Here is a 72,089-nt window from a genome sequence, read left to right as displayed (position 1 = left end):
TCTAAGTCCTCATTTCACTCCTATCTTTATCGCTCGCATTTCCGTTTAAGGAAACTCCTTGTAACATTTCTCCATGGATAGAGAAACTCCTCATATTACATTAGTGTTCGCCACGAGGGTGAATAGTCCTAACGAACATTTTTTTTTTCTTTTCGAACCCTAACTGACTTGTTCAAACATATCTTAAGAGATTCTATTCCAACACGGTGTATCCTTGTCAATTATCCCGTATCGAAATACTCGTTTCACTTCTAGTTTTACAAGAAGCCTTGGAGACCCGCTTAGACATGAGTACCGCATACCACCCACAAACCGACGAACCGAGCAAACGAACGATTTACGTCTTGGAAAGACATGTCACAAACTCGTATTGTCACCTTTAGTAGATCACTCTTACAACAGTAGTTACCACTCGTGTGTTCACACGCGCTTTCCGAAACCCTATATGACCGCTAATGTCATACCCCTGTTCATTTAACCAAAGCATCAACCACCGAAATCTGAACTCCATCAAAAAACAACAATTGAGATCGTTCAAGTTCGAGAAGGGCTCGAGACAACCCATTGTCGCCAGAAGAGTTATACCAAACTTAGATGAAAACCTCACCAAACCCAGTGTGTAACCGCGTAGTATTGAGAAACCGCACCTTGGAAGGGTGTGATCCATTTTGGGAAATCGAGAAAGGCTATATCCGCATTATTGAACCTTTTGAAACCTTGGGGCGTATTAGAACCGCTTCCTACCGTTTAGAACTTCCGACTCAATTAAGTTTCCGTTTACCCTACATTTCGTGTAACAAACTTAGAAACGTGTCCTGCGGAACAGGAACGTGCAATCCTGCTAGGTACATCAACTATCGATGACAAACTACTCTTCATAGGAAAACCAGTTGAAACCGGGGATCGTAAAAACCAAACCTTAATACAACGTAAAATCCCGACTATCCGAAATCGTGAAAATGTCCAAGGACGTATCCTCACTTACTTATAGCATTGACAACGAAAGGTCTCGAGCAAGAGACATCGACTATTACTTCCAACTAAATTTCGGGACGAAATTTCTTTTGAGGTGTGGATAATGTAACATCCCGCGTTTTTCCGTTAAATTTATTTTTAACACCGTTTTTTTTTTATATAATAATATCTTTCGTATTTAAATTCGTCGACTCCGTTCACGAACGTTCATAATATTCTCGTTATTTAATTATAACATCACTCGTTTACTCTAACGTTTTAAAATATTTCGTTTGGTTAATTCCCGCACCCGACAACAAACTTGAGGGACTAGTTTCGCCAAGGTGCCAAACATTTGACTAGGTCAAATGGTCAACACCTCCTCTTATCCACTCATTTCACCTCCCACTTTCTTCTTTCTTTTCTCTCCACCATTTTTGAACTCAAAACACCCATTCACTAAATTCATCATCTATTTCCATTCAAGCAATCAAACATCAAAACAAATTATATATTCGTGATCCTCTCTTCATCCTCTTCGATTTGGTACCAATTTCATCACATTTGGGTAACATTTCTAAATCACTGGATTTCTTTAAATTCATGTTCTTGACTTAAAAGTGTGTTAATTAGTGTCTATGGCTCATTGTGATGTCGTGTGTGTAATTTATATGCTCGATCTCGTTGTTTTAGTGTAACTAGCATGAACTTGACTTTTGGTGTGTTGTTCTTGAATTTTGGATGATCATATGTTGTTTAATTGTTAAAGTTCATGTATTAAATGTGTTACTAGCATCATTAGCTTCAATTTGATGTGTAGGTTGATTAAGAAAACTTCAAAAACACGATTATTGATGTTGAGATGTTTGACTAGGGTTTGATAGTTCTTGACATGAATTTTTGGATGCTTGAATGTCATGGAATATTAATTGTTAGTGTTTAGTAGTAATGTGTGCTTCATTACCTTCAAAACGGCATATCATATGTGTGAATTGGTTTCCCGAAACTCAAAATGCAATTGATGAACTTGAAACTTTGAAAATGGACTTTTATTGCTCACTTGATGAGATTTCGGCTATTGTAAATGATGTTATTGATTGACCATAAGTGCTTAGTTGTATTCCTCGTCAAAATACCTTTCCAACGATATATGATAGGCATTATAAGTGTTTGCGGGTCAATTGTTGTGTTAGAATTGATTTTGGCTCGTGCATACTTGTGGAAAAACAGAAACAGACCTGCACAGATGGTGGCGCGGCGCGCCCCATCCCCGCGCGGCTCGCAGATGTACCTGGTCAGATTCTGACCTCCTCGTCCCATTTCACGTGAAATGTTTGATGACCTACGGACCTCCGATTCACATGAAACTTGTTTTAATACACTTGTATATGAATAATTAGCATAGAAAAATAGTCCGGGACCCGACCCGAACATGTTGACTTTTTCGTTGACTTTGACCCGATCAAGTTTGACTTTTTGTCAAACTTAACCAATTAATTATGCAATCTTTCTAACATGATTCTATACTTGTATCTTGCATGAAACTTGACAATTTGCCTCACATGCTACATAATCGAGTCGTGTCGAGCCATAGGACTAATTGAACAACTTTGACCCTTCGTGACTATCATTATTGATACAACCTATTTGTTTAGGTCGAGATTAGCTTTGTCTTTGCACGCGTTTACTCGTTGAAGTACTTTATTAACTCTTGCGCTCAAGGTGAGATCATAGTCCCACTTTTACTCTTTTTGAACTTATATTTGGGATGAGAAAACATAAACGATTCTTTTGAATTAAGTGAACACAAGAACGGGAAAACAAACATTCTACATACGAGTTTAGAACAAAAATCCTCAATTCGATTATCATTAGTTACACTTGACGGGTGTAAGCGAGAACTTATGTTATATGGCCATATGGGTTGACAACCCTCATCTTTGACGGTTCGCTACCGTCTACGGATGAAATATATTTTCGAGAATCAGTGTTTGTTCTAGCACTATGGATGGGGTATACAATGGATGGAATGTTAAGCTTTGATAATTGGGTGCTCGTGAATATTAACTTTTAGAATGTATTACTATTATTTCAACTTTGCAAACCTTGTGGTTCGACTTACTTACTTTTACTCACTTACTTACTTAAACCTATGATTTCACCAACGTTTTCGTTGACAGATTTCTATGTTTTTCTCAGGTCTTGCACGATATGTGATACATGCTTCCGCTCATTATTTGATACTTGCATTGGATGTCGAGTATACATGCATTTCATGGAGCGTCTTATGACTTTACTTTAAACCGTGTCGCCTAGATTTCATTTGTACTTATAACCTTGTAACTTAACTTTTGGTTGAACAATTCTTTTAAACTTTGGAAACAATCTTTATGTTGAAATGAAGGCGACATATTTTGGTCAAACGTTGTCATAAAGACTTATGACCAGGTAATGGGACCCATGTAGACGACGCCGTCACTTGACGATTTGTCGGGGTCGCTACAAGTGGTATCAGAGCCAAAGGTTGTAGGGATTTAGAGTTCATTTGTGTCCACCCCGAGTCATAGGGTACATAGGTGAATCTAGACTACAACCGGCATATAGACTGAAGTAGGAATTACTTGACTATCTGTGCATTTATACTCGAACTCTTCTATCATATCTAACTCGTATTCGATCTTGATCCTACGTTGATAAATTTTGTTGACGCGCCACCTTGACTTTATGAAGTAATGTTAAATGCACATGAGAATCAGGGTAATATAATTTCCGGGATTATATTACGGTGATTCACATGGACGTTCCGACATTATGACATAAAGAATTTAAGGCGAGTCAAGGAAAAATTTTCTCTCTATCCTTATTCCATATCACGGTTAGTATTGTTAAGAATACTAATCAACGATATTCTTGTGTCATGAAGGAACAATGGCTCACCAAGGTCAACACAATACCCCTCTCGAAACTCTAGAACAAGCTCTTCAACGAATGATAACCACCGCCGTGGGTACGGCCGTGGCCGATCACTTTTCCAACAACACCAATCGTGGAGCCGGTAATTCAAGCGAAGGTTGCTCCTACAAGAACTTCATGAAGTACAACCCTCCCACTTTCGATGAAACCGGAGGACCGGTTGTTCTCACCCGATGGTTTGAACAAATAGAGGCCGTTTTTAACACAAGCGGTTGTCGAGACCAAGATAAGGTCAAGTTTTCCACCCTCACTTTCACCGGCATTGCTCTCTCGTGGTGGAACAAGTACGTACAATCGGTGGGTATCGATGAGGCCAACACACTCTTATGGACCGAATTAAGAGAAAGAATGATCACCGAATACTTCCCGCGCGATGAGACTCGAAGGCTCGAACAGGGACTAAGGAACTTAAAAACGGTCGGGAATGACCTCGAAGCTTATAATCAACGGTTTACCGAACTAGTCTCAATGTTTCCAAATCTCATGACTCCCGAATCCCTAAGAGTCGAACTTTACATGGATGGCCTCCCTAAGAGCATTCAACATGGGGTAATGACATCTCAACCCACTAACCTACAAGAGGCTTTAACAATGGCCCGCCAAACTTTAGAAACGGAGAATGAAATAGAAGCGCCGACACCAATGATCGAGAACCAATCGAGCGGCAATAAAAGAACATGGAAAGCCTCTCAATCAAGCAACCACAACCACAACAACCTCTCCAAGAAGCCCTTCACCCCCGGTGGCAAGAAGGGGTATGCCGAAAACCTACCCTATTGTAACAAGTGTCGCAAACATCATTTGGGTGAATGTGGTAAGCCATTTTGCTTCAGATGTCAAAGAAGTGGCCATGTGGCCCATATTTGTAAAAGTGCCGCCCCCGTCGCTACAAAGGGGCCCAAAGTACCAAAAGCGGTTGTTTGTTTCGAATGTGGCCAACCGGGTCATTATAGGAATGCATGCCCAAAGGAGAAATCAACCCCAACGCACGCCATTGAACTTTCAACCTCGACACCTAGGATGCCCGAGACGACGATGGACTAGTCACGGGTACGTTTCTTCACAACAAACCGTATATTTCATACTTATTCGATTCAGTTACCGCTAGACGTTCTACAACCGAGGCTTTGACTTGTACTCTTTACATTCCACCTTTTTCCCCTAGATACTACTTAGGCAATTTAAGTGACCAACGAAAAAATATTGTGTGCCTATAAATTTTATTGGGGGATATACGTTAAGAATTTTGACTTAACACCTATAGAACTAGGGAGCTCGGAACCTATTCGTTAAGGAGAAATTATTCCCCTATAGTTATGTATAGAATATTGTGAACTAAGTAATTTTCAGTTGGAAACCGATACCCTCTTCCTCGTATCCATTACCTCCTGATTATTTGCGTGGATCCCTTGTATTCCAAATCGACTTCCGTTCCGGTTATCATCAATTGGGGGTTAAGGGAGACGATGTCTCCTAAGCCATTTTCTGAACTCGCAACGTTAGTTGTAAATCTCTCTTAGTACCGTTTGATTTATTTAGGACTCCGTCCGTATTCATGAACCTCCTAAACCACGTATGCAACTTATCTAGACGAATCTGTTATCGTATTTATATATGACATCTTAACTTATTTAAGTAAAGAAGGAAAACGAACAACATCACCATCTTACGCTCGAACTTTTGAGAAAAGAGCAACTCTATACCAAATTCTCCGAGTGAGAATTTCTGTTGAACGAAGTCCAATTTTCTAGACCATGATGTTAATGGTCAAGGCATTACAATCAATCTCGAAATCAAGCCACATGTAATCAGGAAACTCTCCCAACTCAGACTTGCATTCGTAAAATCTTAGATCTCGTCTGTTTTCACCGAAGATTCATTTCTGACTTTTCTCGTGTTACACGACTTTTAAACTCGTTAACTCACTAAGGAAAACTTTAAACCTCTCCGTGTTCGAACCTTGAGCGTGATTCTTCACACCAACATTTCTAGTTAAAATCGTATAGCAACAGATGGAACTCGAACATGGAAATATTTCTACTTGAACGCCGAAAGGAATACTCTCTCGACTCAAAAATCAACATAACTAAAATTCGTTATTTTACACGAAGAATTCGAATACTAAATTGTGGATCCGATCAATTTTCTCGTCATCACGTACCACACTACATACCTCTGTTATTTCACCGTCACCGTCTGATATTACTGGAATTTAAGATAGCACACAATCCAACGATACTTCACTCTTCTTTGACTTAACGCCCTTGTGTTTCTGATAATCGGTCAACTATTATTCAACCCCGAGCTATACAACTACGTGTACTGCCTCGTTTCACTTTCAGACTTCAACTTTTGACAACTAGAGGCACGTTATAGCAACCTCGAGATGTAAGCTCATCCTATTCTAAGTCCTCATTTCACTCCTATCTTTATCGCTCGCATTGCCGTTTAAGGAAACTCCTTGTAACATTTCTCCATGGATAGAGAAACTCCTCATATTACATTAGTGTTCGCCACGAGGGTGAATAGTCCTAACGAACATTTTTTTTTCTTTTCGAACCCTAACTGACTTGTTCAAACATATCTTAAGAGATTCTATTCCAACACGTTGTATCCTTGTCAATTATCCCGTATCGAAATACTCGTTTCACTTCTAGTTTTACAAGAAGCCTTGGAGACCCGCTTAGACATGAGTACCGCATACCACCCACAAACCGACGAACCGAGCAAACGAACGATTTACGTCTTGGAAAGACATGTCACAAACTCGTATTGTCACTTTTAGTAGATCACTCTTACAACAGTAGTTACCACTCGTGTGTTCACACGCGCTTTCCGAAACCCTATATGACCGCTAATGTCATACCCCTGTTCATTTAACCAAAGCATCAACCACCGAAATCTGAACTCCATCAAAAAACAACAATTGAGATCGTTCAAGTCCGAGAAGGGCTCGAGACAACCCATTGTCGCCAGAAGAGTTATACCAAACTTAGATGAAAACCTCACCAAACCCAGTGTGAAACCGCGTAGTATTGAGAAACCGCACCTTGGAAGGGTGTGATCCATTTTGGGAAATCGAGAAAGGCTATATCTGCATTATTGAACCTTTTGAAACCTTGGGGCGTATTAGAACCGCTTCCTACCGTTTAGAACTTCCGACTCAATTAAGTTTCCGTTTACCCTACATTTCGTGTAACAAACTTAGAAACGTGTCCTGCGGAACAGGAACGTGCAATCCTGCTAGGTACATCAACTATCGATGACAAACTACTCTTCATAGGAAAACCAGTTGAAACCGGGGATCGTAAAAACCAAACCTTAATACAACGTAAAATCCCGACTATCCGAAATCGTGAAAATGTCCAAGGACGTATCCTCACTTACTTATAGCATTGACAACGAAAGGTCTCGAGCAAGAGACATCGACTATTACTTCCAACTAAATTTCGGGACGAAATTTCTTTTGAGGTGTGGATAATGTAACATCCCGCGTTTTTCCGTTAAATTTATTTTTAACACCGTTTTTTTTTATATAATAATATCTTTCGTATTTAAATTCGTCGACTCCGTTGACGAACGTTCATAATATTCTCGTTATTTAATTATAACATCACTCGTTTACTCTAACGTTTTAAAATATTTCGTTTGGTTAATTCCCGCACCCGACAACAAACTTAAGGGACTAGTTTCGCCAAGGTGCCAAACATTTGACTAGGTCAAATGGTCAACACCTCCTCTTATCCACTCATTTCACCTCCCACTTTCTTCTTTCTTTTCTCTCCACCATTTTTGAACTCAAAACACCCATTCACTAAATTCATCATCTATTTCCATTCAAGCAATCAAACATCAAAACAAATTATATATTCGTGATCCTCTCTTCATCCTCTTCGATTTGGTACCAATTTCATCACATTTGGGTAACATTTCTAAATCACTGGATTTCTTTAAATTCATGTTCTTGACTTAAAAGTGTGTTAATTAGTGTCTATGGCTCATTGTGATGTCGTGTGTATAATTTATATGCTCGATCTCGTTGTTTTAGTGTAACTAGCATGAACTTGACTTTTGGTGTGTTGTTCTTGAATTTTGGATGATCATATGTTGTTTAATTGTTAAAGTTCATGTATTAAATGTGTTACTAGCATCATTAGCTTCAATTTGATGTGTAGGTTGATTAAGAAAACTTCAAAAACACGATTATTGATGTTGAGATGTTTGACTAGGGTTTGATAGTTCTTGACATGAATTTTTGGATGCTTGAATGTCATGGAATATTAATTGTTAGTGTTTAGTAGTAATGTGTGCTTCATTACCTTCAAAACGGCATATCATATGTGTGAATTGGTTTCCCGAAACTCAAAATGCAATTGATGAACTTGAAACTTTGAAAATGGACTTTTATTGCTCACTTGATGAGATTTCGGCTATTGTAAATGATGTTATTGATTGACCATAAGTGCTTAGTTGTATTCCTCGTCAAAATACCTTTCCAACGATATATGATGGGCATTATAAGTGTTTGCGGGTCAATTGTTGTGTTAGAATTGATTTTGGCTCGTGCATACTTGTGGAAAAACAGAAACAGACCTGCACAGATGGTGGCGCGGCGCGCCCCATCCCTGCGCGGCGCGCAGATGTACCTGGTCAGATTCTGACCTCCTCGTCCCATTTCACGTGAAATGTTTGATGACCTACGGACCTCCGATTCACATGAAACTTGTTTTAATACACTTGTATATGAATAATTAGCATAGAAAAATAGTCCGGGACCCGACCCGAACATGTTGACTTTTTCGTTGACTTTGACCCGACCAAGTTTGACTTTTTGTCAAACTTAACCAATTAATTATGCAATCTTTCTAACATGATTCTATACTTGTATCTTGCATGAAACTTGACAATTTGCCTCACATGCTACATAATCGAGTCGTGTCGAGCCATAGGACTAATTGAACAACTTTGACCCTTCGTGACTATCGTTATTGATACAACCTATTTGTTTAGGTCGAGATTAGCTTTTTCTTTGCACGCGTTTACTCGTTGAAGTACTTTATTAACTCTTGCGCTCAAGGTGAGATCATAGTCCCACTTTTACTCTTTTTGAACTTATATTTGGGATGAGAAAACATAAACGATTCTTTTGAATTAAGTGAACACAAGAACGGGAAAACAAACATTCTACATACGAGTTTAGAACAAAAATCCTCAATTCGATTATCATTAGTTACACTTGACGGGTGTAAGAGAGAACTTATGTTATATGGCCATATGGGTTGACAACCCTCATCTTTGACGGTTCGCTACCGTCTACGGATGAAATATATTTTCGAGAATCAGTGTTTGTTCTAGCACTATGGATGGGGTATACAATGGATGGAATGTTAAGCTTTGATAATTGGGTGCTCGTGAATATTAACTTTTAGAATGTATTACTATTATTTCAACTTTGCAAACCTTGTGGTTCGACTTACTTACTTTTACTCACTTACTTACTTAAACCTATGATTTCACCAACGTTTTCGTTGACAGATTTCTATGTTTTTCTCAGGTCTTGCACGATATGTGATACATGCTTCCGCTCATTATTTGATACTTGCATTGGATGTCGAGTATACATGCATTTCATGGAGCGTCTTATGACTTTACTTTAAACCGTGTCGCCTAGATTTCATTTGTACTTATAACCTTGTAACTTAACTTTTGGTTGAACAATTCTTTTAAACTTTGGAAACAATCTTTATGTTGAAATGAAGGCGACATATTTTGGTCAAACGTTGTCATAAAGACTTATGACCAGGTAATGGGACCCATGTAGACGACGCCGTCACTTGACGATTTGTCGGGGTCGCTACAACTCTTCTACGGCCTTGTCCATTCGTGTTCTCCTGGTTCGGGCAATTTCTAATAATATGGCCCAGTTTTCCACATTTATAACAAACTACATTGGCATAACTTGCTCTGACACTACTTGCTCTGCCATTACTCGTTCCGACACCATTTGTTCCTTTCGTTCTGTTAACCCCTGGTCCGTAGACCTCACACTTCACCGCGCTATGACCATTTCTTTTACAATTGTTGTAAAATTTGGTGCAGAACCCCGAGTGATACTTTTCACACCTTTGGTATAGCTGCTTCTGATTGTTGTTATTGTTGCGGTTGTTATTGTTGTTGGGATGATTGTTGTAGTTGCTGTTGTTGTTGTTGTTGTTGGGTCGTTTGTTGTAGTTGCGATTGTTGGGATAGTTGTTGCGATTATTGTTGTAATTGCTGTTGTTGTTGTATTGGTGATTCTTATCACCGTTTTCCTCCCACTTTCTTTTGACTTGCTTCACATTGGCCTCTTCAGCCGCATGTTCTTTAATTCTTTTCTCAATCTGGTTCACTAGTTTGTGAGCCATTCTACATGCCTGTTGTATGGAGGCAGGCTCGTGTGAACTTATATCTTCTTGGATTCTTTCCGGTAATCCTTTCACAAACGCGTCGATCTTCTCTTCCTCATCTTCGAACGCTCTCGGACACAATAGGCACAATTTTGTGAATCGTCTTTCGTACGTGGTAATATCAAATCCTTGGGTTCGTAACCCTCTAAGTTCTGTCTTGAGCTTATTGACCTCAGTTCTGGAACGGTACTTCTCGTTCATCAAGTACTTGAATGCTGACCACGGTAGTGTGTAAGCATCATCTTGTCCCACTTGCTCTAGATAGGTATTCCACCATGTTAACGCAGTACCTGTGAAGGTATGCGTAGCGTACTTCACTTTGTCCTCTTCAGTACACTTACTTATGGCAAACACCGATTCGACCTTCTCGGTCCACCGTTTCAATCCGATCGGTCCTTCGGTTCCATCAAATTCCAAAGGTTTGTAGGCAGTGAATTCTTTGTAGGTGCATCCTACACGATTTCTTGCGCCGTTAGCTGCATTGCTAGATTCGGAGTTATTGTTGGTATGTAGCGCAGCCTGTACTGCGGCTATGTTTGAAGCAAGAAAGGCACGAAATTCCTCTTCGCTCATATTCAAGGTGTGTCGAGTAGTCGGTGTCATTTCCTTCAAAATAGTCAAATGAAACGAGTTAATCATACAGAATATCAAGAGTGGTCAATAGTATTTCGTAGCGTAATATGAACTTATTTATAAAAGCTCTTTCTTCATATTAGCGTTTTATACTCTTTAATTCGGGTAGTACCTATCCGTTAAGTTCATACTTAGTAACTAAAATACCATTTCAACTACTACAATTCTATATGAAAAACTAATCACACAAAAAAAAATAATATTCAAACCTTTATACAATAATTTGCAAACTTACAATACCGCTTTTTTTTACATATAGCATGAAATATAGCACATAAAACTTTGATACAAAGTAGTTGCGAAGATAATTCTAGTTAACAAATAAGGTGTTCAGCAAAGGCAATAAAGACACGTAATTCATACGTCCAGAAACAAGTCATGCATTCTGGTTTTACTAATACCACTTCTCATCCTTGGTTTTGTGGAACATAACCGTTGTGATCGATAGTAAGACAATGTGTTGTAACGTCGTCAAAAGGATGAAGGTTACGTAATGACCAACAGTCTCGTAATAACCTAAAAACCTCATTTCTTACCCCAATTACCGACTCCGTCACTTGTGGGAACGTTTTGTTTAATAGTTGTAGCCCGATGTTCTTGTTCTCACTTTGGTGAGAAGCGAACATTACTAACCCGTAAGCATAACATGCTTCTTTATGTTGCATGTTAGCCGCTTTTTCTAAATCACGAAGTCCTATATTCGGATATATTGAGTCAAAATAATTTCTTAACCCGTTGCGTAAAATAGCATTTGGGTTCCCCGCAATATATGCGTCAAAGTAAACACATCGTAACTTATGGATTTCCCAATGTGATATCCCCCATCTTTCGAACAAAAGCCTTTTATAAATCAAGGCATTCTTGGAACGTTCTTCGAATGTCTTACAAACTGATCTCGCCTTAAATAGTTGTGCCGAGGAATTCTGACCGACTCTAGACAAGATTTCATCAATCATGTCTCCGGGTATGTCTCTTAAAATATTGGGTTGTCTATCCATTTTGTGTTTTTATACTGTAAAATAGACAAGAGTTAGATTCATAAAAAAATACTTATTAATACAAGCAATTTTTACATATATCATAAAGCATAAGCACACTATATTACATATATTACACCACACGAATACAACTATCTTATTCCAACTCGCTCGTTTCTTCTTCTTCGGTTTTGGTTCGTTTTGCCAAGTTTCTAGGGATATATGATGTTCCCCTAATACGAGCCGTCGTTTTCCACATTGGTTTAGAAAAACCTGGTGGTTTAGAGGTTCCCGGGTTATTGTCACAACTTAAGAAATACGGGTGTTGACGATACATATAAAGTTCATCGTGTTTGGAATCAAATTTCTCTATTTTTATGCCCTTTCCCTTATTGCTCTCTTTTGCCTTATTAAATTGTGTTGGGGTAATTTCTGTAACATCATCGGAATCCTTATCGGGATCCAATTCATCGGAGAATTGGTAATCCTCCTAATACTTTGTTTCCTTGGCGGAAACACCATTGACCATAATTAACTTTGGTCGGTTGGTTGAGGATTTTCTTCTACTTAACCGTTTTATTATTTCCCCCACTGGTTCTATTTCTTCTTCCGGTTCCGATTCTTCTTCCGGTTCCGACTCTTCTTCCGGTTCCGACTCTTCTTCTGGTTCCTCTTATGGAACTTGTGAATCAGTCCACGAATCATTCCAATTTACATTTGACTCTTCATTATTATTAGGTGAGTCAATGGGACTTGTTCTAGAGGTAGACATCTATCACATAATATCAAACACGTTAAGAGATTAATATATCACATAATATTCACATGTTAAAAATATATAGTTTCCAACAAAAATGTTAAGCAATCATTTTTAAAGAAAACACGGTCGAAGTCCAGACTCACTAATGCATCCTAACAAACTCGATAAGACACACTAATGCAAATTTTCTGGTTCTCTAAGACCAATGTTCTGGTACCAACTGAAATGTCCCGTTCATATTGATTATAAACGTTCCATATTAATTGATTTCGTTGCGAGGTTTTGACCTCTATATGAGACGCTTTTCAAAGATGCATTCATTTTTAAAACAACCATAACCTTTATTTTATCAATAAAGGTTTCAAAAGCATTACGTAGATTTTTGATAATCTAAAATATACTGTTTACACACGACCATTACATAATGGTTTACAATAGAAATATATTACATCGACATATGTTTCTTGAATGCAGTTTTTACATAATATCATACAAACATGGACTCCAAATCTTGTACTTATTTTAGTATGCAACAGCGGAAGCTCTTAATATTCACCTGAGAATAAACATGCTTTAAACGTCAACAAAAATGTTAGTGAGTTATAGGTTTAACCTATATATATCAAATCGTAACAATAGACCACAAGATTTCATATTTCAATATACATCCCATACATAGAGATAAAAATCATTCATATGGTGAACATCTGGTAACCGACATTAACAAGATGCATATATAAGAATATCCCCATCATTCCGGGACACCATTCGGATATGATATAAATTTTGAAGTACTAAAGCATCCGGTACTTTGGATGGGGTTTGTTAGGCTCAATAGATCTATCTTTAGGATTCGCGTCAATTAGGGTGTCTGTTCCCTAATTCTTAGATTACCAGACTTAATAAAAACGGGCATATTCGATTTCGATAATTCAACCATAGAATGTAGTTTCATGTACTTGTGTCTATTTTGTAAATCATTTATAAAACCTGCATGTATCCTCATCCCAAAAATATTAGATTTTAAAAGTGGGACTATAACTTACTTTCACAGATTTTTACTTCGTCGGGAAGTAAGACTTGGCCACTGGTCGATTCACGAACCTATAACAAATATGTACATATATATCAAAGTATATTCAAAATATATTTACAACACTTTTAATACATTTTGATGTTTTAAGTTTATTAAGTCAGCTGTCCTCGTTAGTAACCTACAACTAGTTGTCCAACGTTAGATGTACAGAAAAAAATTGATATATATTATCTTGAATCAATCCACGACCCAGTGTATACACGTCTCAGGCTAGATCACAACTCAAAGTATATATATTTTTGGAATCAACCTCAACCCTGTATAGCTAACTCCCACATTACTGCATATAGAGTGTCTATGGTTGTTCCAAATAATATATACACATGGGTCGATATGATATGTCAAAACATTTGCATACGTGTATATGGTATCCCAAGATTACATAATATATTAGAATACATGTATAATACAATATAAGTTAGCTAGGATATGATTAATATATATTTGTTACCAATTTTCACGTTGCTACAACAAGAAAAATTATCCAATCTTGTTTTACCCATAACTTCTTCATTTTAAATCCGTTTTGAGTGAATCAAATTGCTATGGTTTCATATTGAACTCTATTTTATGAATTTAAATAGAAAAAGTATAGGTTTATAGTCAGAAATATAAGTTACAAGTCGTTTTTGTAAAGGTAGTCATTTCAGTCGAAAGAACGACGTCTAGATGACCATTTTAGAAAACATACTTCCACTTTGAGTTTAACCAAGATTTTTGGATATAGTTTCATGTTCATAAGAAAAATAAATTTCCCAGAAGAACAACTTTTATATCAAAGTTTATCATAATTTTTAATTAACTAACCCAAAACAGCCCGCGGTGTTACTACGACGGCGTATGTCCGGTTTTACAGTGTTCTTCGTGTTTCCAGGTTTTAAATCATTAAGTTAGCATATCATATAGATATAGAACATGTGTTTAGTTGATTTTAAAAGTCAAGTTAGAAGGATTAACTTTTGTTTGCGAACAAGTTTAGAATTAACTAATCTATGTTCTAGTGATTACAAGTTTAAACCTTCGAATAAGATAGCTTTATATGTATGAATCGAATGATGTTATGAACATCATTACTACCTCAAGTTTTCTGGATAAAGCTACTGGAAATGATAAAAATGGATCTAGCTTCAAAGGATCCTTGGATGGCTTGAAAGTTCTTGAAGCAGAATCATGACACGAAAACAAGTTCAAGTAAGATTTCCACTCGAAATAAGATTGTTATAGTTATAGAAATTGAATCAAAGTTTGAATATGAGTATTACCTTGTATTAGAAAGATATCTTACTGTAAATAATAAAGATTTCTTGAGGTTGAATGATCACTCTACAATATTGGAAGTAAGCTAGCAAACTTGGAAGTATTCTTGATTTTATGAAACTAGAACTTGTAGAATTTATGAAGAACACTTAGAACTTGAAGATAGAACTTGAGAGAGATTAATTAGATGAAGAAAATTGAAGAATGAAAGTGTTTGTAGGTGTTTTTGGTCGTTGGTATATGGATTAGATATAAAGGATGTGTAATTTTGTTTACATGTAAATAAGTCATGAATGATTACTCATATTTTTGTAATTTTATGAGATATTTCATGCTAGTTGCCAAATGATGATTCCCACATGTGTTAGGTGACTCACATGGGCTGCTAAGAGATGATCATTGGAGTGTATATACTAATAGTACATACATCTAAAAGCTGTGTGTTGTACGAATACGGGTGCATACGAGTAGAATTGTTGATGAAACTGAACGAGGATGTAATTGTAAGCATTTTTGTTAAGTAGAAGTATTTTGATAAGTGTCTTGAAGTCTTTCAAAATTGTATGAATACATATTAAAACACTACATGTATATACATTTTAACTGAGTCGTTAAGTCATCGTTAGTCGTTACATGTAAGTGTTGTTTTGAAACCTTTAGGTTAACGATCTTGTTAAATGTTGTTAACCCATTGTTTATTAAATCAAATGAAATGTTAAATTATTACATTATCATGATATTATGATGTATCTTAATATGATATATATACATTAAATGTCGTTACAACGATAATCGTTACATATATGTCTCGTTTCAAAATCATTAAGTTAGTACTCTTGTTTTTACATATGTAGTTCATTGTTAATATACTTAATGATATGTTTACTTATCATAATATCATGTTAACTATATATATATATATATATATATATATATATATATATATATATATATATATATATATATATATATATATATATATATATATATATATATATATATATATATATATATATATATATATATATATATCCATATATATGTCATCATATAGTTTTTACAAGTTTTAACGTTCGTGAATCGCCGGTCAACTTGGGTGGTCAATTGTCTATATGAAACCTATTTCAATTAATCAAGTCTTAACAAGTTTGATTGCTTAACATGTTGGAAACATTTAATCATGTAAATATCAATTTCATTTAATATATAAAAACATGGAAAAGTTCGGGTCACTACAATTTAGTCCATGTAAATTGAAAACCAGAACTGCAGATATCTTCCACTTCAATTTGATTTATGCACTCTTGAAACTCAATCATATCTTCACTCATACAAGAACCACCAGCACTATGCTCATCTACCTTCAATATGACATTAAAGTCACCCATTATGACCCAAGGCAAATTAGCAGTAAATGCACTATGACCCTTAAGATCCTTCCATAATTTTCTTCTTTCAGCACCACTATTGCTAGCATTAACAAAACTGCAAAAGAATTTAGTTTTTTCCACAATAGTTTCAACCAGGCACAAGGTAACTTGTTTATCCATATGGACAACCATAACCTTGACCTTATTTTTGTCCCAACCAATCACCATCCTACAACTAGTAGGACTATACTGCACATTAGAAGTCCACTCCCAATGTTTAAACATATAATTACTCACCTCATTCACAGTTTTAGTCTTCAAGTGGGTTTCTAAAACTGCACAAATACAAAGGTGTTCATCCTTTATAATATTCCTTACTTCATCCTGCTTATCAATACTATTGATACCTCTAATATTCCAAGCTGCTATTTTTAACTCCATCATAGCAACTAATAAAAGGAAAACAGAGCTTATATCAGTAAGGAAGGGTCATCACCCTTCAATTCATTGTCAAGGATCCCTTGACATTCAACACCATCCTCACTCACATCATCATCCATATCATTCTTATTCTTTCTCCTGATCATATCTTCCCATTGCAACTTGAAATAATGGATCATATCATATGTCCATTTTTTAGTCTCTTCACTTGATGGTTGTTTTCTTTGTTGGATGAATTTATCCACAACCATCCTTTTATCAGACAATATATCTTCCAACTCTTCATTCTCATTGTCTACAAGAACTGAAAATTTATTACTAGTACTACTCTTAACTACAGTAGTCTGCACTTTCTTAGGCCTGTATTCCATATTCTCTTTGATTGGTCCTTTATCTTTAGTCACCACATTCTTCTTAGCTTCAAACTTCTTCTCATTTTTCTTTTTGCTTTTGACCATCTCAAAATCATCAACAGCCTTACTCTCCTCAATAGCTTTTAATTCCTCTGCAGTTCTAGGTCTTATTTTACACTCCTTATGCCCATGACCAAATATAGCACAATGTGAGCATACATTAGGTTTCCATGTATACTCTACTTGTACTTTTTTAACAACCTTAGTCTTTTGCTCAGAATCATGGTAGTGTATGTCCACCTCATCAACATAACCTTTTTTAGCATCTAACTCAAGCATAACCCTAGCATAGCCTGCTCTACCATTCCCTTTTTGACACATGTTTGCAGTTACAGTGTCCATAAGCATAGGCTTACCTATCCTGCTTGCAATTGTGCTTATGCCCTTAGCACTCCAGGCCTCCAGTGGTACATTAACAAGTTTAACCCAAACAGGCACCTTACTAGGGTTAACTTTCTCTACACAAACATCAGGGCTCCATTTACACACCATCAGAGGTTTACCATTGACCATCCACGGGCTATTTTCAACTACTTTATTCATACCTTCCTCACTATTGAACTTAAAGTAACAGATCTGTTTTTCATCCATTATAATATCCTTCAACCCAAATTTACCCCACATCCTTCTCAAATTGTATTGCATAGCATTATAGGACATAGAACACCCTAGCATATAACCACATGCAGTAGTATTCCATTTCCTACACCCCTCATTAACTAATTCTTCATCAAAAATAACAAATTCATTACCATCTTTGTCTACAGAGGGAGGAATATAGCTCAGCAATTTCTCACCATTCATTTCATTCTTATTGACAATGTTAGCATAAGTAATTTTAACATCAGAACTAACATTCTTAACAGGACTATTAGCAATATCATCAGTCAAATTAGGGCTACTTACAGACTCCTTAGGACCAGCTTGATTATCAACAGCCTTATCTGACCTTCCACCATCACTAATTGCCTCTGTATTGAGTGCAGCAACCTTCGGAACCCTAATCTCTCCCATCATCTTAGTTTTTCCTTCCGAATCACTTTCAGTCAAAACCTTCTCTGAATTACTCAAATCAGACTCAGATTCACCATTCTTATTCTCCGAACAAGCTTGATTCTTATTCCTATTAGCAATCATCACAACAGAATCATCAAATTTACTTGGCACTTTAACCTTTCTCTTTGATGTTCGTTTATTTGGGGACATGGCTAAATCACCGATCAAACTCAAATAGAACAGCGAAATAGTAATCAGAGAAGCTTTAAAATGCTAAACTACAGATTGATTATTGAAAAAACGAAGAAAAAATGGATCGATTTGAAGAAATTAGGGCAAAATCAGCGTAACCGCTTTTCCCGCCATAATCGCCTTCATGAGAGAGAATGTGCAAAATTTTTCCACTTCAAATTTGAGATTTGAATTATGTGATATTTATTGTTGTCCTTAAATTTGATATGCACTTCACCAGTACTTTTGCAAGGTATGCTAATCAGTTAAAAGTCAGCTACTTTCAATAAGAAATCTTAAAAATAGAACTGTGTTATGAATTTAATCACGCATAATGACTTCGATTTGGTTAATCAAATCTACGTTTTCATGATCCGCACATTTAATCAGTTATTTACACTTCAACTTGCTGTTGTTTGTTCATAATATATGAGATTAAAAATTTACATTATAGTAATTTGTGTATTTATACGAATAATGGACATACCACTGGGCTATCTTGTGATCGTTCTAATTAAGATAAAGTTATTGAATAATAAAGCTGAAATAATACTACTGATGCAGAAGTGAATATGAAAGTTGTTCGATAACATAGATTGAGTGAGATGGAGAAAAAACTTGGTTATGGAACATGAAGTCTTTCTCAATGTCATTGTTTAACGTCGTATAAAAAAGGTTCAACCTTCCCCCTTGTGATCTTCATTAATATTTACTTATATTTGTTTTTTGATCTTTCGATGCTATTAATTTTCTTGTATTTGATCCTTTGATGTTATAGAAAAACGGATCTAACACCAAACTTCACCAGTACACTCTTTTTTTTTTTTTACAATGTTAGCGTTAGTGATTTAATCATTGCACGAATTTCACAATCACATCATTCTTTCTTGCCTTTATAACAGGAACCACATAGAGCACCACGATTGCAGGTGGAAGTTCGAAAATGGATATAAGAACAACTTGAGGTATGATTCTTAATCATTTTTATAAATTTCGTCAAATACTTATGTAGTATTAGAAGCTTTTGCAGGTACACATAAAAAAAAAAGTTACCCATTTTGACACATAACCAAACATTTCAGTCTTGCCCATTTTGCCACTTTAATAAAATAAATTGCATGCAAAAAGAAATAAAGATATATGTACTGTTTTTGCATAACAAAATAAAAGGAGCTACAATTGACTTTGCACATAACATGTAAATACCTCTTGATGTCTTTTCTAAAAAAAAATAAAAATTTAGATGGTCACCGAAAATTCTTAAGTTATATAGTTTGCAAAAAAAAAAAAAAAAAAAAAAAAAAAAAAAAAAAAAAAAAAAGTAAATAAATAAACGAATGGATCATTTAGATTAAAAGTGAGATTTAGTTTTGACGAACTAAACATATAAAGCTAAATCAACGGAAAGGTCTCACCTTTTAACGCGAGTAGTATAAGTTCACATAGTCATTGCATTCCTGAGGGTCATAAGTATTGATACTGCCATCATCAGAACCATAATCATAATAATAATCATCATACTCAGAATCATCAAAAGATATCCCAGATTCACAAGAAACATCACTACTTGGCTCCATCAGCTTATCATAATGATAATCACCAACATAAAAGATGCATATACCCCCTTCTTCCAGTGAATCATTAGGAAGTTTTACATGTTTAATCCTTTCTAAACATCTTTTTCCAATTTCATCTTTTTTTAGATCGAGGTAGAAACAATGGCGAATGTCAAGGGATTCAAGATGAGTACAACCATCCAAAATCGCCTGCAACCCATTATTGGTCATGGTGTTTCCGATGAGTTCGAGGTGGCTTAAATTAGGTAAATTTTTAGCAATAATTATGGCAAGTTCGTTCGCATCATCATCATCTTCTTTATCGGCAAGTATAGGGAATACTGCATTCAGTTTGAATGTTTTTAGCAAGGGACAATAACGTCCAACATCTTCAAAATCTTTATCACAAAGACATGTATACTCGGTACTGATTTCCTCCAATAATGGAAATTTTCTAAGAAAAACACCCCAGTGTGTGTACATTCCACCTCGGCAACGTATGAGTTGTAGACGTTTAAGCTGGCTTGATCTGTTAAAAACAAATAATTGTTATATTATTATGATTATTATTATTATTATTATTATTATTATTATTATTATTATTATTATTATTATTATTATTATATATTATTATTTATATTATTTTTACAGTTTTAGTATTATCGTCATCGTCATCGTCTATATGACGATGACGATGACGATGACGATGACGATAACAAACAATGACAATGACAATGACAATGACAATAACAATAACAAACACAATAACAAACATCGTCATCCTTATCGTATATATTTTTAAGGAGTTGTCTAATGTTAGTCCTCTTTAAGAAAAAAATATATGCATAAAAATTGATACATTTAAGTTAGTGGGGTGGTTAAGAGGATGTATTGTCAAAGTATAAGTACCGAAAGCATGTCCTAATATCTTAAAATAGCCCTTAGGGCTATCTTTAGAAAATTTCATATTTTTATTGCACATGTCTACTTTCAAAAAGCTTCCCATTTGATAATAGTATTAATTAAGTTATAAATCAAACATAAAAATACTTTTGAAAATCGTGTTAAGGTGTGTGAGTTTGTCTTTTCTAAAAAAACAGATTTAGATAGTCACCGAAGATTCTTAAGTTATATAGTTTGCAAAAAAAAAAAAAAAAAAAAAAAAAAAGCAAATAAATAAACAAATCGACTTAGCATCATGAGATTAATTAAGAAGATTAAAAAGCATCATATGCCGTGAAATTTTTACGCACAAAATGCACAACAGTGAGATTATAATAAGCCTTGCATGCATACCTGTCCGAAATATCTCGAAGAAGCTCGTATCTACCAAAATCATGGATAGAGAGATCAACCAATTGGCCTTGGCTTCTATCAGCAACAAGTTTACATATCTTTATACATAATGGCCTACGTAATGCCCGATCCCTCAATTCACCTTGGTTGTCCATAGATATAACCCTCCACATACAAGGGTCCTTGCAAATTTTTCGCCAAGTTGTGCAAACTTTCTCAGCATTTTGAAGTATATCAAACACACCAATTCTTTGTAGTATATTGGCTGTTAAATCTTCTGGGAGCTCTAACCAATTTACAGTTGGATTCTTCACCTGCCAAATCCGTTTGGGTTTTGAAACAAACTTGGATTTCTTTCCTTTTCGACGATTCGATTTTAATGTTGATGCATTTGTCACTTTATTAGCTGGCGTTAGAAAAAAAAAAAAAAAAAAAAAAAAACTGTTACATTCATTCGAATAATAAAGAAGATACTGAGTGAGAATGTACTAAACGTATACCACCAACTCTATTATGTGTATCAAACTTCATTTGGATCTATCGCGTATATCCAACTTTTGAATAATAATGCTATTGTGTGTGTATATAATGGTAATTTTACTTATTTGTCTTAAAGTGTAAGGAATACATACAAGTTGCCACATCAATGAAAGTACTATCTAATCTAAAATCTAATACTCCATACATAAAATAGTGAATATTGTAGATTAGCTATACAAAATAAACCAAAATGAAGTTAACTACACACAATATTATAAACTGCTCAAACAAGCTAACCGATATATGTTTAAAACTATTTATTAAATATAAAAATAAATAAATAAAAATAAAAATTCATGTGTCAACCACATATCACTCTTCTTATTCCTTAATGTAAGTTACACATTTTGCAAAGCCTGTAAAACAAGTGTAAACTCAAAGATATGGGTGTGTTGGTGTTGGCTTATGCACTAGAACTATAAGATAAATTTGTCAATTAAACTCAAAGACTCTAAGCTACATTCATTATATAAATATTCCTAGTTATCAGAATATATCAAAATCCCACACAAAATATAGATGAAAAACAAACCCTAAACAAAACTACTAAAGAACTTCAAAATTTTCAATAATCATCACTAGTAGAAGTAAAATTCTGTAAATAAATGAATAGACCGGAATGAAATGAACCATTTGTTGGAGTATGGAGACATTTAAACAAAGTTGGAAATGTCGCCACAAAAGATGAGTTAAAGTGTTGCACGGATTTTGCAGATTTCGGGAAGCGTGAAACAGAGCAATGCGGCGCATCACTCTAAGGATGCGGCGCATCCATGCAGCAAAATAGTCCGAAGGTTTTGGATGCGGGGCTTTTAACTGATATGGCGCATCAAACACTAGTGATGCGGCGCATCACCATCTCGATGCGGCGCATCGAGGCCTGGGCATTGAATCTGCAGTCGAGGATTTGAACTGCAAACATGGAAAGGTATAGTGATGCGGCGCATCACTTCCAGATGCGGCGCATCACCCTTCTGGCAGCAATTTGACAACTTGCACACTTTACATCTGAGCATGCTTTGGCCTCCTTTCACTTTAGGTGCAAAGTTGATCACTTTACACCTAAAATTTGGGCTGTGATCATGCCAATACAAGGTGGAAAGCATGACTAGTTGATAAACAAGATGATTACTCAACATGATGAAGGTTCCTAGCTAGTTATCATGGTGTTCTTGTTTTCTCCTATATATAGAGCTCATTGTATGCAATTGTAACATACCACTCTCAAATATTCAGCAAATAAACGATCTCTAGTTGGTCCGTGGACTAAAGCAATCACAACGATTGCATATAACCACGTTATATCTTGTGTCGTTCTTACATTTCTTGCATTTTAATCTTTTGTTCATTAAGTGGGTTAAGTGATCTTGATAGTATCACTACTCGGCTAGCAGTCTTGTAGAATTACTAGCGTTGTTTGGGTCCTAATATCCTAACACCATTATATGACTTAATAATAGTAATAGTAATAGTTACCTTGGTCAGCTTTCATCGTTTCTCTGGGATTATGTTCGGGAGCTGGCTCCAATTGGAAGTCAGTAAGTTTTCGTTTACGTCTATTTGATTTTGACGTTGATGCCTTTGTCAGTTTAGCTGCATAAAAAGAACACAAAATAAAAACAAATTGTTATATTCATTCATATAATAAAGGAAATATTGGATAAGAAGGTACTATAACACAAACTCTATTACGTGTATGAAACATGATTTTGATCTATCGTGTATATCCAACTTTTGAACAATGTTGTTGTATGTATTTAATAAAAGTCTTACTTTTATGTCTTAAAAAGTGTAAGGTATCGGTACAAGTTGTCACATCATTGAAAGTAATACTCGTATTACGTAATACATACAATAGCGAATATATAGTAGGTTGGCTGCACGTAATAAACCGTAATGAAGGTGAGTACACACAATAGACTATAATTTAGAACATTCATACCACTATCACTATCACCTCTAAATTAATCAACAAAAAAGAACCTCTTAACTAATAAACTGCTCAAACAAACTAACCAAGATATGTTTAAACTATTTATTAAATTAAATAATCATATTTAAACTACAGATCATTCTCCTTAATCCTTATTGTAAATTAAAAGTTTTGCAAAGTATATAAAACAAGTGTAATCTTAAAGACCTACTGTATTCATTTATTTGGGTTAGCTTATGTAGACAATTTAAATTATGACATAAATTTTTCAATAAAACTCAAAGAGTATTAGAATGTAATAAAAAGAGTTACAATTGATATATACTCTACATAAGATAAGATTTCTAATTATCAGAACAAATCAAAATTACACTAAAAAAAAAGATGAAATAAAAAATTAAAACCCTAACACAACTAATGAACTTCGAAAGCGTCTACTATTACAACTATTTCAATTTCAATTATCATCATAAGTAGTAGTAAAATTCGGTAAATAAATGAATAGACCTGAATGAAAAATAAAAATCAAAATACGACTTTAATACAGCTTCTATTACCTTTGTCGGCTTTTCATCGTTTCTCTTAGAAGATTTTCGTGAAACCTAAATTTGAAATTATACTTTATACTAATTATGGACAACCGCCACCAATTATATCACGCCACATCATCCACACTGCTACGGTAGTCGATTATTTTATTCGAAAAGAGTATTTTAGTCTTTTTACCCTTTGATATTTCACACACTTTCTGGTTCCAGACTCTTCCTTCACTCTTTCCTCTTTCCTCTTATTTACCATCCAGACCTTTCTTCCTCCATCAATCGTCAACACCCTCCGTCATCATCATCGTCATCATCATCCGCGATCATCATCGGCTCAGTCATCATCATCATCACCACCACCAACCGGTTCCACGGCTCAGTAATCATTCCAGTACGTTCTACAGAGGATAAGAAATGGCGACATAGGGAGAGAAGGAAGGATTTCATCTTCAACTCATCACCTTCATACCAACTCCTTGAAATAATTCACCCTAAACTTAAGGTATTATCTCCTTCTGTCTTTAATTTGATGTTTAAGTTCACCCTAAACCTTAGGTATAATCTCCTTCTTTCTTTAATTTGATGTTTAGCAAACCTGTGTTCAACCGAGTTCTAAACCCACAAATGGGTTACTGTACAATTTGGAAAAGATAGACATCAAACAAATAATATGAGAACCATCAAATACCCCAGCTTTTGAACCACTTTTAAAACTCTAAAATCTCTAATTTTACTGTGATTGATATGTATTGTTAATTGAGGTAGGTATACGCAATAAAAAGGAGGCATATGAGTTTAGTGTTAGGCATGAAGTGCTTTCAAAGTGTCCTAATTTTTATGGATTCAACTAGCTAACACCCTTTATTGCAATTTTTATGTGGCAAAATATTGCATTTACATTTTAAATTAGCAGCTTTTATCTTCAACCCATGTAGTTGATATTGAATTTAGTTTAGAAAGAACTTATTTTGAGTATTTAATAGATGAAGTTTTTGTTACAAAGCATTTGTTAGGTGTTGATGACATAAATATATGGTTGAACATTCAACTCCTTTTTTGATGGTATGTCTACAGGTTGGGCATAAATTTGCAACTTTCTCATTCTGTCCTACTTTGATCTATGCTTGCTGTTTTTAGGTTCCTGTGCTTATTAGACCAAAATAGGTGTTTAGATATGTGTTTTGCAAGTTTATGTTTTTCTATCCTTTTATTACTTAAGTGATAACAGATTGACTACCATTATGCAAATTGATTGTTTGTGGTTCCATATATGTATATGCTTTTGTTTCTCACAGTTGCTTTATATGAATAAGAGAATGGTCTAAAGTGAATTGTTTTTTGTTTATTGTGCAGTTGATTAAATACATGAGTCATTATAGTCTTTGCTTCAGTTTAATATTATAAATATAAATATTATAAATGAATGTGCTTATGATTTTGTAGTTATATATTAATATAAACTAAAGAGTTTTTTTTTTTCCTTCAACTTTTGCTAAAGTTGTGGCTCATTCCTCAAGTATCATTCAAACTACGCTATTTTGATAGTTGGTTACTTCCTTTTGTTTTGTTAGTTTTTTTTTTTTACTTCGTTGTTCCAACTTCATCTATTGATATAATGAAAGTATAACCATAGACTTGCTAAACGTGCCATGTTCGCCCAGCAAAATACATCTCTCATACAATGAATATGAAAACTATATCACCATTTATCTCACATTATCCATATTCTCCCACAGGCGACATAGCTTCAGAAGCATCCAAAAAGAGTAGCAACTGTTAGTGCCAAAACCAACAACAACCTTTTGTGTAACGAATAAAATGATAATCATTTGTAACTGTAGAAAAATTATAAATTCCTTCGTAGTATGCATTTTAAATTCACTACGGACTGTTGCTTTATCTATGTAGTGTAATCCATTTTAAACTATGATTTATGCTTTGTATAGTTGACATAATCTGTTTGATATTTTTTAGATAGCTAACTATTTGTTTTCTCGGTTTTCTGTCTTTTCAGAATTCCAAAAGGAATTGACTCCGTACGTGATATAGTGATTGCTAAGAGTCTAGCAATGAGACTTTCTGAAAAGATATGGACTAATGGTAGGTGTTTATCTAGCGCTACAAATGGTATGTACGATCCTACACAACGTATTCATTCTCGAAGTTAGGACTTTTTGTCAATTCCAAATAGGAAAAAAAAAACCGCAGCATCGCGCGGTTGGCCAATCACTTGTACTATATACTAAATATGGACAAAACCCACCAATCGTTGGTTGAGTAATTGAACAAATGATTTCTTTGTTTTTTCTTTAAAATATAAAATATGGTGTACACAACAACAAAACTCAATCTCACATGTATGGGTTATAGGAGAGGTGAGACGTTGATAATCCTTCATTTATCCTTCAATAAAGAAAAGTCGTTTCTCAACCCCAAGTGAAGACCATCGGCCAATATGAAACCGAACATATACAAATATTACATACAAAATAGAAAAATTGGTTACTTTTTTAAGTATTATAAAATATTGTTATATGTTACTACTCGGTCCAATATTAATAGTCTTTAGGTAAAAATACACAGTTTAAAACATTACATTCATTATATTATGCTTTTTAATTACTTTATCATTTAACCACTTACTTTTTACCTATATTTTTATCTTATATACAAAAGGTAATGATTATTTTTATCTATTTTTGAAAGTCGACTTATAATTTACCTTATTTTATATATATATATATATATATATATATATATATATATATATATATATATATATATATATATATATATATATATATATATATATATATATATATATATATATATATATATATATATATATCTTACTTTATATTGCAGAGGCCCAGACCCAGGCCCAAAAACAATTAAATGGACTTCTTATAAACTTGAAATGAATAAAAAAGTAGAAAACAATTTTTTTAAGGCAAATTGTCGACATCATTCATAGGGAACTTAAACACATTCGCGATCATATGGCACGCACGCAAGCACTTTCGAAAGAATGGTGTTGCCGCATCAAATGGTGTACCATCCATGATCCAAAAAATCATTAATGCCCTTATAAAAAAGACATCATCAGATTCTTTCACTTGTCCTCGGTTGTTCATATCATTTTGAATAACCTTTCCCTTTTCCCTTGTACGCTCTTCCCTCTAATTTCATCGTGTACATCAAATATGACCCAAAAGGTTTTGTTTGTATGCTTGTTGTTATCCGTCATTTGCGTCCGAGAGCATGTGTGTGTCAAGCAACTTTCAAACATAAATATTCTTGTATTTACATGAGTTACCAGTTGATTGACGAATATAACGGTGCATTACTATTAGGGGCGGAAATATGTGGGGGCAGGGTGGGGCGTTCGCCCCCAGTGGATTTGTAATTTTCAGTACAAAGTGAAATTTTTTTCTTGCCCAAAGTGATCATATTGTGCCCCCGTATCTTGCTTATAAGTCTCCGTATTTTGCCCAAAAACCTCCATATTTTGTCCAAAAACCTCCATATCTTGTCCAAAAACCTCCATATCTTGCCTAAAAAGATATGTTGAGCATTATTACCATACAAAAAAGAGGGTCTAAATAATGGATCACTTTTCACTAAAAATATATATCGATGGTCTTGTTGTTTCTACTCCTTGCAGGACTATAACAGGTTGTTCATTGTGGAAAGAAATTTTCAGGCTGGTAAATCAATGGACGATATCGGTCTTAACTTCACGATGTCATTCATCAAAATTACCGGAAGAGGAGATCATACATTTTCTGGAATGACGTTTGGACGGGAAAAGACAGTCTCAAGTCAAGATTTCAGCGGCTATACAACTTAGAATCAAATAAGGAGGCAATGGGGTCCTAACGAATTATGTGCAACAATAATCAATTCATCTAAAGTTGGAAGTGGATATGTACACCTCGTGGGAGAGCTATTGATGAGCAATCAAATTTAACCCAACTAATTAATGTTTTATCTTTAACTGACAGGCCGGACGTGCGGGAGTGGAGTCTAGATGTATCGAGGCGCTTCACAACCAAGACTTTATCACTGCTAATCGACGAAATCAAGCTCGTCGATGAAACCTCTAACGTTGAAACTATATGCAATAATACATTACCTCAGAAAATCGACATCTTCATTTGGCGTTCACTCATGAAAAGGATTCCAACAAGGGCGGAACTCGACAAAATAGGAATCAACATGGATTATATACTTTGCCCATTATGTAACACACATATTGAAACGGTGTTAACACATTTTGGTTAATTATATCGTGGTGAAAAATATATGATCGTTGATCTTTAAATGGTGGAACTTTAACTCAATGTTGATATCGTCTTTCGAAGAAGCTTTTGTAGAAAATCGGAATCAAGCCAATACAACGACGGGTAAAATCATTTGGCAATGGGTATGTGGCTACCTAATTTGGAAAGGGCGTAATCAAAAGGTGTTTTAAAAAAAAGTCGTGGGATCCGAATACAATCTTTTCCGAAATACAAATGCAAAGTTACAACTGGATTTCTAAGAGATACAAAAAGGCGTCACTCGATTGGGCTAATCAATCCGGGATCGTATGTGTCATCGTCTAATCCTCCAACCAGAATCGGCTAAGCACAAAGAAAATAAGAATCTAATATCTCGGTCATCTCGATGTAATACTGTTTTGTAAGTAGCCAGCTACTTGGTTAAATTCATTGCTTAAAGGCGTGCCTCATCTTTATTGGGCTACTTATATACTACAGTATGTAAATATTTATAGTTGTAATAAAATGTTATTTGTGAATTTGTGTTCTTTACTATGAAAGGGATTTTATAGAACACTAGTGCACATGGATTCATGGGATTTTAAAGGAAATTTTTTCGCATGATACTTAAACAATGCAATAGAGCTAAAGCGAAAAAAATCCACTAAACACATAACAGAAAAATCAAATAAGCCGATGACATATTTAGGTACTCGTTTAAATGGTAGGAATAGTAAAACTCGAATAATAAAAATTGTAACCTATTTATGACCAAATTTAACATGCAGCAAAGTTTCGGAATTGTTCTTATGTTCACCAAGAAACTCTTCCAAGCCAATTCTTACATTCCCTTGAAGCCTCTCTTGAAACTCTCTTCTTTATCTATCTCTTTTGACCGATCATCTAAATTTTCAAATAATGATAAACTTAAATTAAACTATAAACATATATATAACACATACACTAAGAAAAAAAACATAAACGACATTAATTTGCAGCTGGAGTTTTAAACAGCGTCTATGAAAGACATCACACACCTTTCCGTTTCTATTGCACTTGACTTGAAACCTCTCGAAGTAAAATCTCTACTTCTAGCCTTTCAATCCTCCTATAAAAAAATCGATTTCACCTGTAGAAATTGGCTCAAAAACCCCATTTCCTTTTCCTACAAAAATCAAACATGAAATTATAAGTGCATGAAAAAAACTCAAACATAAGATTAGAACCACAAAAATAGCAATACCATTATTCTTTTACGTAGTATCATGACTAAGCACAAGTAGAATTAATTTGAGAATTATGTATGATTACTAACTACATATTTCAAACAACCAAGATTTGTCTCCAAGACCTTACCTTCATTCTTAAGTCTTAACATCCAAAAATGTACCTGCATCTCCATTTTATAATCCAGTTTCATTCAACATCAATGTAAAAAATAATTTAACTCAAAATACAAAAATATAGTAAAGAATATGTATGGATGTTGCAACATTACTACCATGGTAATTATCATCTACTCCATAATAAACATAATCCATTATTTGAATAATTAATTTTAATTACATCATAAAAAACTCCTAAATGACATTAGTACACTCAATTTATACAATATATAACATACCTATATATATATATGAAACAATCGAAGTTAAATAATACATTTTAAGGTATAAGAATTGTTCAAGCATCGGCTACTTTAGTCTACATAGCTTCACATTTCAAAGTGTATATCAGAAGGCTAAAATAGGCCAATATGGCAATGCTCCTGTGACGATCGCTCCAAATCAATATGGACAATACGTCATTCATCGATTTCATTGCGAGGTATTTGACCTCTATATGATACGTTTTGTAAACATTGCATTCTTTTGAAAAGGCACACCATAAATGAATATTTAAATCAAAGGTTTTCGACATCTGATGATTTCTACATATAGACAATCATCGTAATATAATAGTTTACAATGATACTTCTGTTGACAATGCAGTCAAAATAAGATACATGGTGATGATTTGGTGAATGCAACGTTTCCTTGAAAAGTATGTCATGTAAGACTCCATGCACATAGCTTGTCTAACATATAAGCAAACAGCGGAAGACTTCTAGGAAACCTGAGAATAAACATGCTAATAAGTGTCAACACAAAGGTTGGTGAGTTCATAGTTTTATTGTTTCGTATAATCTATATATAAAAGTGGATCACAAGATTTCAGTTGTTTCATCCAGAAACGTTTATCAAAAGTTTATCAATAGATTCTACGTAACAGAGCACCCTGGTAACTAAGCTTTAACGTTATAATGATAAATACCCCATTCGTTTTAATACACGCAAACCAACGTGTCCTAAACTCAAATAACACACGTCCGTTAAAAGGCTAGCGCTCTAGTTCGGACGGGGATGTCAAGCCCTATGGATCCATATACTGTTATTCGCACCCACCAGTCCATATCCTATGTACTGGCAGCTACTAGTTACCAAAGCTAAGGGATTTTCGGTTCAAACTCAGTGTAGAATTAAGTATGTACTTGTATCCATTGCGTTTAAAATAAATTGCATGTATTCTCAGCCCAAAAATATATATTGCAAAAGCAATTAAAAAGGGAGCAATGAAACTCACCTTAGCAGCACATAAAGTTGTTCATCGTAATGTGACCGAAACTCGGAATATCAAATAATCCTAGATCTCAACCTAGAGAACATATGTTAGTCAATAAATGTCTATCAAGCTAGGTCAGGTCATAGTGTATCACAATCCTAATGCTCGATATCGACATTCAAAAGTTATCCAATGTTGTTTCAAAAAGTCAATTTTGACAATAGTTCAACAAACGAGACGTACCTTATATAAGGATTCATTTACTCGGCTGGTAATATTTAAAAATCCATTTTATCAATCTTGTAAACAAGTTGTTTAAATCTTAATTGCAAATTCATAAGCAATTCCAATTAACGTCAATTATAATTCAGTTGATCATATCTTTTAATCCGTTCATCGAAACTATTCGATGTCGAAATGAAAAGTCATTGATTTTTCACCAGCTTTCCAAAAACATGTATATCATATACCTTTTACCAGTATATATGTATTTAATTCGTGATTCATTATAAACTGTTTAGCGACGAAATTTAGCATACAAGCATGTATAAATATATATACTCGAGCACTAGACATGGATACACAATTAATATATAAAATATAAAATATGAGTGCTTACGTATCAGTATTGAGATTTAATATTGTAGGAAAGTACGTAGACGTAACGGAGATGATAAACACTAGGTTTGATTCACAAATATACACCCGAACATTACCCATAACCTCCTTGGCAATAACCCATAATTTACTTAGCTCTATCCCGCTTGAAAACCATTTTGAAAGTGACACGTTCATAATCTCGTCGTAGTATTTTATGCATGATACTAATTAATATTAATAATACTAATACTAATAATAATAAGATTAATAATAATAATAATAATAATAATAATAATAATAATAATAATAATAATAATAATAATAATAATAATAATAATAATAATAATAATAATAATAATAATATAAATAAGTTATACGGAGTGTAAGATGAAAGAAATATATATCACAAAAACTGAATTCGATCGCTTTATAAAGACTTGGCCTGAAAAAGTACCCCATGCGATCGCATGGTATTTGTGCTTCAAGGCCATGCGATCGCATGGCCCTCTGATCCAGCTCACAAACTTTTGTTTTCTTGTTTGTCGACATATTTATTTATTAATATATAATATATATATAATTTATATTAATTAATTATATATTATATTATATTCTCGTGCATAGTTGACTTGAAATTTTTGTTCCGATAAGTCGTACGTCGTCACTCGACTTATGTCCCGGTTCCGGTTTTTCGAGTGTCCCTTCGTACGATGAGAAAACTTGTAATTTATATTTTGGGACACGTACCTTTGTCAAAATATAGCCTTAAATTATCCCTAAATTATATCACTCAAAGTGTATCTTAAACTTTCGAGTGTTTTGGTCATTTACAACTATAAATCATTGTCTCCCTATTTATTAAAATACATTTTAAAATCATTTGAAATTGTTATATCGCATATTGTTTATACATTTAAACTTAAATTCATGTAATTCATTTATGTGTCATCGTTTATTTCTCAAACGTTCTAATTAACATAACTAAATATCAATTGAATCAATAACCGAATGTTATTATTGTTTTCAAATAACCTGAAGCTATATATTCATAAATATATATTCAATATACTTAAACACGTTCTAAATATATGTTGCAAGTTGTTCATAGATTCAATTCTAACAGTTAATATTCCTTATTATTGTATGTGTCCAAATTACGTTATTTAAACAAACACTTTACCATTAATTCCGAATACCGTTAAACATGAATGATTTCCCAAATCAACGTGGACCTTACAACAGAGACCCGTAATAATATCATAATCCTTAAGGGACTCAGTAAATATCTTTTAATTCAATCGTTTAGCATAATCTTTTAACTTCATAGTTAAATATATCAATCGGATAATCAAACCAATATATTTATTGCACAGTATCGTTTACTTAACACTTTGTTACGTTTTCAAGTTATAGTATATGTATCTATTTACATATAATTGTTCGTGAATCGTTGAGAACAATCGAGGGGTAATTGAATAGTTCAAGATTTTGAGATTCAACTTCATAGACTTTGCTTATCGTGTCGGAAACGTTAAAGATTAAGTTTAAATTTGATCAGAAATTCCCGGGTCATCACAGCTCCAAACTAAGTTATACTACTAAAAGTCAAACAAAGGTTACAACAGGTAACACAACCTTGATAATTGATGCCATGATCATCAGACAACAATCCTATATATATATATATATATATATATATATATATATATATATATATATATATATATATATATATATATATATATATATATATATACATATATATATATATATATATATATATATATATATATATATATATATATATATATATATGAAACAATCGAAGTTAAGCAATACATTTTAAGGTATAAGAATTGTTCAAGCATCAGCTACTTTAGTCTACATAGCTTCACATTTCAAAGTGTATATCAGGAGGCTAAAATAGGTCAATATGGCAATGCTCCAAACTAAGTTATACTATCAAAAGTCAAACAAAGGTTACAACAGGTAACACACATGTAGTGACCGGGAAAATTTAGACTAATTTTAAATCAAACTCTCGATACGATTTCATAATTTTGACACGATAAGTAAAGTCTGTAATGTTGAGTCTCAAAAATTTTGAACTGTTTTCATATATTCAATTGACCTTCGACCATTCTCGACGATTCACGAACAATTATTTGTAAATAGATACATATATATTTAAATATATATAATAATTTGAAATATTAATTGAAATAAAATATGATTTAAGTTTAGGAAATAAATATGTAAAATAATATGCGATGTAATGAAAACTACTATTATAAATATATAGATATGTATATATATGTATATATAAATATTATTTGTAAATATATAAAAATTATATTAAATCTAATTGTTTAAAAATATATAATATATTTTAGTAGTTAAAACTTGCTATTTAAAACTATTTGCATATAGAAAGAGAATATATTAAAAATAATTTATTTTGAGCCTAATTAGTAAACGTCAGTGACACTCGGTTGACGTTTCGTTAGTTTTAATATAGATCTAGTACATGTTTATGATGATTTAAAATAAAAGTTGAACGGTAAATTGATTACGAAGATTTTAGGTTTGTTAAAAATATTTTTACCTTTTTAAGTTTAAATATTAGTACTCCGTACATATAAATTGGAACAGAAAATAAACAATTATCGGACCTTTTTGATCAGGTTTCAAACAGTTAATGAGTGAAATAATTAATTATATTTAATCTAAGAGTTTGGAATTTTTAGGAGCACTTTTATATTTTAACTGTTTAGCAATGGACACGAGATAATACCCGAGCTAAGTGTCGGTAGAAGAGTTTAAAACTGCGACTAGTATTCTATTCTAATCACTGTGTTTTGTTTCAAAGTCTTTCCACTTGAGAACTTTTATTATTATTATATTATTATTATTAATTATTAAATTAAATTATGATTATATATAAATCTATATATGTATATGCAGGCACTTATATAGATAGAAGTTACCACCCTCTCCAACGAGCTCCACCCAAAGCTACCTCTTCCACCATGAACCGCCACGACAACCATCACCATGAAACCTCTCAAACCCACTTCACCTTCATAATACTGTCACCACACTAGATCACCTCCAACGACCATCACCATGAACCACTTCTTTCTATCTCCTATCTTCAACCTCACAAACAACCACCATGGTTCACTATTCTTTTTCGGTTACAACTAGGATCTAAACACCCACGATTATAACCACCATCCTATCGTCATATCTGCAGCTGCTGTTGCAGCCAAGAAAAACACCATCTCTCTTTTCCCTTTCCCCTCTCTCTCTATCCATCTCTCTCTTACTCCTCGTTTTATTTTGTTTTATTTTTTTTCGCTGCAAAACCCTCAGCCAACTTACAACTTCTCGTGATACTGCTACAGCAGTGTTCCTTGTCCAGGAACGAACCAAAATAGACCCCCTACAGTCGCTATCGTTCTCCTTCTGTTTTCTGATTTCACTAAATACCAACCAACCAAACAGCCCGTAAATTATTGCTGCTATTGCTCCATTCTTCTATTGCTGTTTCTTTCTGTTTGTATAACTCAAACAGCCTCGATTGTGGCTGCACCTACTAGTTTCTGTTTGCTATCGATTGAAGATGATGATGCTACGGTGTTAATAAGAATATAAAGATGATAACGTGTAGATGGTGATGATTGTAAACACGATTAAGGATGATGGTGATGATAAAGAAAACGATGAGTAGTAAGTGAGTGATTATGATAATGAAGTGAGATTATAACGATTCTGTGAATATGATTATGATGACAAAGAAGGAAGAAACCGAATGATGATGAACGAGGTTGATGACGGAGAATAATGATGAAAGAAGATGATGATGATTCAAGAATTTGATGATAATACTGTGGAGATTACGAGTATTGAGGATGAAGATTGATAGATGACGATGGACTGATAATGATAATGAGTGATGATGAAGATAAACGTTTTCGTACATAATAAATAAAAATCGAACGTGATAAATCAAAAACAAATTAATGGTTCAGTGGTTTAGAGTTGTGTATGATTAACGAGAGGTCGTGGGTTCGAGCCCGGGCGGTGGCGATTATTTTTTTATAAAGCTATTTGGAAGGTAGCAAATTTAATTTTTATTTATTATTATTATTATTATTATTATTATTATTATTATTATTATTATTATTATTATTATTATTATTATTATTATTATTATTATTATTATCATTTTACTATTATGTAACATCATTATTAATGTTATTATTAGTATTATTAATAACAATATAATAAGTATTATTAAAATTAAGGTTATTATTATAATTGTTATTATGAAAATAATACGAACTATTATTAATATTAGTATTAGTATCATTGTAGACTTATTTTTAATATTAACAAAAGTATTATTATTAAGATTATCATTAGTAATAAGATTGTTATAGTAATCATTATTATTAAATATTATGTATTATTATCAAAATTATTATTTTCATTATCATTATTAGTAAACTTTTTATTTTACTAAAAATTACTGTTATTATTATTATAAGATTTATCATTAAAACTATCATTAATATTATTATTAATAAAATCAATAATATTATTATCATTATTATTAACACTAGTAATATCTTAATTATTATCACTACTAATATTATTTTGGTATTATTATAATTACTATTTTAACAAACAAATAAAAATATATATGTATATAATATTTAATACATATAACATACAATATTTAATACATATAACATAACAAGACTAATATTTTTATATACAAAATGAAAATATAAAACATATATATATATATATATATATATATATATATATATATATATATATATATATATATATATATATATATATATATATATATATAAATAATATAACTAATAAAGTAATATATATATAAAATTGATCGATTACGATTATGTATATTAATAAATATACAAATGATATAGGTTCGTGAATCCGAGGCCAAACCCTGCATTGTTCAATGTCGTCATATGTATTTTTACTACAAAATACAGTATTGTGAGTTTCATTTGCCTTTTTACTCATTACATTTTTGGGCTGAGCATACATGCAAATGCTTTATTAACTAGTTTTACAATATTTATATGCGTGAGTTCATTTGCTCCCTTTTACTCTTTACATTTTTGGGACTGAGAATACATGCGCTACTTTTACAACTGCTTTATTAAATGCTTTTGAAATACATTTTGAACTGCGAATACATGAAATGCTTTTATAAATGTTTGACGAGATAGACACAAGCAAAACATTCCTCGAATGAATTATGTGGACGTGATAATTGCCACCATTGAATTATGTGGACGTGATAATTGCCACAATTGATATGAATATTTTTTTCCTGATTATTAATGCATGGTAACCTAAGAATTATGGAACATTTAACAACCCGTCCTAATCCACCTGGACGAAGTCATCAACATCTGGTCCCATTGCAAGGTATTGACCTAAATATACCATGAATGACTCCAAGTAATATCTTTAAAATGAGCAAATGCACAGCGGAAGATTTCATTCATACCTGAGAATAAACATGCTTAAAAGTGTCAACCAAAAGGTTGGTGAGTTCATAGGTTTATCATAATAATCATTTCAATATATTAATAGAACACAAGATTTTCGTTTATAAATATATGTATACTCGCAAGTGTATAAAAGTATTCTATAAGTTGTTGAGCGCTTCGGTAACCATACTTAACAATTAATGTGGCATATTCCCTTTATTATGAAATCTCCCTACACTGTACCAAGTGTAGTAAAAACGAAGTACTATGCAACCGTTTACGATACTAGAGCGACTAGCCCGGTTGGGGTGGTCAAACCCGATAGATCTATCAATAGGATTCGCGCTTACATGTTCTTCCAACATGTAAATATTAGTTACCAAGCTATTAGGGAAGATATGCAAAGTGGTACAACTCAACGTAGAATATATTTTAAGTACTTGTGTCTATTTCGTCAAACATAAAAGCAGCGCACGTATTCTCAGCCCAAAAGTATATATTGCAAAAGCAATTAAAAAGGGAGCAAATGAAACTCACCTATTGTATTTTGTAGTAAAAATACATATGACGACATTAAACAAGTGTAAGGTTGGCCTCGGATTTACGAACCTATATTATTCATATATATATTAAAACATATACTCGTAATCGAACAATTTCATATATTATAACCTTATATATTATTTATTTAGTTTGTATATATATATATTTGAAAATGATTATTATTATTATATATATATATATATATATATATATATATATATATATATATATATATATATATATATATATATATATATATATATATATATATATATATATATATATATATATAAAAATTAAAAATGCCTAATTTGTTATATATGAATATTTATATAAAGATTGTTAAATATAATTAATTCATGCTTTTATGTAATATTAATTATAAGTATATTTCTATATACATGATAGTATATAAGAAAAGTTGTATTTGATTATAATGATAATAATTTTTAATATTATTAATAATACTAATAATGATAATCCTATTAATAATGCTTATGTTAATGATAATAACTCTAATACTTATAAAATGATAGTAATACTAATATTTATAAAAATAATAATAAATTGTATTATTTTAAATAATAATATTAATCATAATCATAATAATGATAATAATACTAAAATGGTAAAATTTATATTTTTAGTAATACTTATAATAATACTAATGATAATATTAATAATAATAATGCTTACTAATAATACTCATAATAAAAATTTTAGTATTATTTATATTAATAGTAATTATACTTTTAAATTTTAATTATGTTAATAATAATACATGGTATCTCTTATTAGTGATAATAATAATTATAATAGTTATGATACTAATAATAATAATAATAATAATTAAAATCATAAGAGTATTAATGAAAATAATTAAAATTCTAATACTAATAGCATTAATAATAATAATTTAAATTTTTGTATTGAAATACTACCTCATAAAGCCTTTTAAAAAAATAATTGCCACTAGCCGGGATCGAATCCGAGACCTCCCGCTCACACACAACACCCCATAGCCATTACTCTAATTCTGATTTCCTGATTTATAATACTCCTTAAATCTATTTAACCCGAATTTAATTTCCTTCCATTTTCATCTTCTTCATCAACATAAACTAATCTAAATCAAACCCAAAATCAATACCGCGAATTACAAATTAAATTAAGACTTTAAATTGAATTGTAAACAACCTGAGTAAGTCACTTTTGTTAAATTAAGCAATCAAAAAAAAATATATATATATATAAAAAACAGGTCGCTGCTCACGGTTTCAATAACAAAAAAAAAAAAAATTTGATTTCGAAATCGTGAATGTTTTACACAAAGTTTATAATACAAAGTAAGTTTCAAATCACCTCTATAAACTATAAAAATTATCGATTTAACTCAAGTCATAACACAAAACTCGAATTTGATGATGAACATAAAGATTGACTTTTTTTGAAATTTATCTTTGACTCAAAAATTTGAATTCGATAATACGAATTAGAATTTGAAACTTTACAGGTAGTTTAAACGAAAGCTTTAGAAGAGAATTGCATTAATAGTTTTTGAAGAAATTTTCAAAATTGAAAAATGACCAAAAAGATAAATAACAGGGGTATCGAGCTGTAATGTTTTCTTTTTCTGAAAAATCCTTTAATTAATTAACTGTTAATGACACTAGTAGTTGGTAAATAACAGGGGTACGCTTGACAGGAACAATTCACTAAAAAAAATAAATAAAAGAATAAAAATATGAAAAGGATTGAAAACAGATTTTGGTTGTTTGTGTTTAGAATTGAAATCGTTCAGTACAATTTGCAGACAGGATTAACCATTTAAAACAGTTTGAAGTTGATTGAAAACTGAATACATACTCTATCTTTATTTATTTATGTATAAACTATATTTATATTTATATATACTGTATTTATAATGTATTTATATTTATATACAGTATTCGTATATATATACGTATATTTATACCTGTATATAATATTATGTATTTGTAAATGGTTATATTTATATCTTGTTTTTATATATATGTATATGTATATGTATATGTATATGTATATGTATATGTATATGTATATGTATATGTATGTATATTTAATTTTTACATTTTGACTTTTAGCAAATATAAGTATATTAATGTTATTAATACTAATAATAATAATAATAATAATATACATAATAATGATATCAATATTTCTAATAGTTAATAATTAAATGATTTAATAATAATACTAATAATATAAATAATAATTTTTACTAATAATAGCAAATAAATAATAATAATAATAATAATTGATAATGATAATTATTAATTATAATGTTCATAGTAACATTGATAATGTTATAAATAAAATACTAATACAATTGTTCGTGAATCGTCTAGCACAGTCTAAAGGTAAAATGTATACATGAAACAGTTCAAACCTTATGAGACTCGTCATTTCAGACTTTGCTTATCGTGTCGAAATATATAATAAGTTTAAGTTTAAATTTGGTTGGAAATTGCCGGGTCGTCACAGAACATCACTAATTTTGAGAATTAGTGCACGCCTAATTGACGCGAATCCTAAAGGTAGCTACCGGGTTTAACACCCCCACCCAGAATGTTCACTAGACGGAAGAGCTAGTGGGCGTGGTGTTTAGCACTTCGAAGTTTATATGATTATTATACAGACGAGATGTTCTGTTTTGGGGATATTATTATGCGCATTATATGTTAAGGTCGGTTACCAAGCCAAGCTATGAAAGCAATGAAAAGTGAATGTTATGTATCGAGAGAATGATTTTATACACAGGTTATGTGTATGTTATTTTTGTGCACAAGATATGTGTACGGTTACTAAGATTTATGAAAGATGATTTCGTACACGAGAAAGGTGTACTGTATTTAAAAGATATCGCATGTACATTACAGGTGGGTATAGGATTCGGGCCCATTTGTACCATGCAGCATTTAAATCTTGTGGTCTATCAAAATGATAAATTTGTTTGTTTTATGATAAACCTATGAACTCACCAACCTTTTGGTTGACACTTGAAAGCATGTTTATTCTCAGGTATGAAAGAAATCTTCCGTTGTGCATTTGCTCATTTTAAAGACATTATTTAGAGTCGATCATCGCAATGGGATCAGATGTTGGTGACTTCGTCCAGATGAATTAGGACGGGGTATGTCAACACATAAGCACAAACCTTGATAATTGATGCCATGATCATCAGACAACAATCCAGTCCCACCCACAACACCATTCTTCACCAAATTGACAGTACCATCTTGCTCAAAATATTCGAGAACCTCTCTATGAACAAGCTGGTAAAAAAATGTTAAACAAAATATTACTCCCTCCGTCCCACTTTAATAGTCCACAGACCAAAGGGCACACAGTTTTAGGAAATCCCACTAACTTCATTTCTCCACCAATGAAATATCTTCTCTCTCCAGATCCACCAATCAAATATCTTCTTTCCATTCTATTTATGGAAGTGGACAATTAATTTGGGACATCCCAAAATGGAAAAACATGACTATCTAATTGGGACGGAGGTAGTAGTTGCTATCCAGATAGATAAAGAGAGGTTCCAAGTTAAATCTTTTTACCAACCATCACTCAAAATTTCTACCTCATAACCTACAAAAAATAGTGAAAAACTTTTGAGACTCTACAAAATGCAACATAGTATCCAACCATCACTCAAAATTAATTAAAAAAAAAAAATCTTTTTACCAAAATAACTACATAAAATAGATATCCAAGTTAAAAAATAACACATGGTAGTTACTTAAATTTCTACCCCATACCCTAAAAAAATAGTGCAAAACTTTTACCCATATGAAGCAAAACAAATTAATGTGAAACTCCAAGCCACTTGGTGAAAACATCAAACTCTGCATAATCACTATCAGAAATCATAGTCTTGTACCACAATATAGTAAGATTCCCATAATGCCCATTCCCAACAAACAAAAATTCGCTTTATAAACTAAGTAAATATATATAGAACAAATTCAGTTATATATCAACTTATTTATGATCTAAATATTGAAACTTTAGCATATAAAAGAAATAAAAATAGAAACGTTTTATACACGGCAGCAACACAAATGAAGAATCATAGTGAACATATTGTAAGAAGTCAATGACCAAAAAAACAAAATATACCTTTTACGTCATCATCTTCTTTGCTAAAACCATCACTACCACAGCTACACAAATGAAGAACTGAGAAAAAATTTAATTTAATAAACCTAATTAAAAATTCCCATATTTATTTAAACCTAAAAATTGTTGTAAGAAAAGGAAGGATAAAAGACAAATTGAAACAATATATATAAACTAAAATATTACCTGAAGAGAATCAAAATTAATCCTACATATTGACTGAATCTGATTGAAGATGAAAGGATTGCAGCAGTAATTGTTGAAGAAGACACAGGTTAGAATATGAAAAGATGAGAGAGTGATTATATGAGAGAATACACATACTTGAATTCTTGATTGTATAAAAATAATTTTGAAAAATGGATAGTGAGTGTGAAGCTTCCTGGAAAGTTTTTACTCTATAAGTCCATATCATATTACCATTATTTAAGAAGTATCTATTTTTTTCTTATAAAAAACTCCAAATTTTGCTTCAAAGACACTTTTGCTTCACTTGATATAACCAGCACCTGCATAAAGAGAAGCAACATCCATAGGCCAGCCTATAATCTTTAAAATACATGCTCTTGCAAACATTAAGAGAACTCGAATTTGCGTATTGAAAAAATTAGCATAGTATTAGTATCTCAAAATGCCAATATCAGCTTTATATTTTTAAAAAACAAATTCTAAGAATTGTAATCTATTGGTCAAAGAAACAGTTTAATAAACAAACCTAACATATAATTACATATTCAGATATTTATTTAGTCTCATTTAAAGGATACTTACCCCCATTTGAAGTGTTTATTGTCTCACTATCTCATCCAAAACTATAACTTTTCAAGAAATATGGTCCTTTGACCTTTACAGTTTGACTTTTCATTTTAACCTTAATACTTTCCGAATTCAGCGTCCTATTTTCATCTTGTTACAAATCAAATGAATATATATCATAATATAGTATTTGTTACACAATTCAATGTAAATACCAAGTTTTAACCCACATGTCAATTTTTTGAATCATAATTTAGTCCAAATGTTTAACTATATATGATCAAACAATTAAGAAAATTAGGAAAGATGGAAGCTTACTACTCAAGGTCAAAATCTGAAGGAATCCAAAATAGTGTGATTGCAGATATGGTGCGATGGCTCGATCTGCTGTCTCTAGTGTTGCAAAAGTCGGCCGAGTCGGTCGACGCGTCATTTTTTAGGCATGACCGACGCGTCGTTGCTAAAAAGTCGGTCAAAGTCGGAAAAAGTCTGTCTAATTCGGAAAAAGTCGGTCAAAGTCGGTCAAAGTCGGTCGATTTTTTTTTTTTTTTTGGTAATATTGTTAATAATTGTTAATTGTTCATGTTTATTGTAAATATAGTTTATATTTAAAGATTTGATCTATATAATATTATATATAAATATATATTTAATAAAACTATTTTAAAAAGTCAAAGTTAGTCAACGCCCGTTGCGTCGCCGTTGCGTCACCATTGCGTCCGACGCGTCATTTTTTAGGCATGGCCGATGCGTCCTCGACTCGCGTCTTTTACAACCTTGGCTGTCTCTGTTACATGATTCACCAATTCAAAATATTTTCAGACATTAATTAAAAATAAGTGAAAAATAAAAGCCCTTATATAAATCAAAGTCCTAACTCAACAAATGACTTATGAAGAGATTTATAATTTATGAACCTAGCTGCAAATCTCATATTGAAAAACCCTAAATCGATGTTGAAGATGAAATTGAAAACATTACCTGTTAGAATCTGAAAACAATCGCAATATAATCCCACCTTCTCATTGAATCTGGAAAAGATTGATTTACCTTAAAGAATTCGTGATGAAGCTGCCAGAAGATGAAAAGCTCTAGATGAATGAAGAAGATGGAGAAGCCGTGTGTATCTGATATTCGAAGCAAAAGCAGCGATGGTGGTGCGATGGCGGACATGGTGGTGACTATAGATCGCAACGTTTAGAGATGGTGGCGGAGATGGTGGCAGATGAAGATTTGTCTGGTTACCTAATTCATAAGATTTTAAAGATTCATACTTGGTTTTTGGGCTATGTGTGAGAGAAAGAGGCATGTGTTTTGGTAATTTCAAAAGGCAGGCGTGCGTGCATTTGAAAGGGTGATGATAATTGGATAAGGGCGGTGGCTTTTTCAGTACAGATTTGCAGTTAAATTCAAATTCGGGGTATTAATTATAATTGGAGAATGTATTCTTGGTATCTGTTACTTTTTTTACAATAATTAAATTTTGTTTTCTATTTTTTGAAAAACCGATTTTATTTATAATTTTAATTTAATAAGATTAATTAATTATTATTATGATTTATTTAATTTAAAAATTAAGGAAAGGATGATGTCATTCAAATGGGGTGAGAATGTGACATGTGTCCTCATTATTTTTTTTAAGCTATAGTGTTTATTATGAAGTGATGTCATGCAATAAGCATTTTCATAGAATTTAGTAGAATGGAAAATATTACTACAATTTTTTGGGAATATATTATGTGGTTTATGTGATTTTTTTTTTACGAAAAACGAAAAAACTTATATAACAACGAAAGAGAGTTCATAAAAAATGAAACATCCTTCACACATACAACCGAGAAACCCGCGCATAAACTAAACAAGCATAAACAATGCTCGCTACATGAACAAAGAAATCGAAAGGCCTACGACATACCCCAACACTAAAAAAAAAAAAAAATAACCATACAGTAAACAAAAACACAAGCACTTAAGCATCTTTTATAAAGTCTCCGAACACCACCAACTCCTCCTCGATCGTCATTGACCATCGACCGAGTGTCTTGACCTTTGACCGATAGTCACTCACACTCGACCGATCGTCTTAAGTTGAACCGGAGGACAGTTTGTGATAACCTTGAACCGTTTGTCTAGACCATCGACCGTTCGTCCTTAGACCATCGACCGATTGTCTCAGTCCTCCGACCGATCGTCTCAGTCCATCGGTCGATCCTCTTTTAATCCAGAATAATTTAATTAATCCATAATTAATCACTTAATCAGTTAATAATGTCTGATACAAACGAGAAATTAACAAACGAATACAGTGCACTTGTTATTGCACCCGGAATTCAAAGACTATTATTAAGCGAAAGTGAATCAGGATCTAACAATAAAGTTCCGAGGCTTGAAAACTTAAAAGACTTTTTAAAATGGAAAGTTAGGTTTGTGATTTACCTTAATGGACAAGATTCTCGACTTTGGGAGTGTATTGAGACTCCTTTTGTTTGGCCATCAGGGGCTGACGGTGAACCTAAAGAAACTCATGATTTTGATCCCGCAGAACGCGAAGGGTATAATCTTGAGTGTCGGTGTTATGCTCAGTTAACGCAAGCCTTGTCTAAGGAAATCTTCGGTCAGTTTAAGAACCGTTATAAGACGTGCTATACTCTTTGGCAGGCTATTGTGTCCGCAACTGAGGGTACTGCTACTTATAAAGCAACTAAAGGTAAAGTGTTGAAGGATGAGTGGAAGGTGTTTGCAGCCCTTCCAACAGAAACTTTGAGCCAGACTTTAGAAAGGTACAGGTTATTGGTTGCCGAGATGACGGATTATGAGATTGAGGTAAAAGATGATAAGGCAATAAAAGTATTGGCACTTGGTCTTCCTGAGAAGTGGGATTATGAAGTAGAGAAGATCCAAAACCTATATGTTGCTTCTGGACGTCCTTTGACATTGACTGCATTTACTTCAAAGTTAATGGAGAAGGATATTCAGGTTGAGGCCAAAAGGAAAAGGCTTGGTACTGTAGCAGCCAATGTCACATCTAGTACTTCTTCTTCTGGTCATGCTCCATTGCAGACAGCGTACATCACAGCAAATGCAAATCAGATATCTGCACCAAAGTCACAATCTGGTTACTTTAATGCCAAAATACAGAACTCTACAATTAAGATGATTGAGGACGTTCCGACTCAGCAGACTCAGATTCCACCTCAGACTCAGACTCAGAGTCCTATGTTTCAAACTGACAATATCAGGAAAAGATCTATTGAGTCCATTCAGGAGGACATGGCTTTAGCTGCTATCGTTGTTAACTCTTACAACGATATGATTAGTGGACAGGTTCTTAACAATCATCTCGAGAATGAAGATTATGATCAGATCGATGAAGATGAGCTAGAGAGGATGGACATTCTGTACTGTATGGGTAGCATTGTTAGGCGTGCAAGGAAGTATTTAAAGAGAACTGGTCAACGATCTTTGAGTTTAAACAGGGATTCTAAGTTTGGTTTTGACATGGCGAAGGTTAGATGTTACAAGTGTGATGAACTTGGTCACTTCAAGAAGACTTGTACTAGACCACCAAAGGCTGGTTATCATGATCCTTTTCTTAGTACAACCATCTCAGTGACTCCCCAACACGTCATTGTTGAGAAGGAATCATCTGGTTCTGCTCAACCTAAAGCCTTAACTGGTTCCACAATATATCCTGATGAAGTTTGTGACTGGTCTATTCCAGTTGATGCTCAGAAAGCTAATGTTGTATTTGTGGGAAAGAGTTCGGCTGAAATTGAGGAAGAAAGAGTAGTTCGAAGAAGAGCAGGTTGTAAGGGTAAAGATAATCCAAACTGCACATGCTACGTGTGCAAGTGTGATGCAAGGTTAAAGAGAGCTGAGGAGCTTATGAAATGGTGTTTCAGAAAGAGGGTTAAGGAACAGGTGTATGATAAGTTCCGGAAAGCCAAGGATTTGTCAGACATTGAGTTTACTACTGATCCATCCGATGAAGAAGAAGGTAAAAGTTGTCATGAGGGTACTTGGTTCAGAGAAGAGTTGGGTCATTTGCTCAACCGTGATTTTGTGAGTGGTGATAAGAAAGTTGTGACGGTTCAAAGTCAAGTTAGTTCAGATAATAGTGAGGGTAAGGAAGGTTATGATGCTGATTATTCGGACAGCACAAGTTCGAAGTACGAATCAGAGTCAGATGCAGAATCACAGGATGGAAGGAATAACTATGCTTTTATGGCTAATACTTCCAGTAACGATAAGGTATGTACTGATTCAATTTCTAAATGTGCTTATTGTTTTGGTTATGAACAGGAAATTGAAAGACTTGAATGCGTTATTTCTAAGCTAAGTGAAATACCTGTTACTTGTGAGACCTGCCCTAAACATAGGACTGACCTTAAGAACCTAAGCTTAGAAAATCAGACCAACAAGAAGAACTATGAAGATGCCCTTTTCTACCTTAACAAACAGAAAGAATATGTTGAGGTGATTAAGTCTCTAGAAAACCAAATAGGTCACATGAAATCAACCATTAGAGATGATGAAAAGGTGATCACAATGTATTTGGGGCAAATAGAGACTCTTAAGGCTGAAAAGGATTCTTTTAAGTTAAAATATGAGTCTGAGAAAGCTAGAATAGATAACTGGCAGAGGATGTCGTATGTGACTCAGACTTTTAATCATCCTAAACGGGAGGGTCTGGGATATTCTGAGGTTGCACCACCTCTTATGGGTGAGTATGTTAATAAGCCCGTAGAGAAGTTTAAGGAACCAGTGGTGGAACCACCATATGGTAAACCTAAGGAGACCCCAGTAGTTAGTGCTAGTAAGGTTGTTGATTCTAAGAACCCTACAGAGGTTGTTTATGAGACTGAGTCTGATACTGACATAGACACTGAGAAAGATAGCAAACCATTTGTGCCAGTGACTAAGCCAGTTACGATTCTTAAGAATCCAAAACACAGTGAGAATAGGAGTGAGAGTCTTAAGACGCCGACAAAGAGTGTAGAAAGGCCCAAACAGAGTAAGAAAAAGACCACTTTGTCTACTCCTATTAAGTTTGTTAAAGAAAATAATTCAGGAAAACAGCAGGTTAGTGTTCCTAAGGTAGAACAACCACCTAAAGGTGGGAGTTCTAATTATGAGAAAGTGTCCAAGTATGTTCCGCCTAGTCGGCGTCAGACTGTTGAAAAACAGGTTTTGACACCCCCTACGATTAGACAACGTACTGAACAGCCTAGGAGACAGTTTTCACCGATTAGACGCAGGTTGTTTAACGTTAATGATTTTGATAATGTTAACTGTTTCAAATGTGGGAGGCTGGGACACAGGGCTGTGGATTGTGGACCCATTAGACAGACACCCCGCAGGAAGATTGATCTCAGCCCAAATCGTTCTTTTTATAGAAGATCATCTTCTCCTGTGCACAATTCAAATGTGAAAGTAATTGATTCAAAGGTTTTTCAAACTAACGATTATTATAGAAAACCATTGCCTAAAAATACAGTTTGGAGACCAAAATCTGAGGTGAAGGGTGTTCAACGTCCTGCAGGTCCTTCGGGATCCAAGGGACAATGGGTGGAATTGCCAGTTGTTGGCATTGACGGGAAACCCACTGCCATTAGGGCATGGGTTACCCTTTCTAACTAATCCTCTTACTTTAATGTGCAGGTCGCCTACAATTCACGCTGCAGTACATGGATTGTTGATAGTGGGGCGTCCAGGCACATGACAGGGAACTTGTCCTTACTTTCTAATGTGAAAACAGTGGATGGTGGACCGGTTTCTTTTGCTGGTAGTGAAGGAGGGTTTATTACTGCTCAAGGTGTAATCGCGAATGAAAATGTCAGCTTTGATAAGGTTAATTTTGTGGAGCAGATGTCAAACAATCTGCTTTCAGTCTCACAGGTTGTTGACAAGAAGTATACAGTAGCATTTGATGATAAACAATGCTATATTTTGAAGAAAGAATTTGTTATTCCGGAAGACATGATTCTGATGACTGCTCCCAGATGCAAGGATCTCTATATCCTTGACATGCATAAGGCTCATGTAAAGGAAGCTACTGGCCATCAGGCTTTCGTTTCTAAAGCTACTGAACAAGAGTCTATCATATGGCACAAGCGTATGGGTCATTTGAGTCTGAGGAAGATGAACAATCTAGTCCACAATGGATTAGTTGAGGGTGTTAATCTTAAAAGTTTTCATATTCCAGATGTGTGTCTTCCATGTAAACAGGGGAAACAAACGAAAAAGTCACATGCTACCAAAAAGCACCATTCTGTTAACATTCCTTTGGAGCTGTTGCATATGGATCTCTTTGGTCCAGTCAACTGTAAAACTCTCACAGGAGAATCCTATTGCTTGGTAGTTACTGATGAATATTCACGTTTTTCTTGGGTGGTGATGTTGAAGAATAAGTCGGATACTTTTGAGCATATTAAGGTGCTGATTCTAAAGCTCGAAAGTTTATATAAATTGAAAGTGAGAAAGATTCGTACTGATAATGGTACGGAGTTTAAGAACAATCAGATGCTGCAGTTTTGTAACGAAAATGGGATACAACAGCAGTTCAGTCCTGCTTATACACCACAGTCAAATGGTGTTGCTGAGAGAAAGAACAGGACTTTGATTGAGACCGCAAGAACAATGTTAGCTGATTCATGTCTTCCGATTGCCTTCTGGGGTGAAGCAGTGAGTACAGCGTGTTATGTTATGAACAGAGTTCTCGTGGTGAAGCGTCATGGTAAAACTTGTTACGAGCTGCTGCATAAGAGAAAACCTAATATTAAACATTTCGAACCCTTTGGCGCACCTTGTACTATTTTGGTACGTGATGCTGGAGGAAAATTTAATTCAAAGGTTGTTTCTGGTATCTTCTTGGGTTACGGGAATCCGAACAAGCGGGTGTACAACAATGAGACAAAACGTCTGGAAGAACAGTTTGAAGTTGATATTCAGCGCAATGCACCGCCTCGTGTCAGTAAAGGTTATGCATGGCAGTTTGAGTATGATAAGCTTTTTGATTCATTCAATCTTCCACCAGGTGCTACAGAGGAAGAACTTCTGACTCAGATATTGTTTGATTCTCAGAATTCTTCAGAAAATGTTATCACTATTCCTACGCAGGTTCAGAATCCGGTTTCTAGCGTGCAACCAAGTCCACAAAGTGTTCAAGGTAATCTTGAGTCTAATGAGGACGGGGTAGTTGATACAGATGAAGATAGTGAGTTAGATGATGATGTGGAACGTACAGTATTGACAGAGAGACATCTGAATCCTCTATATAACCAACCATCTACTGTGACTGATCCAGAACAGATAGCAGATGCAGGAGGTGTACGGAGATCGAATCGTGTTATTCTGCCACCAAAGCGTCTGGCAGACTATTATGTGGATACAAGAGGACTGCCTAGTGTCAATCCTCCTCAAACTACTACATCTGGGGCATCCACGTCAGGAGTTATCTCTACATCCGAGGTTCCCGCGGTTACTGAAAATATGACTGCAGTTGAAGATGTTCAAAGTGAAAGTGCGAATTTGGTGACAGCTTTTTATTCATCATTGAACAAGACAGGGAGAGTGTTTGTTCATGCCCACTCGTGTTATGTGTGTCAAATCGAGCCGGAAGATGTATACGAAGCTTTAAAGTACGATGAGTGGGTAAGTGCTATGCAGGAAGAGCTGTTGCAATTTAAACATCTTAAGGTTTGGAGGTTAGTCAATCCACCGCATGGCTGTGTACCCTATGGTCTTCGTTGGGTTTTGAAGAATAAGAAAGATGAGCAGGGTATAGTGATTCGTAATAAAGCTAGATTGGTGGTTAAGGGATATCAGCAAATCCCGGAAATTGACTATGATGAGGTTTTTGCTCCAGTTGCGAGACTGGAGGCTATCAGGATTTTCTTGTCCTTCGCGTCCTATATGGGTTTCAAAGTTTATCAAATGGATGTGAAGAGTGCGTTTTTGTATGGTGAGATAAACGAGAAAGTGTTTGTTGAACAACCGCCTGATTTTGAGGATCCACATTTCCCAGAAAAGGTGTATCGACTAGAAAAGGTGCTATATGGTCTACACCAAGCTCCTAGAGCTTGGTATGCAACGTTGTCCAACTACATGCTTGAAAATGGTTTTCGGAGAGGTGTCATTGATCAGACACTTTTCATCAAGAAGAAAGGACAACATCTTATGTTAGTGCAGGTCTATGTTGATGATATTATTTTCGGGTCTACAGATCAGAGTATGGTTGATGAGTTCGAGAAGGTTATGCAACAGAGGTTTAAGATGAGTTCCATGGGAACTATTAAGTTTTTCTTAGGTTTGCAGGTAGCTCAAACGGATAAAGGCATCTTCTTACATCAGACGAAGTATGTTGCTGATATCCTTAAGCGCTTTCAGGTAGATACAGAGAGACCAGCTAAGACTCCGTTGTCGGTTAATCATGGGATTTCACCAGATAAGGAGGGTGCTCCAGTGGACCCTACTTTGTACAGGGCTATCATAGGTTCTCTAATGTACCTAACTGCTTCTAGACCAGATATAATGTTTGCGGTGTGCCTGTGTGCTCGTTATCAGGCAAACCCTAATGTTCATCATATGTTAGTGGTCAAGAAGATTCTGAGGTATCTAAAAGATACTCCCAGCTTAGGGTTATGGTATCCGTGTGAGGATGGTTTTGATCTCACAGCGTACAGTGATTCAGACTATGGAGGTTGCAAGAAAGATTTCAAGTCAACATCAGGAGGGTGTCAATTTCTTGGTAGCAAACTAGTAACCTGACAGTGTAAGAAGCAGACAGCAGTGGCTCAGTCCACTTGTGAAGCAGAATATATTGCCGCGGCCAGCTGTACATCACAGGTTATCTGGATACAACAGCAACTATGTGACTACGGTTTGAAAATCTCTAACACTCCTATTTATGTTGATAATACTGCTGCCATAGCTGTCACTAAGAATCCCGTAAATCACTCTAAAACGAAACATATAGGGATTAAATACCATTTCATTAGAGATTGCTATGAGAAAAAGTTAATTGATGTAGTGCAAATTGACACTACAGCCCAAAGGGCTGATCTCTTCACAAAAGCTTTTGATAAACCACGTTTTGAATTTCTATTAAATGAGATAGGTGTTAAGTTGCTTCAAGATGTAGTTCCTGAAACTGAAATTCCTGAAACTGAGGTTCCTGACACAGAGGAATCTAAGCCTGAGACTGAGTTGTGAATGGTTAGAAACTGCTTGTAGAGTTTGAATAGTTTTGCATGATAGCTTCTAGATCATTTGCATTTTTCGTTTGCATGATAGATTAGTTTTTACTGAAATTTGCATGTTTGCTTATGTTTTTAGATAGTTTTATGCTTTTGTACAGAGAAAATCAAAAAGCCATAAAAATTGAAAAACCAGAAAAACAAATAAAAATTAGAAAAATAGAAAATCCATAAAAAGTGAAAAATCAGAAAATGAGTTGCTTGTTATGTTTGTGGTGAAGTGATTGCAATACTGAACTGACATGTAAGTTGTGAAAAACAAGTAATACAGGATGATTGATAATATGTTGGTAAACTTTATTGATCTAATTCTAGATAGAGATGATCACACTAATAACGCCTAAATATCATGATGAGGAAATCGTGGAAAGGTTTACAGCGGTTGAGGGTAGTCACCTACTTATCACTGAATATGTACCGAGAAATGATTGAACAGAAACTCGACAGACGGTTGAGGTCTCCCCTACTACGATTTATACTCGGTAGCAAAAGGATAATTTTGTGAGTCCCCAAGGTGAGCATATTTTGTCTAGGATGCATACTTGTTTCTATTTACCTTTATTACTTGGACCGAAATCCAACAACATACATATCGGGTACCCAAAGGGAGGTGTTTTCTCTAAAAGGGTTGAGAAGTGCAGTTTTGTATCACAGACACAGAATGATTTTTAAAAGGCAACATCATCGGGTTCTAGATTTCTACATACGGAGATTGGTTTTCCGTGCAGTTATAACAAATGTCAAAGACAGTGGTGCGTCATCATCATGTTTAGTTGTAATCATTTATTTATTTATTTTGTTTATGTATTGTAAGGAGAAAATGCAACATCAGAAAATCCAAAAAAAAAAAAAAAAAAAAAAAAGATGCACTGCATAGCTGCAAGAGAATCATGGATCAAGAATTGAACAGAGTTTCAGAGATTCCTCGGTTATCAATGTTTGAGACAACATACATTCCAATCGGAGACTTATTTGAACGATTTCGTTATCTACATCCGAGGGGGAGAATTTATCAGATCATCAGATATAGAGAACTTAAATCATTTAGTTCACATCTCAATTAGTGAACTTTACATCTTTTGTCTGTGATATGGGATTGTGCCTATTGACCTGGATAGAGGGAATATCTTCTGGAAGGTATCTTAGCGTTCCATCACTCAAATATATATATCACTTCCATCCATCCAACACCATACATCATACTATTTCCGTTTAAGTATGGGGTTTATAGCGGCCGGTATGCATCCTTAACAGAGTATGCAATAAATTTGAGATTAACAATGTTATCTGAAACGAAAGGTATAAGTTTAAGGTAGAAGCCAAAGGCTGACAGGGTTGCTAGAAACATCGTGAGATGGTTCTGTTCAATAGAATCGAAAGTACATTGATGTGATAAGAGGACAGCGTCAACAGGTTTGTGCTCAATTGTTCTACCCGAGAAATCGTGCGATCTCAAACGAGGACTGACTTTGTGATGTAAATCTGACATTGAAAAATGTTAAAGTAATTAATCTAACGTGATCATCGAAGTCTAGGGTGAAAGTTGATGAATGTTTATTGATATATTTGAAGGTTGTTCTGTATATGCTTTAATGAATAAGTTCGTGAATGAACTATGGAATAACATGTCAATATAGTTCAGTTCTGATCCCCGAATCAAAAAGATTCAATCAATTTTATATGCCAACTCACAAAAAGATATGTTATTCTTCTGGAAGTGTGACTGATGATAAGCAGTATTATTTGTTCCTATGCTGATAACATCATGAATTTGTTAATGTTAATGCTTTATGAAACTGATGTTAAAGGTTTATTATCCACAGATCTAAAAGGTTAAATGCTACTGATTATATATGTTATTATATTGCTGATCATGATACACTTGATCTTGTACAGTTATTTGCTTTGTGTATTTGCATGAGCATGCATTTCTGAATTAGTTTGCATTCATGTGTTAGTTGCATGTGCATTTATATTTCATCTTTTAAGTCCACAACTCAGTTCTGGGTAAGGTTTACTGTGAAAGGAACCTTAAGTTTCTTATTGTTTTGAATATAAGTTGTTTTGAGCTTAAAGGAACAAAGCGTGATGTTTTTTATTGTGGAGATCAGTCCCAGGGGGAGTTAGTGTAAATGGGTAAAAGTCTGATATTGAAAAGTGTTAAGTTTTAAAAGTTTTCAAATGTCAGACCACCGGCCGACAGTCTTTACATCCGGCCGATGGACTCAGACCCTCGCCCGAGTGTCAAGACCATCGGACCGACGGACTTGACCATCGGCCGATGGTCACTGACAAGGTATAAAAGGACCCAGCGACGAACGGGTCAGTCACTCTGGCCAAAATTGTGTGATTTTACCCTAATTTTCTGAAGTTAAGGAGAAAGGTTTTGATCCAGTTTTTATTATTCATCTTTTCTTTGTGATCTTAGCGCCGTAAACAAGGTAACATAACTCTTAATCGTTTGTTTGTAATCGATGATTTAGTGTTCGAAGTATAAACTTTAAATCGGATGAGTTTTATTTGAGATCTGTTGAAATTGATGTTTGATGTATGATAAACGGCCCCTTTAGCATCTGATATAACAGGAATTTGAACTAGAAACGTCAAATCGGACGATTTGATCAATTTCGAGTCACAGATCTGATGAACTACCTCCGGCCGAGGGTCTCTGACCATCGACCGATGGTGTCCATCGATCGGCCGGACATCTTGTCACTCGGCCGAAGGTCGTTATTTTACCAGTGTGTGTATGTGGTTAGACCATCTGCCGTAGGTCTAGACCATCGGACCGATGGTCTCCACCATCGACCGATGGTCATTCTGTTGGACCGATGGTAGATTATTTTGATTAATTTTAATTGAATGATTGGTCTCTGATAATTTCTGTGATGCCCATCTAATGCTAGTGCTTGTAGTTTGTATTAGAATGTCAGGTGGCTCATTTGTTGGTCAATGGATGTTCAACATCGACCGTAGGAGAATCCTTGCTAGATATCGACCAATCTTAGTAGAACAAAAGGTCATTGCGACTCGACAGACTTATAGTCCTTGGGAACAGATTGGGTGTCAGGCTTTCATAGATATTGGGGATTATTACTGTCCTGCTCTACTTAGAGAATTTTACGCCAATGTTGCTTTAGAGGATGGTAAGAAGAAGTTTGTACACTCGGGTCTATTTAATCAACAGTATAGGTGGACTTTAGAGGAATTCTCAAACCTGTTAAATGTTCCTCATACTGGGGTTAAGATACTGTACCCTAGCAAAGATATCAGAAAGATTCCCAGTAGATTCAGATTGTCAGATGTTATTGTTAGGATATGCAAGCCAGAGAAGGTAGTGTATACTGGTAGAGTTGAGGTTAGTGATGAAGATATCTTGCCACAACATGAGATACATTTGAGAATCATCAAAAGAAATGTGACTTTTAGGAGAGAAGGAGATCATTTGCTGTCTGGTACTGAAGTCTTGTTTCTATATTGCCTACTAGAGGGTATTCAAGTGAATGTGGGACACTTTCTCATTCATGTGATGAAAGATTTTCTTGAATCAGAAGAACCATTTCCATATGCAGCTTTACTGTATAACTTGTTTGAGAAACTTGGTGTGATTCAACATGAAGAAAAGTTAGTGCCAGAGGATCCCATAATGAGATGATTGATTCTGATGTTATGTTTATGTTTGATTATTTTCAGATTATTGTGTAATTTGATAATGCTAGCCTGTTAGCATTGATACGGTATCTTATGTCTGTAATGATCTAACTTTGAACATGTGATTATGTAACCATGATCGTATTAATGTGATATGTTCTGTGATGATAAATCAGTGATACTTAATTAATCATGAATTTAACGCTGATTAAGAATTGTGTTTGCAGTTTTTGTTAATCATGTCAGGTGCACAAATGGATCAAGAACAAGCTGTCCACAGTTCTGAGACTGAATCATCAGGAGGACCCACATCTGCTAGTCTTCCAGGGTTGAAGGCGAGCCCTAACTCTAATCTGATGGCGTGTCTAAATGACAAAGGTCCAAATGCTAGCAAGTACAAGACTGTGATTGAATTCTTGAAGCGTTCAAGGATATTTGCTGCGGTGTCAATGCCATGTACTGCTTATTATTCTCATCAGAGAGAATTCTGGGCTAACGCTAGAGTGGAAACTGTTGATAATAAGCCTGTGATAGTAAGTCGAGTATGTGATCAAGAGGTTAAGATATCTGAGTATACTATTCAGAACACGTTTTTGTTTGAGGATGATGAGAAAATGCCCAAGAGACTGTCGAAGACTAAGATTACTGGATGTGTGCTGAGATGTGAGTATGCTGGTGATATTACACGTGCTACGATCAAAAGAAGCGGATTCACTCCACCGTACAGATATCTGTCTTTAGTGATTGTTAAGTGTTTGAGTACGTTACAAGGCGGATTTGATGAGCTGAGTGAGATTTATCAGGGAATGTTTGCTACCTTGATTCTGAAAGCTGATTTCAATTTTTCTGGTGTTATCTTTGATCTGTTGATGGAGAATGTTACGAGCCAACAATACTTGATTTATCCGAGGTTCCTGCAGATAATGATTAATGCTCAAACTATGGATCTACCGAGATCAAAGAAGGACGTCATCGAGCTGAAACATATGACTGATCTTACGTTTAATCGATTAAATCAGAAGAAGAGTGCTAGTGATGGAAAGCTGGTGTGTCATCTTGCGAGGGAAGATTATCAATGTCCACCAGGCAAGAAGTGGAGGAATGAGAACAGTCTATCTGGTCATGAGCCTGATTTTGAGCTAGCAAACAGTGATGAAGAGGTTGATCAGCCGATGAATACTCAGGGTACAGGTGGTTCTGGTACTGGAGGTTTGGCTGATGAGCCCGTTGATGTTAATACTGGTATTGGTGAAGAAGCTCCTAGAGGTGAGAGGAGACGTCTGGTAGAAGATGAAGGTTCTCAGGTTTCTACAAAGATGAGACCGAGCAAGAGGTTTAAGTTGGTTTTGAAGAATCCAGGTGGTTCTGCTACAGGTGCTACACAAAGAACTGCACCTACTCAAGCACAAAGTCAACAACAGCAACAAAGTCAGCCACGGCAACAAACTCAACCGCAACATCAATCACCGCCAATTGTTCAACAATTGTCTCAAGAGACTGTGTCTACTCCAACTCCGGAGGCACCACATACAGGAGCAGAAGGAGGAGTTAGTTCATCTGCGCTTCAGAATCTGAATGATTTGTATGTTCAAGCTATGGCTGATAATCTGAGAATGAAGAAGGATATGGATGCGAAAGTGGAGGAGTTGAGAGAAGAGAATCGTGTGAAAACTGAGGATGTTACTAGGTTGAGAACTCAGGTTGATTTGTTACAAAAGAAAGTTGGTGATCAATCATTGTTGTTAACTGCTGCAAAGAAAGAAGCTTCTGAAGCTAGAAAGGTGGCAGAGTCGGCTTTGGCTAAGATTACTGCTTGGGAAGAGAAGTTTGATCTGGTTGAATTGCCAGAGGGAGAAACTGATGTTCAAATGGTGGTGGCTCCTGGTACTTCAAAAGAAACAGCACTGTCAGTAATTCCTTTACAAATTGATTATAGTTTTAGTGAATTCTTTTCTAAACAGGATGAGCTCAAGCATTCTGTTGTTTATGATGATTTAGAGTAGGGGGAGATCCCTCACAACTTCACCAGAGCTGAGCTGGACGAGCTGGTGCGTCTAGAGCAAGAAGAAGCTAAAGCTGCTGACGCACAGTCCGATGATCCTCCATCAGAGGATGATTCTTTTGGCCCTGAGATTTCTAAGGATATCAATGATGGGGAAGTTGATGGTTTAATGGAAGATGTTACTTTTGAAGAATATCCTACGTATATGAATGATAGGAATGAAGATCTTCCTGGTTTTGAGGAGTTGTTTAGAACAGATGACGAAGTTTTGAATCGAAGGTGTAAAGAGAAAGAGAGAACTGAGGTTTTGCCTGAAGGGTTCTTGCCAGTCAAGTATAATGATGAGGTTGCTGCGAAGTTAGAAGCTGACTGGCGTGATATTTTGAGGATTCAAAAGTATTGTGAAAAACCGAAGCCTGAGCCAAAGTATTTGAAGATGATAAATTTGAGGAAAGGTGTGAAAGGAAGGATCTTGGCCTGGGCATACATTGAAGAATTCAACATGTTTGCAATTAAACGAGAGTTTGGAGTTGACTACATCAAACATGGTCATGAGTTCAAGTCACTGCCGTATTTTGAGCTTATGCAGATTGCCAGGTTAAAGATGTTGTATTGTGGAATGAACGATCGCTCATCATTGTTGGTTAAGAAAGTTCGAATCGCGTACAATTCGAATAACTGGAAGGATTTTAGACCACAGTATCCGAGGATTAAGTACAGGGTTGATCCTATTAATGGAGTATCTCGACAAATTTTGAAGTATAAGCCGGCAAAGACTATGAAGAAGGTTCCGTTAAGAAAATTGCCGCAGAATTGGAGTCAGAGATTTCGTTGGTGGTTTTATGATGATCGTTCTGAGGAATCTGTGATTGTTTTAGATAAGCTGAAGGAAGATGATATCGATTGTATTCGTGTGTTGGATCCGATCTGGTTAAGGAACTGTACCGAAGCTGATATTTTTACTTTGTACTATAACCGTATGCTTTATCGTCGTGAAAACAGGGTACAGGCTGAACAGTATGTTAAAGTGGCTAAGCTGTGCTACTTGAACAACATGGTGATCGATCCGTATGATGACTGAAGACTTATGGAATAGAACTAGGTCTTAGGGGGAGTTTGTTGGTGCATAAATCCCGAGTTCTATTACGTTTATTGTTCTATTTGTTATGTACTTGATATTTCAGTCATATATGTACGTGGACACTTATACTTTGTGTTTATGATGCTTAGTATAATGTCGTGAATAGGTCAAGCAGTCGGTTGGCTGCTCAAGACCATCGACCGATGGTAGGGACCATCGGTCGAGGGACTGTCACCATCGGCCGAAGGTCCCCGACCACCGGCCGATGGTCGCTGTATTTAGTATAAATACGGGTTTCGTGGTTTTGTGTTAGGTTACACACCATAAACCCTTAGGCCGTCGTGTTACTTGCTGCTAATCGTCCCAAAACCCTTACCAACCGAATACACAGTCTTAGGCATCGATTCTATCAATTATTCATTGGTTAATTCGATCCCGTTAGTCTAATACGTATTCGACTCATTCTAATTAGTGTTTCCGCCATTAATCTAGATACAACGTATGATCTAAGGTCCAAACTACATCTACAAAGCTGGCTTGATCTGTTAAAAACAAATAATTGTTATATTATTATTATTATTATTATTATTATTATTATTATTATTATTATTATTATTATTATTATTTTTACAGTTTTAGTATTATCGTTATCGTCATCGTCATCGTCATCGTCATATAACAAACAATGACAATGACAATGACAATGACAATGAAAATGACAATGACAATGACAATAACAAACACAATAACAACATCGTCATCGTTATCGTATATATTTTTAAGGAGTTGTCTAATGTTAGTCCTCTTTAAGAAAAAAATATATGCATAAAAATTGATACATTTAAGTTAGTGGGGTGGTTAAGAGGATGTATTGTCAAAGTATCTCTCTCTACACATAAAGCGTGCAGATTATACTGACGTGTCAGACCACTAATCACACTTATTATGTACTTCCACGTGTATTCAACCACAGCTTTTCCTTTACTTTGTTTTTTTTCCCGAAAAAAACGACCCACCAACACGTGTCCCATTCGATTGGGAACTTCTGCAATTCACACATAGTATCTCAAATTTAATTATCTCAAACCCTCGCTCTTCCAAATTCCTCACCTCTCACACTCATACTCCGGTCGTGGTGAAATCATACCGCCGATTAAATCTTCAACCATCGTTTATGCTTCAATCGCCATTAAATTAGCAATAGATCGGTACAAGTCGTACTTCTTCTACCCTAATTTCATCTGAGATCAAAAAGGAATCGTCGGTTCTGACCATAATTTCATGTGTAGATTCCGGGCTTCAAATCAAATGCCGTTCAATCGCCGATTCATACACAACGCAATGTGAAATTCTAATAACAGTTCAGGTTCCTTTGTTCTTATTATTATTTTGTATATTTGATTCAACCATTATAATGAGTTTTTTCATATATTGTGATTGTAATTTTGTGAATTCCAGTATTAATTGTTCTACAAAATGATGATGAATTTATAAAACATGATGCGATGTGTTTTTACTTACAACACACAATTTTCTTATAACAGACATTTAGTGTGGTTTTATACTGTATTTGCTGGGATTCAATTGGTTAGTGTATTATACTGTAAAAGGGAATTTCATCAAACAAGAATATTAGCTTATTTGTGAATTTGTGGTTCATGTTGTCATTGATTATATTTATAGTTGGATATAACTAGATATAACTGAAAGGGTGCACATGCTTGAAACTGATACTTCATGCTGACACATCAAATATATATACACATTAATATTTTATGAGTTTAGTTCTGAACTTTGAAGTCTTAAACAAGGTACCTTTATAGTTCTACTTGATTTTGCACATATATCATTATTTTTGTTTGATACTGAAGCAGGTTATAAATATTAATGAATGTAGAAGCTCTTGATCAATATATAAACTATGATGAGAATCACTTATTTAAGAGACTTAATCAGCTTGACCAAAGAAAATAGAAGTTATAAATGTGAAAGCCTTTATGGCATGCCAAGTTAAGTAACTTAAGTAGATTTTTTTTTTTTCAAAATTACACATTCGATAATACAATTCGATCCTTTCAATCCTTATGGGTCAAATGTGTGTATGTTCAGTTATATAAATTTTGTTGATTTGTGAGAGTTTTTCGAAGTGAATTGATAGTATAACTATAGTTAAAATGGTGAAAAGATATAGATTTAACTATTTAGAGACTTGACCCGTTTGGGTCAAATGGGGTCAATTTAGGTAACGTTCAATGTATACACGACTAATATGTCGAGATAAGAGAGTTTGGAATTTTTAGTGTCTCGAAAATGATTTTGGGCATATTTTGGTTGATATAGGAATTTATAACCCACTTGGGTCATATGCAGCTATATCGACCCATATGCGTAATTTTGAGAAATAGAAGCCACTAGCACGTCTAGAATGTCATTATAGACTTATGGTATCAATTGGGTCAACCCAGGATGATTACTTTAAAGGTTGAGTCATCAACAAGAAAGTTTTATCATTTTGATAAAAGCGATAAAAAATGACTCTCGGATCTAATTTGTGGTCTTATAAATTGAAAGTTCTTAAGTTTTAGTAGAAACTAATAACTAATAAATTGAAAGGTCTTATCATTTATGCAGGTGACTTTGACTTCTGTGATTTTTGAATTAGGGCAACTGAAGAACTTCCTTAACCTTTCCTGTATTATATCATGTTAAGCTTCAGGTATACACTTTTTCTGTCTAATTAGTATCATCATGTAATGTATATTCTTGATCTTGATTATTGATTTTTGGTTTTGATATGTTGTCTAAATTTGTTTTGTTAGCCTCAATCAAAAAATGATGTGGACAGCTTTGGTGGTCTTGGTGCAACATTGATTGACTCTCTTGATGAGCAGTTTCAAAGGGCTAAAGAGTATGCTCTAACATCTACTGTTGGCACACTCCATACTCCTTAAAGGTTATTTATTTTGCAAAGAGTATATTTTATCATAACATACTATCTCTGGCAGGTGGGTTGCAGACTCTTTGGACTTCAATAAAAATTATGATGCCAGTGTGTTTGAAACGACCATAAGGTTGCTTTATACGGTTTAATATATAGTTTTTTCCCTCTATGTATGCTGTTGTTTTGTGGTATATATAGTAATTATCACATGATGAGGCACACCTAATTCCTAAATTATTTGTATATGATCTATCTGACGAAAATGTTTTCCTTGAAAAGGCAAAAGACATTGCTGATAGGTTGCTCCCTGCATGGAGTACACCTTCTGGCATACCCTACAATATCATCAACTTGGCTCATGGTAACGCACACAACCCTGGTTGGACTGGGGTAAGTTAATTTACTAATTATTGTGAGTTATGACATATTAGTTTGAAATATGATAAATATAAATATTTTGACCATAAAGTTGATGGGGGTTCATATATTATGTTTAACTTCATCAGGGAGATAGTATACTGGCCGATTCTGGGATGGAACAGTTGGAGTTTATTGCACTATCCCAACGGACTGGTGATCCTAAGTATCAACAAAAGGTATGTGATTGTGCCTCATTTAGTGTCATACGTTCATATTTTATACTATGCAAAACATGTTTTTGTACACGAGTAAACCACATTTTTCCTATATATGTTTTTGTTGATAGTTTTGTTTTGCCTCATTTATGGTAGTTGAAAAAAATTTAATTGTTTTTCTCGCTACAATCGGTGTGTATGGGTGGACCTTTGGGCTGGCTAAGTGTTCATTTTTCATAAGTTCGTTAACATTTTATACTTAGTTTTATTAGGGCCCGCCGTGCAACGCACGGGCTCAGGCTAGTAAGTACTCAAAGCATGTCCTAATATCTTAAAATAGCCCTTAGGGCTATCTTTAGAAAATTTCATATTTTTATTGCACATGTCTACTTTCAAAAAGCTTCCCATTTGATAATAGTATTAATATTAATTAAGTTATAAATCAAATATAAAAATACTTTTGAAAATCGTGTTAGGGTGTGTGAGTTTGTCTTTTCTAAAAAACAAATTTAGATAGTCACCGAAGATTCTTAAGTTATATAGTTTGTAAAAAAAAAAAAAAAAAAAAAAAAAAAAAAAAAAAAGCAAATAAATAAACAAATCGACTTAGCATCATGAGATTAATTAAGAAGATTAAAAAGCATCATATGCCGTGAAATTTTTACGCACAAAATGCACAACAGTGAGATTATAATAAGCCTTGCATGCATACCTGTCCGAAATATCTCGAAGAAGCTCGTATCTACCAAAATCATGGATAGAGAGATCAACCAATTGGCCTTGGCTTCTATCAGCAACAAGTTTACATATCTTTATACATAATGGCCTACGTAATGCCCGATCCCTCAATTCACCTTGGTTGTCCATAGATATAACCCTCCACATACAAGGGTCCTTGCAAATTTTTCGCCAAGTTGTGCAAACTTTCTCAGCATTTTGAAGTATATCAAACACACCAATTCTTTGTAGTATATTGGCTGTTAAATCTTCTGGGAGCTCTAACCAATTTACAGTTGGATTCTTCACCTGCCAAATCCGTTTGGGTTTTGAAACAAACTTGGATTTCTTTCCTTTTCGACGATTCGATTTTAATGTTGATGCATTTGTCACTTTATTAGCTGGCGTTAGAAAAAAAAAAAAAAAAAAAAAAAAAACTGTTACATTCATTCGAATAATAAAGAAGATACTGAGTGAGAATGTACTAAACGTATACCACCAACTCTATTATGTGTATCAAACTTCATTTGGATCTATCGCGTATATCCAACTTTTGAATAATAATGCTATTGTGTGTGTATATAATGGTAATTTTACTTATTTGTCTTAAAGTGTAAGGAATACATACAAGTTGCCACATCAATGAAAGTACTATCTAATCTAAAATCTAATACTCCATACATAAAATAGTGAATATTGTAGATTAGCTATACAAAATAAACCAAAATGAAGTTAACTACACACAATATTATAAACTGCTCAAACAAGCTAACCGATATATGTTTAAAACTATTTATTAAATATAAAAATAAATAAATAAAAATAAAAATTCATGTGTCAACCACATATCACTCTTCTTATTCCTTAATGTAAGTTACACATTTTGCAAAGCCTGTAAAACAAGTGTAAACTCAAAGATATGGGTGTGTTGGTGTTGGCTTATGCACTAGAACTATAAGATAAATTTGTCAATTAAACTCAAAGACTCTAAGCTACATTCATTATATAAATATTCCTAGTTATCAGAATATATCAAAATCCCACACAAAATATAGATGAAAAACAAACCCTAAACAAAACTACTAAAGAACTTCAAAATTTTCAATAATCATCACTAGTAGAAGTAAAATTCTGTAAATAAATGAATAGACCGGAATGAAATGAACCATTTGTTGGAGTATGGAGACATTTAAACAAAGTTGGAAATGTCGCCACAAAAGATGAGTTAAAGTGTTGCACGGATTTTGCAGATTTCGGGAAGCGTGAAACAGAGCAATGCGGCGCATCACTCTAAGGATGCGGCGCATCCATGCAGCAAAATAGTCCGAAGGTTTTGGATGCGGGGCTTTTAACTGATATGGCGCATCAAACACTAGTGATGCGGCGCATCACCATCTCGATGCGGCGCATCGAGGCCTGGGCATTGAATCTGCAGTCGAGGATTTGAACTGCAAACATGGAAAGGTATAGTGATGCGGCGCATCACTTCCAGATGCGGCGCATCACCCTTCTGGCAGCAATTTGACAACTTGCACACTTTACATCTGAGCATGCTTTGGCCTCCTTTCACTTTAGGTGCAAAGTTGATCACTTTACACCTAAAATTTGGGCTGTGATCATGCCAATACAAGGTGGAAAGCATGACTAGTTGATAAACAAGATGATTACTCAACATGATGAAGGTTCCTAGCTAGTTATCATGGTGTTCTTGTTTTCTCCTATATATAGAGCTCATTGTATGCAATTGTAACATACCACTCTCAAATATTCAGCAAATAAACGATCTCTAGTTGGTCCGTGGACTAAAGCAATCACAACGATTGCATATAACCACGTTATATCTTGTGTCGTTCTTACATTTCTTGCATTTTAATCTTTTGTTCATTAAGTGGGTTAAGTGATCTTGATAGTATCACTACTCGGCTAGCAGTCTTGTAGAATTACTAGCGTTGTTTGGGTCCTAATATCCTAACACCATTATATGACTTAATAATAGTAATAGTAATAGTTACCTTGGTCAGCTTTCATCGTTTCTCTGGGATTATGTTCGGGAGCTGGCTCCAATTGGAAGTCAGTAAGTTTTCGTTTACGTCTATTTGATTTTGACGTTGATGCCTTTGTCAGTTTAGCTGCATAAAAAGAACACAAAATAAAAACAAATTGTTATATTCATTCATATAATAAAGGAAATATTGGATAAGAAGGTACTATAACACAAACTCTATTACGTGTATGAAACATGATTTTGATCTATCGTGTATATCCAACTTTTGAACAATGTTGTTGTATGTATTTAATAAAAGTCTTACTTTTATGTCTTAAAAAGTGTAAGGTATCGGTACAAGTTGTCACATCATTGAAAGTAATACTCGTATTACGTAATACATACAATAGCGAATATATAGTAGGTTGGCTGCACGTAATAAACCGTAATGAAGGTGAGTACACACAATAGACTATAATTTAGAACATTCATACCACTATCACTATCACCTCTAAATTAATCAACAAAAAAGAACCTCTTAACTAATAAACTGCTCAAACAAACTAACCAAGATATGTTTAAACTATTTATTAAATTAAATAATCATATTTAAACTACAGATCATTCTCCTTAATCCTTATTGTAAATTAAAAGTTTTGCAAAGTATATAAAACAAGTGTAATCTTAAAGACCTACTGTATTCATTTATTTGGGTTAGCTTATGTAGACAATTTAAATTATGACATAAATTTTTCAATAAAACTCAAAGAGTATTAGAATGTAATAAAAAGAGTTACAATTGATATATACTCTACATAAGATAAGATTTCTAATTATCAGAACAAATCAAAATTACACTAAAAAAAAAGATGAAATAAAAAATTAAAACCCTAACACAACTAATGAACTTCGAAAGCGTCTACTATTACAACTATTTCAATTTCAATTATCATCATAAGTAGTAGTAAAATTCGGTAAATAAATGAATAGACCTGAATGAAAAATAAAAATCAAAATACGACTTTAATACAGCTTCTATTACCTTTGTCGGCTTTTCATCGTTTCTCTTAGAAGATTTTCGTGAAACCTAAATTTGAAATTATACTTTATACTAATTATGGACAACCGCCACCAATTATATCACGCCACATCATCCACACTGCTACGGTAGTCGATTATTTTATTCGAAAAGAGTATTTTAGTCTTTTTACCCTTTGATATTTCACACACTTTCTGGTTCCAGACTCTTCCTTCACTCTTTCCTCTTTCCTCTTATTTACCATCCAGACCTTTCTTCCTCCATCAATCGTCAACACCCTCCGTCATCATCATCGTCATCATCATCCGCGATCATCATCGGCTCAGTCATCATCATCATCACCACCACCAACCGGTTCCACGGCTCAGTAATCATTCCAGTACGTTCTACAGAGGATAAGAAATGGCGACATAGGGAGAGAAGGAAGGATTTCATCTTCAACTCATCACCTTCATACCAACTCCTTGAAATAATTCACCCTAAACTTAAGGTATTATCTCCTTCTGTCTTTAATTTGATGTTTAAGTTCACCCTAAACCTTAGGTATAATCTCCTTCTTTCTTTAATTTGATGTTTAGCAAACCTGTGTTCAACCGAGTTCTAAACCCACAAATGGGTTACTGTACAATTTGGAAAAGATAGACATCAAACAAATAATATGAGAACCATCAAATACCCCAGCTTTTGAACCACTTTTAAAACTCTAAAATCTCTAATTTTACTGTGATTGATATGTATTGTTAATTGAGGTAGGTATACGCAATAAAAAGGAGGCATATGAGTTTAGTGTTAGGCATGAAGTGCTTTCAAAGTGTCCTAATTTTTATGGATTCAACTAGCTAACACCCTTTATTGCAATTTTTATGTGGCAAAATATTGCATTTACATTTTAAATTAGCAGCTTTTATCTTCAACCCATGTAGTTGATATTGAATTTAGTTTAGAAAGAACTTATTTTGAGTATTTAATAGATGAAGTTTTTGTTACAAAGCATTTGTTAGGTGTTGATGACATAAATATATGGTTGAACATTCAACTCCTTTTTTGATGGTATGTCTACAGGTTGGGCATAAATTTGCAACTTTCTCATTCTGTCCTACTTTGATCTATGCTTGCTGTTTTTAGGTTCCTGTGCTTATTAGACCAAAATAGGTGTTTAGATATGTGTTTTGCAAGTTTATGTTTTTCTATCCTTTTATTACTTAAGTGATAACAGATTGACTACCATTATGCAAATTGATTGTTTGTGGTTCCATATATGTATATGCTTTTGTTTCTCACAGTTGCTTTATATGAATAAGAGAATGGTCTAAAGTGAATTGTTTTTTGTTTATTGTGCAGTTGATTAAATACATGAGTCATTATAGTCTTTGCTTCAGTTTAATATTATAAATATAAATATTATAAATGAATGTGCTTATGATTTTGTAGTTATATATTAATATAAACTAAAGAGTTTTTTTTTTTTCCTTCAACTTTTGCTAAAGTTGTGGCTCATTCCTCAAGTATCATTCAAACTACGCTATTTTGATAGTTGGTTACTTCCTTTTGTTTTGTTAGTTTTTTTTTTTACTTCGTTGTTCCAACTTCATCTATTGATATAATGAAAGTATAACCATAGACTTGCTAAACGTGCCATGTTCGCCCAGCAAAATACATCTCTCATACAATGAATATGAAAACTATATCACCATTTATCTCACATTATCCATATTCTCCCACAGGCGACATAGCTTCAGAAGCATCCAAAAAGAGTAGCAACTGTTAGTGCCAAAACCAACAACAACCTTTTGTGTAACGAATAAAATGATAATCATTTGTAACTGTAGAAAAATTATAAATTCCTTCGTAGTATGCATTTTAAATTCACTACGGACTGTTGCTTTATCTATGTAGTGTAATCCATTTTAAACTATGATTTATGCTTTGTATAGTTGACATAATCTGTTTGATATTTTTTAGATAGCTAACTATTTGTTTTCTCGGTTTTCTGTCTTTTCAGAATTCCAAAAGGAATTGACTCCGTACGTGATATAGTGATTGCTAAGAGTCTAGCAATGAGACTTTCTGAAAAGATATGGACTAATGGTAGGTGTTTATCTAGCGCTACAAATGGTACGTACGATCCTACACAACGTATTCATTCTCGAAGTTAGGACTTTTTGTCAATTCCAAATAGGAAAAAAAAAACCGCAGCATCGCGCGGTTGGCCAATCACTTGTACTATATACTAAATATGGACAAAACCCACCAATCGTTGGTTGAGTAATTGAACAAATGATTTCTTTGTTTTTTCTTTAAAATATAAAATATGGTGTACACAACAACAAAACTCAATCTCACATGTATGGGTTATAGGAGAGGTGAGACGTTGATAATCCTTCATTTATCCTTCAATAAAGAAAAGTCGTTTCTCAACCCCAAGTGAAGACCATCGGCCAATATGAAACCGAACATATACAAATATTACATACAAAATAGAAAAATTGGTTACTTTTTTAAGTATTATAAAATATTGTTATATGTTACTACTCGGTCCAATATTAATAGTCTTTAGGTAAAAATACACAGTTTAAAACATTACATTCATTATATTATGCTTTTTAATTACTTTATCATTTAACCACTTACTTTTTACCTATATTTTTATCTTATATACAAAAGGTAATGATTATTTTTATCTATTTTTGAAAGTCGACTTATAATTTACCTTATTTTATATATATATATATATATATATATATATATATATATATATATATATATATATATATATATATATATATATATATATATCTTACTTTATATTGCAGAGGCCCAGACCCAGGCCCAAAAACAATTAAATGGACTTCTTATAAACTTGAAATGAATAAAAAAGTAGAAAACAATTTTTTTAAGGCAAATTGTCGACATCATTCATAGGGAACTTAAACACATTCGCGATCATATGGCACGCACGCAAGCACTTTCGAAAGAATGGTGTTGCCGCATCAAATAGTGTACCATCCATGATCCAAAAAATCATTAATGCCCTTATAAAAAAGACATCATCAGATTCTTTCACTTGTCCTCGGTTGTTCATATCATTTTGAATAACCTTTCCCTTTTCCCTTGTACGCTCTTCCCTCTAATTTCATCGTGTACATCAAATATGACCCAAAAGGTTTTGTTGGTATGCTTGTTGTTATCCGTCATTTGCGTCCGAGAGCATGTGTGTCAAGCAACTTTCAAACATAAATATTCTTGTATTTACATGAGTTACCAGTTGATTGACGAATATAACGGTGCATTACTATTAGGGGCGGAAATATGTGGGGGCAGGGTGGGGCGTTCGCCCCCAGTGGATTTGTAATTTTCAGTACAAAGTGAAATTTTTTTCTTGCCCAAAGTGATCATATTGTGCCCCCGTATCTTGCTTATAAGTCTCCGTATTTTGCCCAAAAACCTCCATATTTTGTCCAAAAACCTCCATATCTTGTCCAAAAACCTCCATATCTTGCCTAAAAAGATATGTTGAGCATTATTACCATACAAAAAAGAGGGTCTAAATAATGGATCACTTTTCACTAAAAATATATATCGATGGTCTTGTTGTTTCTACTCCTTGCAGGACTATAACAGGTTGTTCATTGTGGAAAGAAATTTTCAGGCTGGTAAATCAATGGACGATATCGGTCTTAACTTCACGATGTCATTCATCAAAATTACCGGAAGAGGAGATCATACATTTTCTGGAATGACGTTTGGACGGGAAAAGACAGTCTCAAGTCAAGATTTCAGCGGCTATACAACTTAGAATCAAATAAGGAGGCAATGGGGTCCTAACGAATTATGTGCAACAATAATCAATTCATCTAAAGTTGGAAGTGGATATGTACACCTCGTGGGAGAGCTATTGATGAGCAATCAAATTTAACCCAACTAATTAATGTTTTATCTTTAACTGACAGGCCGGACGTGCGGGAGTGGAGTCTAGATGTATCGAGGCGCTTCACAACCAAGACTTTATCACTGCTAATCGACGAAATCAAGCTCGTCGATGAAACCTCTAACGTTGAAACTATATGCAATAATACATTACCTCAGAAAATCGACATCTTCATTTGGCGTTCACTCATGAAAAGGATTCCAACAAGGGCGGAACTCGACAAAATAGGAATCAACATGGATTATATACTTTGCCCATTATGTAACACACATATTGAAACGGTGTTAACACATTTTGGTTAATTATATCGTGGTGAAAAATATATGATCGTTGATCTTTAAATGGTGGAACTTTAACTCAATGTTGATATCGTCTTTCGAAGAAGCTTTTGTAGAAAATCGGAATCAAGCCAATACAACGACGGGTAAAATCATTTGGCAATGGGTATGTGGCTACCTAATTTGGAAAGGGCGTAATCAAAAGGTGTTTTAAAAAAAAGTGAATACAATCTTTTCCGAAATACAAATGCAAAGTTACAACTGGATTTCTAAGAGATACAAAAAGGCATCACTCGATTGGGCTAATCAATCCGGGATCGTATGTGTCATCGTCTAATCCTCCAACCAGAATCGGCTAAGCACAAAGAAAATAAGAATCTAATATCTCGGTCATCTCGATGTAATACTGTTTTGTAAGTAGCCAGCTACTTGGTTAAATTCATTGCTTAAAGGCGTGCCTCATCTTTATTGGGCTACTTATATACTACAGTATGTAAATATTAATAGTTGTAATAAAATGTTATTTGTGAATTTGTGTTCTTTACTATGAAAGGGATTTTATAGAACACTAGTGCAGAGACCCATGGATTCATGGGATTTTAAAGGAAATTTTTTCGCATGATACTTAAACAATGCAATAGAGCTAAAGCGAAAAAAATCCACTAAACACATAACAGAAAAATCAAATAAGCCGATGACATATTTAGGTACTCGTTTAAATGGTAGGAATAGTAAAACTCGAATAATAAAAATTGTAACCTATTTATGACCAAATTTAACATGCAGCAAAGTTTCGGAATTGTTCTTATGTTCACCAAGAAACTCTTCCAAGCCAATTCTTACATTCCCTTGAAGCCTCTCTTGAAACTCTCTTCTTTATCTATCTCTTTTGACCGATCATCTAAATTTTCAAATAATGATAAACTTAAATTAAACTATAAACATATATATAACACATACACTAAGAAAAAAAACATAAACGACATTAATTTGCAGCTGGAGTTTTAAACAGCGTCTATGAAAGACATCACACACCTTTCCGTTTCCATTGCACTTGACTTGAAACCTCTCGAAGTAAAATCTCTACTTCTAGCCTTTCAATCCTCCTATAAAAAAATCGATTTCACCTGTAGAAATTGGCTCAAAAACCCCATTTCCTTTTCCTACAAAAATCAAACATGAAATTATAAGTGCATGAAAAAAACTCAAACATAAGATTAGAACCACAAAAATAGCAATACCATTATTCTTTTACGTAGTATCATGACTAAGCACAAGTAGAATTAATTTGAGAATTATGTATGATTACTAACTACATATTTCAAACAACCAAGATTTGTCTCCAAGACCTTACCTTCATTCTTAAGTCTTAACATCCAAAAATGTACCTGCATCTCCATTTTATAATCCAGTTTCATTCAACATCAATGTAAAAAATAATTTAACTCAAAATACAAAAATATAGTAAAGAATATGTATGGATGTTGCAACATTACTACCATGGTAATTATCATCTACTCCATAATAAACATAATCCATTATTTGAATAATTAATTTTAATTACATCATAAAAAACTCCTAAATGACATTAGTACACTCAATTTATACAATATATAACATACCTATATATATATATATATATATATATATATATATATATATATATATATATATATATATATATATATATATATATATATATATGAAACAATCGAAGTTAAGTAATACATTTTAAGGTATAAGAATTGTTCAA

At 34.0% G+C, this 72,089-nt stretch overlaps 1 protein-coding gene and 4 long non-coding RNA genes across 5 annotated transcripts; 2 read left to right on the top strand and 3 right to left on the bottom strand.

The window, feature by feature from the left end:
* Nucleotides 1-19,965: 19,965 nt before the first annotated feature.
* On the bottom strand, nucleotides 19,966-24,446 carry LOC139840859 (F-box protein SKIP19-like). The gene is made up of 5 exons (XM_071831101.1): nucleotides 24,430-24,446; nucleotides 23,882-23,898; nucleotides 23,416-23,532; nucleotides 21,400-21,805; nucleotides 19,966-20,632 (listed from the first exon to the last, which is right to left on the bottom strand). Exons 1-5 carry the CDS (start codon nucleotides 24,444-24,446, stop codon nucleotides 19,966-19,968), a joined length of 1,224 nt encoding a protein of 407 aa, XP_071687202.1.
* Nucleotides 24,447-24,633: 187 nt separating this feature from the next.
* Nucleotides 24,634-29,200, top strand: LOC139840326 (uncharacterized). The gene is made up of 3 exons (XR_011757343.1): nucleotides 24,634-24,916; nucleotides 26,429-26,541; nucleotides 28,079-29,200. It is a non-coding gene; the product is annotated as an uncharacterized lncRNA (long non-coding RNA).
* A 149-nt stretch (nucleotides 29,201-29,349) lies between these two features.
* LOC139844688 (uncharacterized) lies at nucleotides 29,350-41,300 on the bottom strand. The gene is made up of 2 exons (XR_011758065.1): nucleotides 41,160-41,300; nucleotides 29,350-29,841 (listed from the first exon to the last, which is right to left on the bottom strand). It is a non-coding gene; the product is annotated as an uncharacterized lncRNA (long non-coding RNA).
* Nucleotides 41,301-42,293: 993 nt separating this feature from the next.
* LOC139844925 (uncharacterized) lies at nucleotides 42,294-44,221 on the bottom strand. Its single transcript, XR_011758130.1, has 3 exons — nucleotides 43,865-44,221; nucleotides 43,202-43,276; nucleotides 42,294-42,636 (listed from the first exon to the last, which is right to left on the bottom strand). It is a non-coding gene; the product is annotated as an uncharacterized lncRNA (long non-coding RNA).
* Nucleotides 44,222-66,337: 22,116 nt separating this feature from the next.
* LOC139843323 (uncharacterized) lies at nucleotides 66,338-70,549 on the top strand. Its single transcript, XR_011757514.1, has 3 exons — nucleotides 66,338-66,620; nucleotides 68,133-68,245; nucleotides 69,741-70,549. It is a non-coding gene; the product is annotated as an uncharacterized lncRNA (long non-coding RNA).
* The last annotated feature ends 1,540 nt before the right edge of the window (nucleotides 70,550-72,089 follow it).

Source organism: Rutidosis leptorrhynchoides, chromosome 4, assembly GCF_046630445.1.
Source record: "Rutidosis leptorrhynchoides isolate AG116_Rl617_1_P2 chromosome 4, CSIRO_AGI_Rlap_v1, whole genome shotgun sequence".
Lineage (NCBI taxonomy): Eukaryota > Viridiplantae > Streptophyta > Magnoliopsida > Asterales > Asteraceae > Rutidosis > Rutidosis leptorrhynchoides.
The sequence above is the reverse complement of the archived record's forward strand: the minus strand, read 5'-3'. Positions and strand labels throughout refer to the sequence as shown.

Bases quoted from the DNA above. Each gene is read 5' to 3' on its own strand.
- LOC139840859 (XM_071831101.1), bottom strand. The intron at 21,806-23,415 runs GTAACTATTACT...TTCTAACGCCAG, and splicing joins AACGATGAAAGCTGACCAAG to CTAATAAAGTGACAAATGCA. The intron at 20,633-21,399 runs GTATGCATGCAA...TGTTTTTAACAG, and splicing joins CTTCGAGATATTTCGGACAG to ATCAAGCCAGCTTAAACGTC.